The sequence below is a fragment of the Psittacula echo genome, assembly GCF_963264785.1.
Source record: "Psittacula echo genome assembly, chromosome: 1".
Taxonomy (NCBI): Eukaryota; Metazoa; Chordata; class Aves; order Psittaciformes; family Psittacidae; genus Psittacula; species Psittacula echo.
Window position 1 is genome coordinate 153,226,207 of NC_137735.1, and position 72,089 is coordinate 153,298,295.

The following is a 72,089-nucleotide window of genomic DNA, read 5'->3' on the forward strand; positions in this document are numbered from 1 at the left end:
GGGGACATGAAAGGGTGGGAGAAAAAGTGTCTTGCCCAGCAGTGGGAAGTTGGTCAGTTCCAGACAAGTTCTTTTAAGACAGCTTCATGTAGGTTAAAAATGCTAGCTCAGGCTTCAGAGAAGGAAAGCTGGTGCACTTCCTGCCTGTTTGTGCCCCTGCACTGGCCCTCCTGTGAACTGACCTGAGCTCAAGGCTTGGTCAAGGGAAGGTGTTGTTCTTAACCTGGATGTGTGGCCTGGCTCAAAGCAAAGGATATACCTGTGCAACCACAGCCCTGTGAGGGAGGTACGCTCCACCCCAGGCTGCTCCTTCCCCATGGACCTTTGTAACTTCTGCACAATTATTTGCATCATTACATCCTGGACATCCCATTGTGGATCAGATCTGGCAAAGGGTTTCAGCACAGGCTGTGTTTTATGTACCTTCATTGACTTCAAGGAATTTCCAATCAGTCTCAACAGTGCCTGAGATTGCCAAAGACATGACTTCCCGCAGCCCCTCGCACACAGGGAGTGAAGCAGAGTGATGGATTCTGTGAAACCGGCACCAGTACGCTTTCTGAAAACATCATCTGTAGATTACAATCCTTTACAGATGCATCTACAACCTGCACCAGGTAGCATCTGCAGTAAACATGAATATTTCAGAACACATCTACAAAATGCACTTACTCCTTCCTTTTACAACTGCATTAGGCCACAATGGCAATGCTAAAAACATACCGGGTCAAGCAGCTTCACATACGCTAGTCCTAACAACATTTCCAATGCATCTTCAGTACCTGAACACACAAAATTTGCAGGATCAGGCTATGATTTGCTGCCAAGGCAAGGCTTTAGGAAGACAGCATTTTCTAATGGCCATTTTGGAGTAAGAACACTCTAACAAGCTACAGGCAAGTCCATGAGTCAGTTAGAAGTTCTAAATCCATTTGCAGGATTATTTATTATTTATTGTAATAGTAATATTGTGTAGACATCTACCAACATATAACATGCATAACATGTATCTGTAAATTTTAGCTGTAAAATAGAAATATATACAAATTTTTGTATATTACATACTGTAATATATCTAAATATATATATAATTATATATTATTATATTATATATTGCAATGTATCTAAATATATATAAAAACCAACAAGGTGCTTGCTGACAGCCCACATGGCTTCACTAAGGGGAAATCCTGCCTGACCAATTTGGTGGCCTTCTATGATGGGGCTACAGAACTGATGGACAGGGGCAGAGCAGTTGATGTCACCTACCTGGACCTGTGCAAAGCGTTCGACACTGTCCCACACGACATCCTTGTCTCTAAATTGGAGATACATCAATTTGATGGGTGGACCACTCGGTGAGCTGGCTGCAGTGTGCGCTCGCAGCCCAGAAAGCCAACCATATCCTGGGCTGCATCAAAAGGAGTGTGACCAGCAGGTCGAAGGAGGTGATCCTGCCCCTCTACTCTGCTCTCGTGAGACCCCACTTGGAGTATTGTGTGCAGTTCTGGTGTCCTCAACATAAAAAGGACATGGAACTGTTGGAACAAGTCCAGAGGAGGGCCATGAGGATGATCAGGGGACTGGAGCACCTCCTGTATGAAGAGAGGCTGAGAAAGTTGGGGCTGTTCAGCCTGGAGAAGAGAAGGCTGCGTGGAGACCTCATAGCAGCCTTCCAGTATCTGAAGGGGGCCTACAGGGATGCTGGGGATGGACTCTTCATTAGGGACTGTAGTGATAGGACAAGGGGTAACAGGTTCAAACTTAAACAGGGGAAGTTTAGATTGGATCTAAGGAAGAAATTCTTTACTGTGAGGGTGGTGAGGCACTGGAATGGGTTGCGCAAGGAAGTTGTGAATGCTTCATCCCTGGTGGTGTTCAAGGATGAGGCTGGATGAGGCCTTGGGTGCCATGGTTTAGTGTGAGGTGTCCCTGCCCGTGGCAGGTGGATTAGAACTGGATGATCTTGAGGTGCTTTCCAACCCTAACTATTCTATGATTCTCTGATTCTATGATCTTCTGCCTTCCGGTTACCCAGAGCTTTATACACTAGGTCTATTAGTAAACCACATGTTGCATTCCAGTCTTGTAAGAATTTCTTCTACTATCCCTTGCTTCAGGATAATTTCTTTTAAACCAACTTTCAGACTTTTACATGGGTCTTAGAAATTTTAATGTACTTTTCCTCTGACACAGTTTTGTTAAAATGTTACCTGTTTTCTTTGTCTTCTGACTAAGCAGTGTGAAACAGATGGAAAACCAGGAGGTACTTGTAGATGAGAGCAAGCAGTGGGAATTAAAACTACCGAATCCCTTTTCCGGTGTAAGGGACTGTATCAGTGTTTGATTTGTACATGTTCCACTGATAATCATTTTCTTGTTTGCTGTAAGAATGTACACAATTGGTTGTATGCATTGCTAAATGAACAGCATCTCCTGCTAACCTCTGATTATCACAACAGGCTGTAGGACAAGGCAGGTGTTGCTCACTTGGATGTTCAACTTGTGGTCACACAAGCATATAGAGAATGCTATAGGGATGTAAGCTCAGACAGAAGAGTACTGTAATGCCCTCTTCAACCCATTTTAGGTGAGCAAACATAGAGCTGCAGCAAGACAATAAAACAGATGCTGTTAGGGAGCAGGTTCAGCTTTCCGTCTCCAAAGATGTCAGGAGCTGGCATGAAGGCAGACCTACCTCCATAGAGGCGTAAACTGACAATTAAGGCAGACACATAAAGTCTTTTAAGATGTCTTTTCTCTTCTAATACTGTGCTCATATCATTAATGTGACCAGACAGAACTTTCTGGTTATTGTCCAAAGAGAGGGGAGCTGCTCTGGGAAAGAAAACTTGCTGGTGCTGTATCCAGCTGGAGGCTGGATCTTGTTTTAAAATCTATAGCACTACGGCCTGCATGGAAGACTCTTCCATCCTAAAGGAATGCCACAAAAGGTCTTTGCTTGTAGTATCCCCTCAAGGTCATTAAAGGAAAGGAGAGATAGACTTGAACTAACTAGTCTTGTTCCACCACTTGAGGGGAATCCCAAATAAATAATGTATTCTCTGATTTTTCGTCCAAGTTTGCAATCTGCAATGGGACTAATAATACCCCTTGTAGCAAAATACTGAGAGATTCTGAGATGAAAAAGACTGTGTAAGTTCAAGGTACTTATACAATCAATAATTCTATAATGTGATAGACTCCTTACTTCAATCAAGTGCACGTTAAAAAATAATTATGTTCTCTAAAGATAATTTCCCAGAGACTATCCTTGAAATCAGAGGATTCAGATACAGAGTACTTAACTAGATTGCAGGAATGCATGCCATTTCTAGTCCTGTAATTAGGCAACAGAGCAGATCTAATCGCTTCATCACTGTAATGACAGCTGCTATATGAAGCCCAAAACCATAGAAAGAGATAGGTTACTGCACTGCACTGGTACCTCAGAATACTTTCAAGCATGACTGCTGGTAGAGCTGTATACTTTGACATTTTTCTCTGCTATTTAGCTTTTTCCCTTATTTGCAGCTTGAGCTTAATAACACGTCAAAGAGGTGTGACTGGTGTTGGCCAGACCCATGCTGGGGCGGAAAGCAGCCACATCAGCAGTGCTGGAGACTTCCTTGTCTCGAGCAAATTGGGAATCTTTGCTATATTTAGAACATGAGGTTCCAGTTAGCTTAATTTTATCAGTTGACTGGTTTTTCTACAGAACTTGACTCCTCCACAAACATATTATTAAATGCATGCACATTTAATAACCATGGAACATGCAGGCACAGAACATTGCTTTGGCCTACAGCACTGTCACAGTCTCTAGGGAAGGACTTCCACAGAATACACAATACTCACAACCTTGTAAATTATGGATTAAATTTTGCTTTTGCTGATTTCATTTAGGTTTAATGAAAACGGAATTTGTTTGCATTTTAAAGAATGGCAAAAGCTAATGTAAATTCCAGAGGAACAATGGGATCGGTACCGGGCCCCACGTGAGGCCCAGCCCAGCCTTACAGCTCTGTTAACAACCTCAGCTTTTAAATAAGCTTATTATTTCTGCTGTATTTCAGCCATGCTTCCCGACATGCCCTTGGGCATGTCAAGAGCTTTACTTTGGTTTATTCTCTCAAAAAAAAATTAACCATCAAGATGTCCTTAAAGGAATTCATTTTAACCCAGCCCTCTGGCTCTTGAGTATGAACTTCTTGTGTCTAAAGCTAAACTTCACTGGTTGGTTCTTTCCTGTGGTGATTTACAGAGTTCATAATTTTGCCACCATCCTGACAAGCTCATGCCAACCTTATTAGATGGGAATTGTCAAAAATAAGGATTCACTAATTTTTTAGAATTCACTCATTTCATGATGTTTCATAGAATCATAGAACAGTTAGGGTTGGAAAGGACCTTAAGGTCATCTAGTTCCAACCCCCCTGCCATGGGCACAGACACCTCACACTAAACCATGGCACCCAAGGCTCTGTCCAATCTGGCCTTGAACACTGCAAGGGACGGAGCATTCATAACTTCCTTGGGCAACCCATTCCAGCACCTCACCACCCTTAAGTAAAGAACTTCTTCCTTAGATCCAATCTAAACTTCCCCTGTTTAAGTTTTAACCCGTTACTCCTTGTCCTATCACTACAGTCCCTAATGAAGAGTCCCTCCCCAGCATTCTTATAGGTCCCCTTCATGATTCCACTTCTCCTCCAGGATACATTATTGTTGGATTACAATAAGGTCAGTATGTGTAACCTGGATACTTGCAGGTTAGCATCTAATTTCATATACAGTCAGGTGAACGAGCACATTGATCTTTAGAGGTACTGAGTTTCCTCAGCTCCCATGGATTTAAGCAACAGTGAGAGATGCTCATCTCAACCTTGAATGCTTCTAATTAATGATATGCATTTAGATTTATAATATTTGGCACCCAAACTGTGAATTAAGCTTTCATATTATTTTCTTTCATATATCTATCTTTCAATCTATCTTTTTTAACAGAGAATTCAATTACTGGGCTCTGCACTAGTAGGCCAGTCCAGGATTAAATAAATCATCTTCAGTATAATGCAATTCACAAAAGTTATCAATTATTTCATGATCCTAGACACTTCCCATCTTCCATAGCTATACCTTGTGCTGGGAGTAGGAGTTGCAAATTGCCAGGACAATTTCTGGCAACCCGACGTAACAGATACTATCCTTCAAAACACTGAGCAAGCCTCTAAAGTTACCCTATACAAATGGAATGGCAAAAAATATCTTTTTCTGGGGTGAAGGAGAGAGGATCTTCTCTGTGTTGCAACACAACTGTGCACCATGGTTATGACAAAGTCTGAATTTACTCATTTCAGAAAGATTAAAGTTTTATGATCTCCTCAGACCACATAAATTGATCTATAACACTATAAAATGATGGTAAGAGCAACGCCTTAAAATCAATTAAACAAAAGAGCACTTTGTTACACATACTTCTAAAGTGTGTTTCAGTGAAGCTTTTACAATCACTACAGGCATCTATCATACTTGAAAATCATCTTGTTTTAGTCACTGCTATTTCCTTAGCCTCATGCAAGAAGTCTGAAATCTCTGTATTCCAGTAAAACAGTTGTTCTGACTGAAGAAAAGAGTTAGAGCAGATGACCAGAAGGTAAGGAGAAAGGGCAGAACTACACGGTTCATCGCATGAATTCTGAATCTAAAGAGGAAGAGCAGAGGAGAACTCCTCCTAGTAAACCAGCATTAGTCATCGTAGTTGTGCACCACACTTTGGCCAGGAAACTAACAAATGATAACATCTCATGATCACAGAGTCACAGACATGCATGCAGGATTTCGCAGCCCTCAGGAACCGATTGTCTCAACGTGCAGAGTTGGAGGCGGCCGAACACATGTTTAAACACAGTTACTGCTATCAGTGTTCACGAAATCTGTGACAAGTGTGGGCAGTTCTATTCAGAGTATCGTGCAAGACCAGTCATGTACACATCATACATTATGCATCGTACTCAGTGATGTTTCTTCTTGCTCAGCTGCTAGGCAAAATATCCTCAGCTAGTGTCACAGAATGAACGTCAGGACTCTGCTAGCAGCAGCAGGCTCTTAACATGGCAGTAGATTTCCAATAAGCCTTTATTATTGTCTGATAGCAAAGGCTGACATAGCAGACTAGATAAACCATAGATACTTGTTGAAATTTTTACTTTATTTCCAAGAAGAAAGTTGCACTGGGCAGTGCTATAGCTCATTGCACCACCCTGGAAGAGTCCAACCACCCCTGTGGGGCCCATGGTATATTTGGGTTTGAACCACCCTCAGCCCAAGCAGGAACCAGCACTGTGCTCCTGCTTGCAAAACAAGTGCAACACTTCTTGAGCCCCCAGTTTCTGAGAAGCCTTGGTGGGAGGAGAATCTCACTAACTGCTTCCTAAAAAAGGACCGGTACTGCCCCCTCCTGTGAGCAGCCCTATAGGTTAGGCACCAGCTCATCAAACCTAAGGTAGCGGGCCCTATGCAGCAAAGGGACACAAAGTTTTCTTTCCAAAAAACAAAACCAGGGAAAAAAACCAGCCCCAAAGTCTATGTGCATTTGTCCTGGCATTGTAGTTCAACTAGGACAAGATTCAGATGTAGTACTGAGGTGCAAAAATAGCCATTGCCTACACTCAGTGCTTTCTCATCACTCTTGGCCATTCTTGAAGGGCTGTCAGAGACTTCAAAGATGCTCAAGGTTACTCTCTGGCAGCAACAATCTTCTCTGCAAAACACAGTTTTTTTTCTCCTTCGGCTGGCTTTCCACTCCTGCTCTCTTTTATTCTCCTCTCTTCACACAAGCACTAACACGTAAGTTCAAACGTGCCAGTGACGGATGTACTAAAATAGAGGTGAAGAGAACTCTGAGCACCTCCAGCTCCTCTTGTCAGGCTTGTCACGTCAGCCATGAATCCTCCCACAGCAGGCACAGCTACCTCTGACTGCAGAGACTGCTTTCCCCTGGGCTGTAGCCACATATTTGCCCAAGGGTAAAATATTTGAGTGGGTAATCATCCAAATTCAATGACCCTGTCATCAGCTTTGTACCAGGTGCAAGACCTGTGCTTGGAATCTCTCATAGGCTTCACTGAGGTTTGGAAGCAAAAGACAACAGTCAAGCCAACCAAGCCCCACTTCCAATAAAGTGCCCCCCAAACCTAACAGCATTCAGAAACTGTGCATGCAGGAGCTTTCCAAATGCTCACGCACGTGATAATTTAGTCAAACAAAGAAGTATTTGGTGTCTTTTTGATTGAAGTTCACTTTTATTACGTAGGTACATTTTTTTGTTGCATACCTGCAGTTTCCATCAGACAGTTTAAGCTAGTCAATAAACATAACATTTTGAAGGGCAGTTGAGAAGGGAATTTTACAGACGCTGGAAGAACATTGCACTACAGAGTGTAGTTCTGAAAATGAATGTGGCTGTGGATACATTTTCGGCAGCTGGAATATAAGCTAAAGAACATTTGGAAGTTTCAAGTCTGAACAAAAGAAGGATGGGAATGGTGGTATCACAAACACAGAAAGGCACACGGCTGTTTCAGAGGAAAGAGGATCCATTTTGACTAGATAAAAGTGCATTTAAAGGCATCCAAGAAGAGAACTTGCCAGTTCTAGACAGACAAGAGGAAAAAAAATGATGGATCTGAAATGCAAAAGCAAATTCCTGAATCTTTGTGTCCTGGGTTCAGCAGTAGCAGCCATTTTTTCTCCTTCTTTGTATCTGGTGCAGTGCTGTGGTTTTGACTTTCGGCCTGGGAATAGTACTGATAAAGCCGATGTTTTCAGTTGCTGGTCAGAATGTTTACTCTGACCAAGGACTTTGTGAGTCTCATGCTCTGCCAGGGAGGAGGGGAAGCCGGGAGGAAGCAGAGACAGGACACCTGACCCAAACTAACCAAAGAGGTATTCCATACCACAGCACGTCATGCCCAGGGATGTAGAACTGAGAGTTCCCGGAAGGGCTGGATCATGGCGGGGTGGGGGGGAGGTACTGGTCGGTAAGCGGTTGTATTCTCTTCCCTTGTTATTTCCTTTATCACTATTACTGGTGGTAGCAGCAGTGGTTTGTGTTATAACTTAGTTATTAAACTGTTCTTATCTCAACCTGTGGGAGTTACATTCTTTCAATTCTCCTTCCCATCCCTCCAGGAGCGGGGGGAAGAAAGGGTGGGGGTAAGTAGACTGTGTGGTTCTAATTTACAGCCTGGGCTTAAACCACGACACTTTGTTATATCTGAAACAAGATAAAGGAATGAGATTGTAAGCAAAAAGGATAAACAGTAAGGCCTAGGAGGAGTAAATAAGGTAAACTTACAAGAAATCATAAAAACCAGAAGATGCTGGCCACAAGCACTCAAGGTTTCACAGCATAACATGGCAAACAGAACCAACAGTGCTAAAAATATCAGGCAGATACTGAGAGGGAGAGTGGAGAAAACTAAACACTAAAAAGTGCAAACTAAAACATTTCTGAGAGGTGCTATTCTTTTTGTGGAGCTGTGTTAACATATGATAATTTTTTGATTTTTTATTTTTTCCCAAATTCTATAAAAATAATTACCTTGGTTTTAAGAATGTGCATGACAAGGTCAGAATCAAATTATCTGTAAGGTAGGAAAGGCCTGCCTTTGCAGAGGTAAAATGAATGGTGGCAACAGAATGTGTTGAATCAAAGAACATTAACTGTCAGTCAGCCTGACATGTTTTGCCTTAAAGAGACAAAATAGTTTCTTCTTTATCCCTACAACAGTATCATCTGACCACATGCACTACATAACACATTTTATTTAGTAATTTGCGGGAAGGTTGATCGTCAGTTTAAAACAAATCATAGAATCATAGAATCATAGAATCATAGAATCATAGAATCATAGAATCATAGAATAGTTAGGGTTGGAAAGGACCTCAAGATCATCTAGTTCCAACCCCCCTGCCATGGGCAGGGACACCCCACACTAAACCATGCCACGCAAGGCTCTGTCCAACCTGGCCTTGAACACTGCAAGGGATGAAGCATTCACAACTTCCTTGGGCAACCCATTCCAGTGCCTCACCACCCTTACAGTAAAGAATTTCTTCCTTAGATCCAATCTAAACTTCCCCTGTTTAAGTTTGAACCCGTTACCCCTTGTCCTGTCACTACAGTCCCTGATGAAGAGTCCATCCCCAGCATCCTTATAGGCCCCTTTCAGGTACTGGAAGGCTGCTATGAGGTCTCCATGCAGCCTTCTCTTCTCCAGGCTGAACAGCCCCAACTTTCTCGGCCTCTCTTCATACAGGAGGTGCTCCAGCCCCTGATCATCCTCGTGGCCCTCCTCTGGACTTGTTCCAACACTTCCATGTCCTTTTTATGTTGAGGACACCAGAACTGCACACAATACTCCAAGTGAGGTCTGACGAGAGCAGAGTAGAGGGGCAGGATCACCTCCTTCGACCTGCTGGTCACGCTCCTCTTGATGCAGCCCAGGATACGGTTGGCTTTCTGGGCTGCGAGCGCACACTGCCGGCTCATTTTCGTTTTCTCATCAACCAGCACCCCCTGGGATTGTCCAACCCAAGTGTAGGACCTTGCACTTGGCCTTGCTGAACTTCATAAGGTTGGCACTGGCCCACCTCACACGCGTGTCAAGTCCCTCTGGATGGCATTCCTTATCTACAGCATGTTGACCGTACCGCACAGCTTGGCATCATCAGCAAACTTACTTAGGGCACGTTCCCTCCCACAGATAAGTCTAACCAAGTAGAAGTGAATTGCAAATACTTGTTTTTCTGCTTTGAGGCATGATACCTTGCACATAGGGCTGTATGGCGAGTCAAGCTCCAGATTTGGAATCCAACCCCACATCCTGTGTCCATCTGAAATGTCTGTGGGGCTGCACACAGCACTGGCGTGAGGCCCTGCAAGGTTTATTCACAGGAGGAAGTGTTGAAAGAGGAGCCTTTGGCTTACTGACCTTGGGCAGCTAGCTCTTCCCATGGCTTCACTCTCATACTGGGATGATATGGCTCTCATCCTAGCAGGGTGTGGGGGTGTAATTAACTGTTTGCACAGTGCTTCACATTATTAGAACAACCCTAGTGAAAAGGAAAAGGCGGTATAAGCACCAAAACAGGAATCCTGTCCATGCAAAGATGGTAATTTGAAAACCACAGTTCTTTATGTGTGTCATCTGCCTTTCTGACCTGACATTTAGGAGACCCAGCAGTTGAACTTAGAGAGCAAACACCTCAAGAAGCTGGCGGCAGAGTTACTATGAGAGCTTCCCAGCAGCCATTCCCACTCAGTGGATGGCCAGGCAAACTGCCCCCAGGCCTGCACGCTCCAGCATCCTCACTCTTGTGATACCTCATGCTAGTTGTGCATTGTCTGGGGCGGAACCAAGGACTGCGGTCTCCAATCGTCAGCTGCAATGCCACCTTGCTTCTGGTTTGCTCGTAATGAGCTGGGGTCTTTCCCAAGCCAGTAAGCTCATACAATGTTTTCTAGAGATCAGCATGGAAACAACAAGCCGCAGCAAACCACCTGTGCATCAAATCTCCCTTTGTATCTGAGAAGCGTGTCTTGCCCCAGCTGGAAACGCTGTGACCCCCCGCACGAATGGCAGCATTTTCAGCATATACATTCTGAATGACGAAACAGGAAATTGGGTAACATGATGATGCCAGACTTTCCGTGGCCATTTCTGGGGAAACGTCACCAAAATGCGGCCCGTCTGCCAGGACGGGTTCTCCCATGGGCAAGCCGTGGCATAAAGAGAGACAGAAAAATGGTGGGTTTGTTGTAAAACGAGTAAACCCCTGGTTGCGATAAAAGGTGCTGAACCGGGCAGGGACGGGAGCCGGGGGTCCCCGGCCCGGACCAGGTCCGACCAGGCGGCCGTACGAAGGCGGCTCCTTGGGGCTCTGCGCCCCGGGGGGCACCGGGCGGCCCCAGCCCGAGCCGCGGCCCCGGCACGGCGGCGCGCCCCGCATGCTCCCGCCTGCCCGCCTGCCCACCTCCACATGCACACACCCGCGGCGGGAGGAGGAGCCGCATCCTCCTCGCTGTCTCCGTTTCACCAGTTTAATTCCCCCTCGTCCTCGCCCCCTTTTTCTTTATTTTTTATCTATATATTTTTTTAATTTCACTTTATTCTTATCACTGAAATTATTTGCCGGGCTCTCCAGCCGGCTCACGCCGAGAGGGTGGATTATTCCTCGGGGGATCCCCGCGGCTCCAGAGGAAGGTAAGAAGCAGCTGATGCAATCGGAGGGGGGGAACGGGGCCGCGGCTCCCCGCGCAGCCTTTGTCTGCGCGCCGCGGCCGCGCAGCGCCGACCGAGCCCGCCGTGGCCACGCTTTGTCTCCGCCGTGTGCGCAGTTTCGTGTGTCCACCAGCCCCCTAAAATGTGCTTCCCAGCCCCCTAAAATGTGCTTCCCAGCCCCCAGGCGCTACCTATTTCAACCCTAAAAATGCGCGCAGCGGGACAGGGAGGGGACGGGACCGGACGGGAGGGGGAGCGCAGAGGCAGCGCTGCGGCGGGGCAGGAGCGGGCGGCGGGACGGCGCCAGCCATGCGGCATCTCGCCGCGGCGGAGGATTTCGGGGCCCGCCGGGATGCTGCCGTAGCCAGGCGCTGCGGCTGGAAAACCCAAAGGCAAAGCCCAAGCCACGGCACCCGGCAGCTGCGGGCTTTCGGTGGCAGCGCCGAGATACAATGATAGTAATAAACGCGGTGCAAGCGCCGGGCCGCATGTGCTGCAGCCCCTGCAAGATGTGCGGCCGCGGGCGCAGCCCTGGCTCGCTGGGAGACGATCCTGCCTCCCTCTGCAGTCGAGCTCTGCCATAGGGGCAGGGGAAGTTCTACGGTATTCAGAAAATGCAGGCTGGGCCCACGGCGCGCAGGCGTGTGTGTGTGTCTGCCTGTCTGTCTGTCTCGTGTGTCTGCGTGTGTGTGCGTTTGCCCGTAAACGCATAGTAGCAGCTGAGCCGCCCGATTTTGGTGAGCCGAAGGCGAGAACAAAAAGGCGCAGATTCGAGTGCCAGGAGAGGTATTCGTTCACGTGTACATGCGCCCAGCTTGCTCTCTGGCCGAGGGCTTGTACCGCTGTTTGCAGAGTTTGTAGTACAACCTGTAGCAAGGATGTACGTCCTTGTGAGAGGAGGACATGTGTAAACCCGTGCTTTGTTTAAGTGACATTGGGAGGACCCAAGTAAACCCCGTGTTTGGCAGCTGGGCTTATGGAAGACGAAGCTATGATCTGCTTGTGCCTACACGCGCATGACCTTCAGCTATTCATGGACTGCTTTGAGGCATTTCTACTAACCTCTGTTTGTAATGGTAGCAACCTGTGCTTTATGGTGCTTCATTCACTGTTAGGTTTGTTTGGGTTTTACATGCGCTTGAAAGGCAAAATAACACGGAGCAGCTGTTGTTCTAAAAGTAAAGTATTAGAAAAAGATCCCTGTTGATAGAGAAAATACATTCTGGAAGGGAAATAAAAAAAGACATCTGAGTCTAAGTGTCTTAAATTGGAAGTAAAAAGAGCTGCAGGGGGAGAAAGAAAGCATCCTTCCATCTAACTTACTTCACTTGCCACCAAAGCACCAACTTTGTTTAAAAAGCCTGTAAAAGGAAATTCCATCTGTTGCTGAAGGACACAGAGTATCAATAATTGCCCTTTCAGGAGTTGGAGCCCCCCTGAATTTGTGCTGAAATCCACTGGCAAAACCTGTCTGGAATCTGGGAATTGCCATATTTCTGGTGAGCAGAGGCCTTCTGCCGCGGCTCAGTGGAAATTCACTGACTAAAATGGGATCTGCTTCACTGTCGTGTAGAATGACTCCTATTTGACTTTGCCTTTTTGGAAGGCTTTTTTTCTCTTTGAGAGGCACCATAGGGAGAGCACTTCACTGAAGCACGCTGCAGCGTACTCTGCCTTGTCGCTTGAGACTCTTTGTGCTGTGGTTGGACCAACGGGGCTCTCTGGCCTAGGTGAGGACAGGAGATGTGTTGGCAGTGAGCACCATGCTCCACATACCCCTGTGCAGAGGATTATGCTCTGAGTTGTTCAAGGCTTTCCGCAGGCTGCTGTAGAACATGGAGGATCCATTGTCCTTCATATCTAAATCCTGCTTTTTAAAGGGTTTTAAAGGATGGAAGGGGAGTCAGGGTTCTCTCAGCTGCTCTGCTTGCAGGATGCTCATCCTGGGTCTCTTCTACATTTCCTTGGTGTTTTCTGGTTTTGGGGTTTGTTCTTTACCAGGGGAAGAGTGGTGACTGAGCAGAACTAGGACTGTCCTTCCTCTTCTGCTATCCCCCATCTTCTTCTCAGCTTGCCCATTGCTGTAGAAACATGCTTAGCACATAGTCTGACAATAACTACTGCTTTAAAATGTGTATTGTGAAGGCAAAAGAGATGTTGTGGGAATATTTAAATATTCTAAGCCAGAATTCCGTTTCCTTTCAGATAGGTATTTATTGCTGTGACCAGTCCAAGAAGTTTAAGCAGCCAATCTTGGGAAAAATGGCAGCTTTTCCATGTTGAAAGTGTTTCAGGGCCCTTTTGCAATTAACCCTCATAATATTTGTGTAAGCTTATCAGGTAAATATCACTCTGAGTCTCTTACAGTCAAGAAAACTGAAGCAAAGAAATTACTTGTAAACCGGGGTAGAAGGAGAAGTGAATTACATATGAACTTGTGCAAAGGGTTCTTCCTCCTGTAGTACAAACTTTGTTTTAAATGAGGGTTTCAGAGCTGCTATTTAGCTCATACACATCTGGACAGTCTGTTCCATTGCTGTAACCCATAAGCCCGACTCATATGGCACTTCCACTTTCTGTGGAAGACAAGAGTTCGTTCATTTATGCCTCTGTGTTCCAGGATCTCTTCAGCAAAACCAAGACTGTTGAGAGGATTTCACAGAGAAACATAATTAGGAAAAAATGTGACTATATTCCTGTGCCAAATGCCTTCCCTAAATTGACTGGGATGGGCTCAAAACAAAAATGTACTTAAAACCATTTTCCTTTATGGCTCATCTTTAAGTGTTTTGCCTAAAGTAATGAATCACTGGGTGAATCAGGCTGGGATTTTATGATTTCTTATTTGCCTGCCTTTGATCAGCTGAGTAGCCTGTCGAGACTTAATTTGGGACTGTCTTCCCTTTCTGTATGGCAGCGTTGGAAGGGCAGCATGGATGGAGAGCGATGGGACAGAGCATTTTTCCTGTTGCAGTGCAAGATCACGCAGTACCTAGGGAAAGGTTGAGAATTTGTTCTCATGGCTTATTTTTCACAGCATCCTTTTCTAAGCTTCCTTCTCAAGACTTGTGTCACTTGGTTGTTCCCCCCCCCCCCCCTTATCCCTTAACTGTTTCCATCCCATGGGGGTTATGTGTGAGGAGCCTGGAAATGAATGGTAATGGCTTGCAGCCACCAAGCACACAGCTGCCGCAGCTGGAAGGCCCACGTTGCCAGTGGGCAGCATGGGTGCATGCCAGCACCTCGGTGGTTCCCCATGATCCCCTCGAGCCCACCAGTGGCCGTGGGGCCAGGGTGAATCCGCTTCCTTCCACCACTTCCTTCCACCATCAGTCGGTTGCAGCCTGCTGCAGAGGGACAGCACCGAGGAGCTGGAGGCAATGACATTTCAAACACTGCAGATGTTTGCTCAGGGGATGTGAGTCAGTCTTTAATTTCCAAGCTTTTTGTTATCTCAGTGGCTCTTCTCTAATCTCTCCATTTTGTCCTTCCTGTAGATGGGGAGTAAATCGGCAGCTTTATGTTCCAGATGTCAGGTGTCACTAAATGCTGAACAAAAAGGAGGTAGTGGCTTCCCCGCCTCCAACGTGATACTGTTACGTATAAAGCCTATTATTGCTTTTTATCATTTAAGTGAATAGTCTGTACACAGAGTTTCAGGCTTAGTTTTCATTATTTATATCCATGGTGTCTTACTGGTCGTATTGCTCTTCTTTGGAAGAACTTGCAAAAGTACAAGCAAAGAAAGGCGTATCACATCGGGGGCTTTGCAGGAATAAAATCAGCTTGTGTGAAACTCAAGCGCTGGATTCTGATGACTCGTAACAGACCAGGAGGAATTCTTGTCAGAACTCCCTTGGAGATAAAAATTGAGTCATATTGCAACTTTAAAGCAAATTATCTTGAATTCCATAGTTAAAATTGCATAGTGTGTCTTGGGTGTTTGCCATCCCCGAGACTGTTCTACTGCAGGAAGCACTCAGTGAATGAAATGCCCGGTGAGTGTGCAAGGGCACATGACAGAAAACATACCCAGAGACAGGTGAGATGGTGTCCAGCCCAATCACTTATCCAGATGCCTCTCACACACTGGGTCAGCTTTTGGGCGGCCATGTGTCTTCATATGGCACTTTTTTAACGATGTCACTTACAGGATAGGAGAAAAACTGGCCTGTGAATTAAGCCATCACCATTACCACCAGGAGCGATGATGTTACTATTAAAAACACAACTCTAGCAAAGTATTTGCTGACATTATACCTCTTCTGGGTACTGCCCAGAAAGAATTTGTGCTTGAGCCAGCAGAAAACATGAAGTTAGATTGTCTGTATTGCCATATTTTCTTGAGTACAAACTTTTTGAGCCCCTTAAACTGCTGGCGTGGAATTTTAACAGTCCAGAAAACTGGAGTTGCAGAGATTTATTGGTTTTGTTGATGTTTCAGTCAGCAACAGAGAAAATTACCCCAGTTCTTGGAATGTGTTTTAATGGCTTGTGAAGGTCTCAATGTCCTTGAGAAAAATAAACTCTTTTTATCTTCTTGTGTCATCTCACAGTCCTCCTTCTGAAGTCTGTGACCAGTTGTGATCTTTCCCATATTCCGTAAGGAGCACACAGTGAATGAATTATCCATAATGGGTTTTACAAGACATGTCATGGGAGGTTTAAAGCCAAGCTCCTAGGCCAGAGCAGTGCTTTTTTTACTAAACAGAGGGGCTGGATCAGCTACCAAACACAGACTTTGAGTTTGCTTTAGAAGGATCACTAGCGCTTTCCTGGTTTTCTCTCAGGGTGATTCCCTGCTTCAGGAAGGAATGTTTGCCCATCCAAGTAGAAATGTTTGAAGTAAGAGCAAAATTCGTGTTCATTTACTGTCTATGTGTCTGGAGAGAAAGGTTTGATGGCAGGTCTCTGGAAGTTTTCATTTTGAGAGGTTTAAGGCTGGGCAGAGTAGTAGGCACAGTGACTGGGAGTGACTGGGATTGTTGCAGTCACTCCTCAGATGGTTATTTACTTCTTTTCAATGTGAATTAGGAATAAAGCTCAGCCTGGGAACTTTTGCCAACACAGCATTTTTATTTTAGTTTATTTCATGACATTTCTTGAATGAAAAGGCCTTAAAAGTACAAGTATTACCTTGCTGCTTCCAATGTAGCTCAGCATCAGCATATGATGAATCTTCATTAGTTGAAGCAATTTTTTTTTCCTTCCCACAGCATTAGCGGTGCCTACACTTGAGATGGTGACATCCTTAGTTCAGCTATCCCAGTGTGGAAGCTCCCTTTCAGGAGCAAGGCCAGGATGGATTGCCCTCTGGCAGCGCCATGCTCCTCTGTAAAGGCCAGATGATGAGCTTGAAGTGGATACTTCACTTGCAGGGAATCAAGCTGGCTGACACGAACCTACCTACCCTTTGGGACTGTAGATTTTATGTAGACGCTGAGATTTGTCACATCCATGAACTTGAAATTTGAAACAGGTGATTTGGTATGAAATTTGTGTGACCACCTGTACTCCACTGACTATGGAGGAGGCCTGGTGTGATCAGCAATGACAGAGTTTGCTCTCTGTATATCTAAGGTAGTTACCTTTGCAAAAATAAGAGATTTGCATAGTGGGTTTTTTTTCCAGGTATCACACCTCTATCACCCTTTCCCACTGAATCTGCAAGTACTTCACAAACTGAGTGTTATTGTCACTATTTCAGCTTAATTTTACTGATAGAGGTGCTAAGGACAAGTTGATTATCTTTTGCCAAAGATTTGCAATGAGTTCATACCATGACAGTAAAAGTTTCAGTCCCAAGCCTTACCACTTTCTCTCTTCACCCTCCTTGTGTTTTGGCACTGAGATCAGCTTTACTTGTGCTTCAAAATGGAATGCATTATTTCACTCAACAATATTTTTTTTATTGTTTCAGGGTTTTGGTTGGTGTTTTTTTTAGTAAATCACTTAACCTGAGGCAGATTGAAAGATGTGTTTGCTTCAGGAGAAACTTGTCTGCCTGAAACCCAGGATTTGATGGAATGATTGCTGATGCTTCAGGTGGCACTACTAGCACCAACTTTTCACTCTGTCTTATAGAATCATAGACTGGTTTGGATTGGAAGGGACCTTAAAGATCATGTAGTTCCAACCCCCTGACGTGGGCAGGGACACCTTCCACTAGACCAGGTTTCTCAAAGCCCTGTTCAACCTGGCCTTGAACACTGCGAGGGATGGGGCAGCCAGAGCTTCTCTGGGTAACGTCTTCCAGTGTTCCAGCATCCTCATAGTAATGAATTTCTTCCTAATATCTAATCTAAATCACCCTCTTCAAGTATAAAGCCACTCCCCATGTCCTGTCACTACTTTCCTGTGTAAAAGGTCTTCATTCAGTCAGTTTTCTGTGGGATCCAAGTTTGGGTTAAAACAAAAGAAGGCTGTCACTTTTGCACTGCAAAGATTCCTTGTGAACAAAGCAGTGAGCTGTTTTCCTGCCAGTCCGGCCTTGCAGCATTTCAGCTTCAGAGGGGCAGAATGGCAAAGCAGGATCTGCACATCAGTGAGCTGTGAAGTTTGCTCTCCAGCACGCTGTTTACCTCACAAGAGGGCTCATTTCAGCACCTGCTTTTGAAACACTTAACGGGGAATTTATTAAGCAAAGGCAATGTCAGGGCAGTTCTGAAAACGCTTCTGGGGGACCAAAGGGAAAGCTTCTCCGCTTGGATCTTAGACGAACCTTTACTCGGATGTTTAAATGCCAGGGGATGCAGATCTTGGTGCAGAGGTTGTCAGGTCTATTAAGGAATTGTTTGTTTTAGGAACTCACAGTCACAAAAACTTTAAGGATTCAGCGGGCTCGGTCCTTGCCACCTTGGCAGTCGCCATCTCCTGTGGCTTTATCCTTTTGTAAGAAGGATCGTGCTTCTCTTCCAAAATAGGTAGACTATTTTATCCCTGCAGCCTCTGGGAAGACGGTTCCAGAATGTCACTGCTAAGGCCACCCTCTGCTTGCTGTCTGCTTTTATTTATCAGCAGCCTGGATCCTTTTTGTTTCTATTGTGCTGACATTTTAATACCCGAGCGGTCGCTCCCCTGGTATCTGTAGTGGAAATCTCTTCTGTAGAGGAGTTGAAAAGGTCCCAGCTCACATCCGCCCAGCACCATCCTCTCACCAGGCTAGACCAGCCCCTGTCTGCCACGTGCTTAGTTGCTCCTTCAGTATAAAAGAGCAGGTCCTGCCTTACTGTAAGCCTTGAGGCTAGCTTTTAAACCTGAAATTTGGCCAGTTTGGGCTCTTGAGGAAATGTTAAGAGCGCATGTAAACTTCAAAACTGCATTTCTGAGACAGTGTTTTGAGGGAAAAAACCTGCTCGTTTGCAAAGCCCTTTTCTGTGAGGTGGGGATGTGGTATAAACCAGAAGTATTGGGTCCTGTACACTTAATTTGAAACGGGCAGATAGCGTAACTGAACAAGTGAACTACTTCCCTCTGCCTTGACATAATACCTGCAAGAACCGGGGATGCTCCTGCTTCTCTGGTTGCATGTGAGCAGTCTGATGGGTTTGAGGTAGCCCTGAGAATTGAAAGATATTCCCAGATTAATCTGGCATCTGAGCGCTCACCACGTATCCCAGGGTGAATAGCTGTTTGGCAGTATTGCAGGAAATTCATTCACAACATGAGAACCGGGAGAGTTGTGGTGCAGGAGCTTCGTTGTGAATAACAGCCTGTTGCCTCAGCACCACGCTGGGGTTGTAGCTCAGCTGAGAGTGGTCAAACTCTGGAAAATAGTGGTCTTTCAGTTGATTTGCATTGCTGATGAGGAAATATGTCACTGTAGCAGGCTTGCCTGGTCTGCCTTTGGTGATGTTCCTGGTGATTTATGAAACACCTCGATCAGAGGAGAGATTGCGTGATCCCCAGATAATAACTGCTGGACACTAGATACACATTACTCTCTATTCCTGTGATACATGAGCTTAGGGATTTGGTTTGGTCTGTTTCTGTCCTTGTTCAGAATAAGCTTAATCATACGCAAACCGTCCTACGCACATCCTCTTTACCAAAACCCTGAACATATTCAAATGCCTGGAATACAGATATTAGTAGAACAGAGTACTAGGACAACTCTCTCGCTCTGTTCCATACACTTAGCAACAGCATGGACACCATATATCTGATATTTTTAAGTAAGAATGGAGAACATACAGAAGACAAATACTAAATACTGAAGTGGGACTTAGACAATCAAATCGGTTTTATTCCTTAATTTGTAGGTGGTTAATCTTTTTTTCCTGAAACAAAGAGGACTCATTTGCTCATTAGTTTATAAATACAAGTACCCCCTTCAGCAGCAGGTTGTGAGACCATGTGAATTTGTGAGGTTAGTGAAGTTGATCTCATTACTACTGTTACAGGTTGCTACTGTTCCGCACTGCATTTGGGTTATAAGCTGAGGTCCATCTAACAATAAAAACTGGTTGGTGAGGATGGTCCCTCTTGTCCAGATTTCACTGGTTTATTCTGGTAACGCTGCCTGCTGTTGGTGGTATCCATCTCGTGGGTTTTCTTCTTGTGTTTTATATAGGTTGCTGACACTGTGGCTGCAGTTTACTCACCAGATACCAACCAAACACTAATATTTGGAGAAACACTTGGATCGGTACTGTTCCTCACCCAGGATGCCTTTCAAAGCTGGATTAGAACTGACTGAATTGCAGAATATGACTGTCCCTGAAGATGATAACATCAGCAACGATTCAAATGATTTCACAGAGGTGGAAAATGGCCAGATAAATAGGTGCGTATTTTTCCATTGACATTGCCTGTGCTGAGAAGCACACTGTTTAAAACAGCATTCTAATATATATGTCTTGAATTATTCATTACCAAGTCATGCTCTGTTTGAAGATGTAATTTGAATTTCATATGTGACATCTGTTGGGCATAGGCTGCAACAGCAGATAAAGCAAACAGAGTGGCAATTTATTCATCGTTTTGAATCTTTCAAATTAGTCTTAATAAGATGCACAAACATATAATGTAGCAAAAAGCCAACATTTTGAAATGTCTGCTTGCACACAGCAAAGGACTGATAATAATTAATGCAATTAGGCCCGTGGCACACTCTGGGGCGAATCTCTTTTGTTGACCTTTGATCTCCGATATGACAGTTTTGACCTGCCTGGCCACCTCCATGCATCCAAGCTCCTGGAGATTTTACAAGCTCCTCGCTGGCAGCACACGTAGTCCTGGTCCATGTTTGCAGTTTGGCAAGTTAAACTGGGCAGTGGCTGCCGCTCCCTGGGGATGGCAAGAAGATGGTAAAACAGAGACTTGCACCTAACTCATATCAAGTTTAAAAAATGCACCTATTTGTCAATATCGGTGAAAATCACTAGGTTTGTTTAAGTTGTTGGGATACTGACTTTTCCTATAAGCTGTACAGTCATTTTCAACGAGCAGCCTGTTCCACCTATGGGTGGTTCTTCAGGTCTTCCTACCAGCTTCCAGCAGGTGCTGAGGTGTCCTGTTTACAGCAGAAACCTGCTGGCAGACCCCTATTTGGGTTTTGCAAGCTGTAAAATGAGAAGATTGTTTTTTGATCAAACTTCCTGTTCAATTATTGCAAACCAAGGTGGAGCCTGTGCCCGCACAGGGACCCAGTCATGCCCAGCACTGGTGCTGCTGAGAAGCCTCTGCTGGCACATCCCCCTGCTCCTTTACTGCTGGGTTGCCACTGCCTGGGTTTATGGTCTCTAAAAATCTCTTCTTTGGCCCTTTCTTCCTTTTGGCAGCAGCTCTTCCGGAGAAACTCACTTTATGATGTAAGAACAAAGTTAAGAGCTGTTTTTTCCCAAGTGAGGGTAGAGTCATAAGGCTCTTGCAGCCATACAGGTGGATAGGGAGCAGCAATAAGCACCTGCTTATTCCTTATGTCCATACCATGCATGCAGCAAAACCAGTTGGCCATACCCTGGGACCGAGTGGGGCGCCCTGGCTGGTGACATGGGTGACCCCCCAGCAGGAGGGTGCCAGCCTGTGTTGCCCATTGCCTGCTATGGGGAAGTGCTGGCGCGGCCGCCAGCCGTGTGGTGTGGCAGTGGGACCACAGCGCAGCTGCGCTGGTGCAGATTAGAGCTGGTCAGGAATTTTCTGATGCAACTGCTTTGATGGAAAGTGCCAAAGTGAAACGCAAACCACTTCTGTTAAAGAAAAAAATACCCTGCAACTTTGCCAAAACAAAACAGTTCCAGTACGAACCTGCTCGCTTCCCTGCTGGCTCACTTCGCAAAGCGAGATGCTCAGGGGCTGACAGTGGTGAATTCTCTCCCTGGAGCCTGCCGAGGATTTATATCCTCGAGAGAAAGAGTAGCTGCAGTGGGCTGGCTGCGCCTCGCCTCCCCAGCTTGTTGGCTGGTGCCACCAGTAACTGTTATGGGGAAAAACCCTGTTAACACTTCATCTCAGTGAGTGTTTATGGAGGGTGGAGAGGGAGCGTGCCGTATGTGCCTGATCCTCTGCGGTCACAATGAACTTTGTGGAGTTAGGGCGTAGTAAGCGTGGCAAGGTCTGGGTTGGGTCCGCACTGCCTACAAAGGGAAGAAGAAAAGTGGGTGTCAGAAACTCAGAGGGAGAATTTCTGACTACTGCTGTGGCCATTAGGGCAGATGAACATATTCCACAGTTTTACATTCCTTTCTGGGTAACCTTTTTCTTCTGCAGAGCATCATTTGGTTGTAGGATGTAGCCCATTAAAGTTGTCTGTTATCTCTGCACTGGAGCAGCCCCGTCAGCGTCCCCTGGGGCTCAGCCACCCATGGCAGCTGCCCTGTGCAAGCATCTCTGCACCAATATGGGTGATGAGCAGGCGAGCAGACCCGGCTCTGTACATCCTGAAAGGATGTGGTTATTCTCTTTCCATGACTACTTTGGCAAACACCTTATCTCCATGGAATAAGAGGTTAATGGGTGTATGGAAGAACACATTTTGGCATATGGTGCAAGGTCTTGTGAAACTGCGAAGTCCATCACAATCCATGGGAATTTTTCCATTGATTTCACTTGAGCTTTAGATTAGATCTGTAATTTTCAACTAACTTGTTGTTGCTGTTTCAACCTATTTGATTTTACACACCCTATTCCATTTTAAACACTTTTTTTTTCCTCCCAGTGCATCATTTTTCAAGCTCAATGTAGAGCAGAGTTTTTAAAGATCTTTTGGAGAGGAAACATCAGGGAGAGGCTGATTCCAGGTCTGGTTGTAAATTCCCAATAATTCTTCATTTTGGAAAAGAATTCTCTATATTCGTTTGGATTTGCATCCTTTTCTGGGCCTAAATATGCAGTTATATATGCAGTTGTATGTAGAAAGGGGATGTAGATTGGAAGGGGCTATACTTGGAGGGGTTTTTCTTTGTACAAAGATACTAAATTTCTTCTGAGGATGTCAATAAAGAGACTTGCAACAAAGCCGGACATGGATTTGGTGACTTTTAACCATGTATCGTGGCTTTAAAACTTTGCTATCTTTGCACATAACTGAAAACCAGCATTTAGATGACCTGCTCCTTACCCGTAACTATTCTGATGCTTTCAGGAAGCTGATGGCTGAATGCCTGTCTTGTTTTACAGCTACTAGTAAGTTTTCAGCACTCTTTGTTCAGGTTACAAAGTTGTTAGACCAGATACGGTCCAAATTTCATGGTGTAAATCAGACCAAGGCTGCTTCTGCATTTCTTGTTCCTGCCTGCCCTGGAAATTTCTGCTGTTGCTCAGGTTAGCGCTCAGTTTAAGAAGCTGCCTAAGGGTAAAGTTCTGTCATCTTGGCAAAACTAGCTTTCCCTAACAAATGTTTAAGGCATTGTCAAATATCACTTTAATTTAATTATGTTTAAACGTATCTGAGATGGATAAATGGTTTTTGACTAACTGCTTTGCCAAAATGGTTAGCTTGGGGATATCCCCTTAATGAAACATTTCTCATTTAAGTCCTCTAATACATAAATCTTGGAAACCATAGTTAAGCATGCTCCTTTTAAAACCACTTTATCAGTAAGACTAAGTTTCTGCTTTGGACTGAATCAAGCCAGGAGAAGAATTAGATGAAGAAATTCTTTCCAAGCCAACCATGAGGCTTCCTGCATTGCGAGGATGAGCTAATCATTTTTTGGCCAGGGTGTTCTATTAATACCTCTGAAAAGTTTTGTGTAAGTTGTTCATACTCATCCATGATGTGGGAAATGCAATAGGAAAGCAGAAACATATAAGAACAGGTTATGTCTTACAATGATGAGTAAAGTGTGTGAAATGAAGACAGCAAACAGCGCAAATGGATTTTGTGCTTGTCAAGGAGTCAGAAGGCTTTGATGGCACAGACAATCCTACTGCGCATTTCCACAGCACCTGTCACAGTGGCCTCTGGTCCTCGGGAAGGCCAGGAGAGGCTGGAGTAAACAGTCATTTCACTTCATTCGTATCATATTTATAAAGATCAAATGTACAACGTTCTGTGTCAGTGAATAGCTTGTTTCCTAAGCGCATCTATTGAGCAGAGCAGATGCGTGTCACAGTTTAACAGAAATTCCAGTATTCCAACATATGTTACTTTACATGTGCTATGGGGGGGGGGGGGGGGGGGGAGAACCCACCCTGAAATGAAAAAGGAAATGTTTATAAAAAAGCAAAATCTTGGGAAAAATTGTTTCTGATGAATCAATGAATCCATTGGATTGCCTTTTTTATGTAACTTCAGTAATACATTCCATTTATTGAAAACTTAATCTGTCATTTGATGCATCTGTGCCACCTACCACGCATAGTCCTGAGGCAACCTTCTCATCCAGACTTGCAGGTTAAGTTGCCTGCAGTAGCAAGTGCAGCACAGACTCCGGACCAGGCAGACCCCACATCCTGCACCTTTGCAGCGCTGCAGCAGGCAACCACCCTGGGGCTGGGAAACAAACCATACAAAAGCTGGGTGCAGTGCTGTGTACCTCATGATATGGAAGCACAGCAGCCACATTCGTGTGCTTGACTTTGCCCTCCCATATGCATCACACAGCATAGATGGAGAAAAATGTGCAGTGTGACGTGGTAAATGTGGGGTGGATGGAGAGCCCAGCTTGGAATAGAGGATGAGATGCTGGACATCAAGCCTGGTCTTTTTTAATGTAGGACTAACACAGAAGAAGGTACTTTGGATCGATCTATCAAATCAAACTAGTTTCCTTAAAATCCCATCCAGAAGGTAAAAAAATGTGTTTGCACGGAAGATACCAGTTCTGCAGAAGCTGTTTACTGTGTCAGAAGTATTCTAACGGAAAGTCCCATGGTTGCTTTATATTCAGGCAGTATTACTCAATTGTTGTCTTGTATCATGTGTTAACAACAATTTTCATCAAACTTTAATACCAGGTGGCAATAATAATAGTATTTACAAATGTGTTATTTCTGTAATTATTAAGGGGGCTGGAGAGGGATGAGGAGAAAGGGGGGGCAGACAAGTTACTTCTATCTGAAGTCTGACAAAATCTAAAATGACACATGGTCTCTGTAAAGAAGTCGACAGATGTTCCCAGCAGCCCTTACAAATCCAAAAGAGACAAAACTCTTCTCTGTGCTCCTGCCTGTACAAATTGCCTGCGGAGTGTTTCGAGAGAGTTGGAATGTCTGTTTCAAACCTTTCACACTCTGCTGCCCGCATTCAAGAGATGGGCTTTAAACAGACATGAAATAGAAAAGCACATGCTCGGAATCAGGTTGAGATTTGATTCTGTGAGGATGAAATACCTACACAGTGAGCTTTGGAAAGTTAATTTTGGATCAGTCTGTGTTAGAAGTGGTTGGTTTTCACTTCTTAAAACACTGGGGGAGGTTCAGTCATCTATTCCAACTGCGTCAGGGCTGGTAAATGTGGCACAGTGTCTACATTTTGTAGCAAATTAGTTGCTGAATTTAGTGGTTTAAAAAATACAGAGGAAGCCTATAGTTGTTTTTTATTGCTATTAAGGAAGTCGAAGCAGACCAGTGGCCAGGAGTCAAAGTTGCAACCAACCTATCAGAAATAGTCCGTACATTTTGCCAGCTGTGCCTGGATTTAAGGGATGAACTCAAAATGCACATGGAGCACACAAAATGGTGAAGACACAGAGCTCAGTGTGTCAGTTGTGGAAGCTAAGTCAGCAGCATTGCAACTGCATGATCTTGGCGTACGCTTGGAAGCTGCGCTACTATGCATCACTAGTAACTAGGTCACAGCTGGGGTAGTAGGGAAGCTTGGTAGAGCTTTGTCTGTCTTGAGTTTGCAGTTACATTATGAGGCTGAATACAGCTGGATGTACTCAGTGATGCAGAGTCTTGAGTCACAGTTTGAACTATGCACCCCTGGCCAGTAGATGTTCCCAACGGAGGGAAAGGACCAGCGGTGCTGCTCTTTGTGTTCAGCGCATTGTTTGTCTGTTTTAATTTAAGAGCCACCTCTATTCACCTACAGCAAGAAAGGTCTCTGACACTTGGTGACAGCCCCTGGTTAGGTATGAAACATGTACAATGGCTGACGCATTAGTGAGTGCAGCCTAAAACCGTCTGTGGATTAGCAAAGATGCCAGGGACTTAATTGTACATAAACATTCAAAAGATGAAAAGCTGAAAGAATGCTTTATACAAACTAAAATATTTGCTGAGAAAAGATCTGTGAGAAAATAACAGCTCATCCAAACCAGTATTGTCGTAAATCCCAAAGATACCAACAGAGCTGCAGGAGGCAAATCTTGTTCTGGTGACGGTGAGTTCCTAAATGTGGATAAATCAAGGACACAGGACAAGTAAAGGATGGAGAGAAAAAAACCCTGTTTGTTCCATGTTTCCATGCACAGAAGTGTATCATTTTGCAATGTGGTGAATTCAGTACTGAGTTTTGAAAGACACTTAAATGAAAATCAAGTAGCCCTGAGCCGTGCACTGACAGAGCACATTGCCTGGTTTGGGATAGTCCAGGCAGTGCTGGCTGTGTGCAGCACCTCTTACTCCTCTTAACTCCAGCCACACTGACCCTACAGTGGCAATTTAGGGATTTGCAGGGTGCTGCAGTGCCACCCATCACAGAGGGAACAGATAGGGTCTGTTAGGGATCCTTGGCAGAATGATGACAGCACTAAATGGTAGTTACAATTAAAGCTTTATTTCCTCAGGATATTATGATTATTGTAGCTCAGAAATTATTATTAGAATGGCACAAGATTCTACAAGCAGAATCAATTAACTTAATGATTTCTAATCACCTGGATTCTATGCAGATCAGATCAAATCTTAATACATGGTTTGCTGTATCACTGTAACAACCATAACCTAGACTTGTAAATCATATCAGTCAGTCAGTAAATCAAATCAATCAGTCCTCAGAGTAACCAGAGGACCGTGGTGGTGTACTTGACCACTGAGGGTCCTGAGTGTCACTGCCCAGCAGCAGCTCCCGTCCAAGTTCCCCACACAGGACTTGTACCTGCTTGGTTTTACAGACAATATAGAATCTGGGTGCTGTTACAGTCCCCTGTTCTGTGAGGGGGTCATGACCACTGCCCAGTGGGCTGGTTGCCTTGGGACACTCAAGGCTGGCAAGGAAAGGGAGTAATCAGACTGGAGCCCGGGAGTCTTGAGGCTGATAGGGAGGGGAAGAAGACATCTGTTTGGTTTGTCTGCTTGGTTCGCAGGACCTTCAGGGCCTGATTATGAGGGAAAGGGAATGAATACATGACCTGCTCAGTCACAGAATGGCTGTTCGCCTTGTGAAATGGCGTTAGTAATGCTAAGCACATGAGCAGGGGTTGGGAGCAGGGGATACCTGTCACACACACCTCTGCAGGACACTTGGAGAAGTGTCTCCTCTTAATGTCTGCAGATAGATTTCTTTCCCATCCACAAAACTGGTGCTGTTACTTTACTGAATCTTCTAAAAGACTTACTCTGTATATATACATTTATTCTGATCTTATGCTCGTGTTACCATTATTGATGCCCAACATACACTGGTATCAGTGAAGCCTAATCTGGCTCATTAAATAATTATGAGTCTGACCTCTTTTTCACATACAGTTTTTATATGTTGCGTATTTTGTAATCACATGCTGCTCACAGAATTAATGTGTTCACATTTCCTAAACACTTGCTGGAAATAAATCCTCTGGCTTCTTTCAGCAAGTTTATTTCGGATCGAGAAAGCAGAAGAAGTCTCACAAACAGCCACTTGGAGAAGAAGAAATGTGATGAATATGTAAGTCTCTCTTGCTGTTCTTTTCCTTGTCAAAGTGAATATGTTGTGTATATAAAGGGCCTTTAGACACGGTCTTCAGAAGTGCTGGGCACTCACAATTATAACTGAAATCCAAATTCCTGTAGGAACGGTCTGTGCTCAGCACTTTTAAATAGATAAATAAATAAGTAAAAATAACCCAAACAAACATTTTGGTCAAGTTGAGGCAAGGGAATACCTTTGGCCTGTGTTAGGCAGAAATCCTAGTGGGTCCTTATGGCCTTACAATATATAAATCAAGCACCTAAGATGTTTCACAGGCATAGCAAAAGATGGGGTTGAAACTGTAGTATGAGTTGTATATTGCCTCCACCATTTATGTCAGTTTTCAGCAGAGTGCAGCTGTGACAGTGTTCAGAGATACTTTTTTCTCTTTCAAACCTATTTTTATTAAGTCATTTCTATACCAGTAGTTACTTATATCTGATACACTGCAATATATGTGGAGTTTGAAGCACAGATGCATTTCCCTGCTTCATTCCAAGCTGTTGCTGACACGTTGGTCTTCTCCAGATTCCAGGAACTACTTCTCTGGGGATGTCTGTATTCAATCTCAGCAATGCAATTATGGGCAGTGGGATTTTGGGTCTCGCTTTTGCCTTGGCCAACACAGGAATTCTCCTTTTTCTGTAAGTATTTGCATGGTGAGTAGCTGATCTCTGTGCAGTTTCACTGCATTCAAAGGACATGCATGCTGCCATCAAGTGGAGGGATTTACGCTCCATCTGTAGTCAAATACAACATTCAAACCTGAAAGTGTTAGCTACAAGTTTTGGACTTGTTTTAGTCAAATCTTTTTTGGGGAAAAGCTACTACTTGTAATGCCAGAGCAAATCAAGTCCATGTTATTTGCTAACTGAGCCTAGCCAGGGGGTTTTCCTGTGGTCCATGAGCTACACATGCATCAGAAATATTCAGTAGTAATACTTGCAATTGGATAGTACCTAGTTCTTAGTCATGTCACAGGATCTCCACAGCTTTCATCAAAGCATGATGCAATAACTGCTTTTTTGAAACCAAGAAAAAGAATGAAAAAATGTTTATACTCATTTATATGTTCCATATAATATTTTCATCTCACTCCCACGGTTTCTTCAGTTTCTTATGTGAGAGTCTTTGAGAGCAAGCATAAACATAGCCAAGATTTTAGTATAAAAAAGAATTGAGGTAGAGTACTTAACTCCAGCAAAAAAAGAGGCATTCTGTAAAGGAGAATAGTATAGTTTAAGAGTGAAATGTTGCCACTGGATGAGTAAGACGGTGCTATTCTGTGTTATTCTGGATGATATGTTTCATTGTGAAAAGTGATTGTTAAGAAATCAGTTGGGAATTGTGTGCAGGTTTCAGTGATAAATGTTCATTGAGGGAAGAAATGAAATTATTTGCAATCTTTAAGAAGTGTTCAACACAGTTACTGAGCTTACAGATTACTCTTACGAGGTGTCATTTCTTAAATTTCAAATCTAAAAATCTTGAACTTTTGTTTTCTTCAGGGTTTGGGAAATATGAGCCCTGTATATAGCAAAGTAGATGGCCAAAGTGGTACATATAGCCATCTGCTTTGGGATTTTGTGCTCGGACAGCTACATCCGTGCTGCTAGCTTACAGTTTGCTGTGGTTGGGTAACATCCAGGAATAATCCAAGGACTTAATCCATTTACATCAAGAATGTACAAAGTCTCATAATCGTGGTGTCACTAAGCTAGGCTATAAAGTAGCTAGACTCTAATTTAGGTCTTTCTTATGCAAAGCAGCTGAGTTGATTTTGGTTTTGCTGCTTTCTCTTACCCAGTGCACTAACCTGTATGTGATATTCCCTATGATGCTCTGACAAGCACACACAGACTGGTGGTGACAAAAACTGCTGCCAGCAGGAAAAAAAAGTTCTTTCTCTTCAACCATGTTACCTCTTCTGTGATAACAGTGTCTCAGCCAAGCAGCATGCTCAGCTTCTCCTTCCTGCTCCACTTTTCTATAATCTCATCCTCTTCTCATTCTTCCAGCAGTTTTTCATGAGAGTGAAGTGAAATGTGAAATGTGTTTGCTCTAAAGGATGTAAAAGGCAATTTCTTTTAAGTGAAATAGATCAGACCAGTGATGCAAACACCAGAGGCACTTCTAACATCGTGTGATGGTGACTGGGCTCCTCTTGGCCTGAGTAGTGAGTGTGTAGATCTGTACCACCACATTGTTCAAAAAACTGCCAACCCTGAACGTAGAGATTTTATACGGTAAATAACAGCATTATTCTCCACAGAATTAACTGTGTGTATTTAAAAACGGATAATTGGTTTTGTTAGCTTTGTAATGCCTTTAGATCTGTTGGCCTGGAGGTAGACCAGCCTGCTGAGATCAAAGGTAAGGAAGCTAGCAGGACCTAACTGACCATGCTAGGAGAGCTTTCCCCTTTGAAGCCTGGGGATACAGGATCCCGATGTGGTGTCTGCAGTTACGCATGAAAGTTGAACTCCTTTAAATGTTCTTTTATCATGTGACAATCTCAAGAGTTAAAACTAGTCCATTAGTGGTAGATTTTTTCTCACACTCATTTAGTGTATCTTTCTCATACATGTATAGTTCTGTTGTCGCTATCACAGGTAGATCTTAGAACCATTTCTGCGTTACAAGTGATTAGAGTCCTAGCAATACTTTCATTTTTGCACATTAGAAAACACTTAAATTCATTGTTCTTGAGTGGCACAGATGTGGAAAGTTTCCGTGTTGCTTTGTCTAGTATTGGCTTGCACCATCCCTGAAACATAGAGGTGGAAAAACTAAAGGAGCATTTTCAGCACTAACAAAGCATACCCAGCCTGATTTCCTCTCACACCTTTTAGGCTCCTGCAGTGTGAAGTATACGCTGCCATGCATACCTGAATCGGTTCAGATCCTATACTCTTGGCATAAGACATGCAAAATAAATATGGCAATGAGTATATACTCTCACATCCTATTTGCATAACTTGGTGCCATTGCGAAATGTCATGATTTCTAGGCAAAACAAATGTGGTAGGAACTGAGAGGAACTTAATCCCAGTGCTGTTGCTATCTACACCCTAGCCAAAGAAGAGCATTGTTTTCTGTATGCAAAAGGAGAGAAAACTTCACTGCAGAACGATGGCACGAAAGGCTTGGGAAGTTGGGGATAGGCCAGGCCAGGCAGGGATGGCAGGAGCACTCATTGCTGCCTGTGGTTTCATCTTAGAGAGCCAGGACTAGAGTGATGGATGGTGCTGCAGAGACTTACGGGCCAGCTGAGTGCAAGATCATCCTGCCGTGCCATGGCACTGCACATGGTCTGAAAAGCCCTGCTGAGGCACAGGGCCTTGTTAGATGAGGTGTAGTATGAGACTACAACCGAAGTTTCACACTGCATTCTGCAGCTGCTTCTGCTAGGGTTGGCTGGAAGCAGCCATAAAGCCGCAGCCAACTCCTCCAGAGGCGTAGGGCAGACCAGACCCTCTGGGAGGCTGTGCATTGGCAGACGCCATGCTCTGCCACACTGTTCTGCACCCCATGCCTTGTGTGGTTTGGAGCTGTTCTGTGCAGTAGGGCAGGTGACAGCACAAGCCTCACAGGTCTTCTGCCTCTAAAGCCTGGGACTGGACAAGAAGGCCAGGGACAGCACAACCAGTTTCAGCTGACCTGGAAATATGGCAGCTGGGAGCAAACAACAGTGCAACTGCAGAACAGTTTGTTCTTCACAGCACTGTATGAATCCTCTGCCCTAAACTGTTTATTCTGGATCTGCTGGGAGGAGGTGACTTTCGTATGTGCTGGTCGCTTGCATAGCTGCCAGCACTTCTTTAAAAGCAGGCAGAATGAAAAGTACAGGAGTGCTCTTGGGCCTGCAGTGCGAGCTCCCCTGCTTCTGTTTTGAATTTGTGCAGAGCGAGTGGCATGGACATTATCATTCCTATCCAAGGGGCGGTTCTGGCACGAATATTCCTGTCCATACCACAGCCCTAACACAAACAAGTTTTATATACAGCGCTAATGGAAATGCCAAGTGTCCCTGCAAGAACCCTATGGGGAGCTAAGGACCACAGATCAGATAAATACCTGGCTGCTTGGGAGTGTTATTTTTACCGCTGCAGAGGCTCCATGAGCTCAGTGCCTGAAAAACGGGAGCTTTTAATATTAAAATAAACTCCGTGCTGGCATGCAGAGCAGGAGCCATTTGGGGCTGGAGTGAGTCAGCCCAGCACAGAGCATAGGGGAGCTGTGAGCACCATGCCTGCAGGCAGGCAGGGGTGTAACAGCTCTGCAGGGAACGCGAGAAATGAAGCAGTGACCTCAGCCAGTGCAATCTCCCTTCCCTTCTCCACCTTCTTGAGGAGAAACACCCTTTGGGCTGTACGAAGAGTGTGTTGTTATTGTCAGCCATCACTCTTTGTGGGCAAAAGAGCAGTTCCTCCTGTCGCCTCTTTATGTTTCTCCCTTCTCTGGCCCCAAGAAACTTGTGGGTCATTATTTGGCTCTAAAGTATTTCTAGTCTAAGATATTAAAAAAAATGGGAGGAAGAGGCTTCTTATCCTGTTCTTTCCTATGAAAAAAATGTGTTGCTGCCTATCTATAGCAGCAGCTTGTTTTCTGTTAAATCTTAGGCTTGTTTTTCTTGGTGTCCTGAGGGTAGTTGTCATAATAAAGAGAGGAATTGCCAGCAGATTGTCTGAATGCTCTTCACACACATCATGAAAACATCATCAGGTCTTTGTGTGTCAGAGTGTTGGAGAGGAAAGCACACATGGTGCTTGGCTCCAAGACACAGAGCAATGAGCAAATGTGGTTTTATGCACTTAGCCCCCAGCACTGACTAATTATCATTTGTGCCAGGTTCCCTACACAAACAGTTTGGTCATTACTTCCTCCAGTTCTTCTACATGAAGTCAAATTGTGGATGACAGCAGAGCAGGAGTGGCATCAGTGAGGGAACATCAGTCGCCACCTGAACAAAGGATAAGCCTTTGGTTTCTGCCTTTATTCCCAAGGGAAGCCAGTTGAGCCTTAACTCCCCTCCTCTTCCCCCTGCTTGTGCACTGGGAGGCACATAACTATTTGAGCACCTTTTTGACAGCACATGAAACATGGGAACAGATGCTTCCATTTGGTATGGAAGTTCTTAAATAGATGACTTTCCTTCTAAATTTTTACCTGCTTCCAGAAAAAAAAAGCTTTAGAGTAGGTGGTGAGGGACATACCTGGCTCATCCCTGCTCTGATTGAATCTTAATTCCTATCTGATAAGACATCTTTATTCTTGCTTCTTTCAATATGGGGAGATACAACTCACTGACAGGCTGCTCTGCTGTCTGACATGGTTGAATCCCTCTGTGTGCAGGGCTTTCTGCCTGCACTGTGGTGTGGTGAAACTGTGAATAGTAAGTGAATCACATGTATTTTTAGAGCTTTTTGCATTGTCACAAGAGTGAAAAAAATATCTTGGAATCAACGGGAATATGACCTGACATGAAATACTGCAGTGTTAGAGCTCAGCTCTTACAGTAAGCTTTATTTTCTGTTCTTTTGTAGGCTGCTCTTGGTTTCAGTGACACTGCTGTCTATTTATTCAATACATCTCCTGTTGGTGTGTTCAAAGGAAACAGGTAATTTAAGATGTTATTATACTATTTCAGTAGACTTGTAAAGAGCAAGAGATAAAAAGTGCTCATATAAGGCTGGGTGCTTTGTGTAAGATGGAATTTCCATCGCTTTGCTGACACAATGGAAAAGCCTAGCACATTTTGGGTCAGAAGTCCAGAATTAACAAGAATTTATGACATGTCAATGGAGAACAGCGTGTGACCGTCACTACAGAGGGAAAAACTTACTATAATGAGTGAATTTTGCTACCATGAAATGTTGTCTTCAGTGAGCTAGAAAGAACAGCTCACAGTTTCTTTGCATTACAAAACCAATTGCAAATGAAATGTTATGAATCTTTGCCTATGGTGAAGCTTACCTGGAAATACAGTTTGTCCTTAATGGTTAGCGTGAAATTCCTGATAGCCTTTGTGGTACAGTGGGAGGCTTCCTACAGGATAAAAGGGAACTGTTTCTCCAGAGAGAAGTGTATCTGTAGGCAAAATATATTCTAAACACAGAAATAGGAAGTAACCTACAGTGTTACGTGTCACTGTGCTCAGAAATCTGAGAGACTCTTCCCTTGGGAAACAGTATCTGAAGCTAGACTTTTAAAATTACCTGTGCACGAGAGCACTGTAATATTTTAATGTGTAATTTGGACACACATGAGTTACTATAATAGCAGGTATTACGCAGCATAGGTTGCAACAGCCTGTTTAAATTAGGTACATATGCCTAATTGTGGACATTGGTGCCCTCTTAGTTCTCAGAATCTAAGCCCTGTTTCTATGCTGCTGTTACATTTAAGCTCGAACCTTCTGTTTATACAAGTTTCAAAGCAGAAATGTCAGCTATAAAGAAATACGGAGAAAACTAAACAATGGGATGCATTTTAAAAATCATTGTTACAGTGCAACATCTGCAATATTTCTCTCTTTCTGTTCTCATATTCACAGTGTCCAGTATTTCTCAGCCTAAATCACAGCGAAGCAGAAGAACATTTAAGACAAACTAATTAATAGAGTGGTTTCTCAAGCTTGACAGATATTGAAAAGTTTTAGTTATAATTTACACCTCTCCCTGCTCTTACCAAAAACATACCACACTGAGAATTTGCAAGTTAAGGCTTCCTCATTAGAAGTTGTAAATCATCCTGTAAACAGTGGCTGCCCTCATTTGGATCATTTAGTCAAAGCAAGCAAATTGCAGAATTGCAGTTACTGTGTCTGCTTTGGCCAGGCTGCCAGTGCTGACTTGTGGATCCTACTGTACCAAGGTCTGTCTGGAGAGGAGGCTTTCTACGTCACTGTCATTGGGGACGCAAACCTAATATCCCCAGATGGGGATACCAGAACTTAACATGTTACTGAGGTATAGACAGACTCATTAAAGGGGTGTAAAAGCTTCACTAAGAGCTTCAGTTTCAAAAGTGCCTGGTAGCCAATGATAACATTTACAGACGTCAAGACAACATTCCTACATAAGTTTCAGCCCTAGTAATTACAAGAGAGCTTTCTATTTACTTGCAAAAGGCAGATATGGCTGCACAGATGGGTGATTTGCTGAAAAGGAAGCGTAAGAGTTTCAACCCAGCAGCTGTCACCAGTGTATTTGTTACCTTTCTCGTCCATTCTTTAAATGCAGGCTGCATGGTGTATGAAAAGCTGGGTGAGCAAGTCTTCGGTACCCCAGGGAAAATGCTTGTCTTCGGATCTACATCTCTCCAGAACATTGGAGGTAAAGGAGATGAGGGACATTAAAAAACAAAACCCAGAAATGTCTTAATTTTACAGCTACCAACCAGTCAGGTTCCTCCTTCTCTTGGTGACGCCTTGGGATCTTCATGCTCCTCAATATTCCTGTGGCTAACACTTTGCATCCAGCCTTTTAAATGTGCTGTATTAGTGGATGATCAGTAGTTTATGGTCAATTATAGTTTGGGGTCTTCTGTCATCAGGCACTGATGTGGGAAAAGGTTCAGGATGCTTCTCTGTACTTGTTCCACAAAATATCTTACCTGTTTTCTAAACTGACTTTCTTCTTCCTCCAGCAATGTTGAGCTATCTCTTCATAGTCAAAAATGAGCTGCCTTCTGCCATAAACTTTCTAATGAGAAGAGAAGAAAATTTTTCGTAAGTTGAATTAATTTTGGTGGTTAGATTGTAGGATTTAATGCTGTGTAGATAAGTTGAAGCATATGTTTATAAAAGCTTTTAAGTATGGGATACTCTTTACATATGTCAAAGTAGATTTTCATAGGAATATCTCAGGGGGTTAATAAAAACCAAAACAAGTCTGGGAAGGAAAAGAGGATGAATAGGAAATGGAAGGTGAAGTCATCAGTAGTCACTCTCTTTGCACACCAGATGTCATGTAGAATTGTGGTCTATACAATCCTCTTATTATAGGATCCAGTCTTTTAGAGTTAGGCATCACCCTAAGATATTGGAAACAATGCATGTTTAAGATATCGTGCATTTCCCTGTGTCCTTAGCATCTTACAGAATTCTGCCCCTGAAGCACTGTCTGTAGTATGAAATTCTCTGTACTAGCATATGACAACAGCAGAATATTATACATAGGTTTCTGCCACTTAACCACTCCATGACATTTACCAGCTTCTTTAATAAGAGGAGTGATAAATATTCTTTGCACTGGGTTATATGGTGTGCTGTAGTACACAAAAAGAAAGCAGAGATCCCATTCCTCAGGCCTCCATACTAAATTGGACCAAACAGTGGAAATAGGTCATGCAGAATGTCACTGACACTGTCCCTTCTCCGCTTTCTTGCTTTCCAGCAGGATTCAAAGCACTTGGCTGGCAGGAGATATATGCTTGGGCTGGATAGTGCATGCCAGCCTGAAGGAGCCTGGTTTGCTGCTCCAAGCACATGCCCAGCTGGTTTAGCAAACAAATCTGGTGCCCCCCCCTGCCCCACTGAGCCGTATGTGTTGCCCTTTGCATGATCTTTCCTCCTCCTGGCAGGGTGGCTGGTATCAGGTTAGGGAGGGTGCTGTTCTGCCTCTCAGTCCCACTCACGGATATCAGCAGTAGGGTGACATTTTCCCTGGTGACTATGAAAATCTGCAGTACCTGAGTCAGAGCAGTGCCATGCTTTAAGGCCTGGATACTTAATGAGTCTACAGATCTTAGATGTGGCCCCCATCTCTCCTTCTGTAGGAGCTTGTAGGGTAAGGAGACCAAAGGTAATTCTGTAACTGCAGCAAAGAGGTTGACTGAGTGGGAGAAAAAACAGAGGATTTAAGGTGTGCTCATGGGTTCTTTCAATTCTTTTATACAGGGCATGGTACGTGGATGGGCGGATTCTTGTTGTCACAGTGACGTTTGGTATAATCCTCCCTTTATGTCTCCTTAAGAACTTAGGTAAGATGGAAATGTCATTGTGGGAATAAAATAAAGGAGCCCAGATATCATGCCACTGGCAGCCACACTGGCAACTCAACTAGAATAAAAAATAAATGCTCTCATTGTAATCTAAGCAGCCTCCCTGGTCCAGGAATAAGCTGTGTTTAAGCATCTTGGAACAAGTAAGCCTAAATTGTCACAGTGGTTGAACTTGGTATAGACCAGCTTCCTCCATACAGCTGTGGAAATTTACTGCTAAAGTTACAGTTAAGAGGGTCTTCATTTCATAAAGCAGCTCTGGTTTATGTGTGCCCTGTAAAAATAAGTTCACAAATTGTGAGATTACAAAAAATAACTTGTTTTTCGATCAGCATCGAAATTTTTAGTGGTGAGGTTAATTGGAGGCACTGGGCTTTGAAGATGTGTATTAAGGATTGCATTTTTCAGATGTGTTTGAGTCCATGGAGATGCCAGTAGGTACACAATGTACTTTTTAAGACCATGTAACAAGTTTTGGCACTGAAGTCCTGTTGGGATCTTCCTTCCCAGAAAATAGCCTACATTCAGCTGACGTGGCTCGTGTCAGGGAATCTGGGTCACATTCTGATTGCAGTTGCGCATTTTCAGGTTTCTTTCAATTATCACAGGCCCTTTCAAAAGTAAAAGTAGTTAAACTGCCATAAAGGTGACCCTCAGGAGGTCAAACCAGTCAGAGAAAAGCTCGGCTCTGTCTGAAAGCCACAAGGCTTGAGATATGGGAGACTCCCACCCTGGCAGGACATGGGTTTGTCCTGCCCAGAAGCTCACGATACCTATTAAGTGTATAACACATTCAGACTTCATGAAGCAGCAAAAAGAAGGAAAACCCAAGATATGGGTAAGGAAAATAATTTTGATGAGATTTCCTTTTCATTTCTTTCAGGGTATCTTGGCTATACCAGTGGATTTTCATTAAGCTGCATGGTATTTTTCCTGGTAGTGGTAAGTTCAGCTTGCTTTCTTCATTGGGTGACAGTCACTTGATAGGGTACTCACAATTTCCCTCATGTTTTGATTTTAGTTTGCTTTTTATTATTATTTTTAGCAATTACCTGTCTTCCACTCTTATTCTAGGTTATTTACAAGAAGTTTCAAATTCCCTGTGGTGGAGTGGAGCTAAATGCAACATCATCTAGCCTATCAAATAGCTCAGCATATGACAATATGTGTAAGCCAAAGTATGTTATCTTTAATTCCAAGGTATGTTTCTTTTTATAATACTTATTATTAATTCACATAACATATGCACCTATACCTCGTGTTCTTAGTCTGCTCAGCATCACGCTGGGCCTGATTCTCCATGCTTCCACTCGTGCTTCTTGCCCAGTCTTAAGGAGATGCCATGTTGAACGTCCCTCCGTGCCATCTAGCTCTCCTCCGGTAGTAGATGTGCCAAGGCTGTGAGCCCAAGCTACCACCAGACAACTAATGCTTTCTTTGGGAGATTTTTCCTTTCCACTGCTTCTCACTGTCCATGCTGGAATTGCGCCTTTAGGCTGTAGTAGAGCAGAGGCTGAGTAAGCCATTCCTGCATCCAAAGCCCAGAAGTTATCCCTCTGTCCTTCTGCAGACAAACCACTCCTTTGTGACAGGGTACATGTTTCTGTAGACATACAGTGAACTGGATTGCAAAAAGGATATAGTTGAAAGCTAATCCAGCAGAAATTTGATTGCCTTTCAGCTGGATGCTTTCCTTCATCACCACACAGCTGCAGGAAAAGCTGTGCCAAGAGAATGTGAAACAGCAACTGGCTGTAGCTGTGGGAGCAGGAGGATTGCTCCTGCCAGCTGTGCCAGGGCGCAGTGCTCATTAAACAGCACCTTATCCAGCAGGGTAGGTCCCCAAGGTGCTGCAAGCGCATCCATAGGGAATGCATGCGTATAGCATATGCATGCAAAATTTCATGTTTTCTAAATTAATCCTACCAGCTTCAATTGAAGAAGCCAACCCGAGCGCTTTTCTTTAGTTAGGGGTAGCAATGAGCCCAGATGCAGTGTGATGGACTAAGAATTCGTTAACCTGGAGTGCAATAGCAGCATAGGTGTAGGTATATACCTACATTGCCTACATATGTATATACAGTCTATACTATATATGTATACGTAGTCTCCTACAGTGTCAGCATTTGACTTGGAGTCAGTGGAGGCACATGGGAAGTATCAGTTCACCTGAACTGGGTGTGCTTGAGCTGAACTCTAGAGATCTGCCCTTGGAGCCAACAGTTTGCCAATCATTTGGGCGACTTTGGTGTGTGAGAGGAGACAGTTTCACAGAATCAGAGGGTGGCTGATGTTAGCAGGGACCTTTGGAGGGCCATCATCCGGTCCAAACTCCCTGCTCAAGCAGTACTGCCTAGAGCCGGTTGTCCAGTATTACATCCAGGCAACTTCTGAGCATCCTCACAGAGCATGCTATGAGTGAGGAAGAGGAGGCAGCACAGGCCTGGATGAGGCAGGATGGCTAGAAAGAGACCAGCGTATTTACTGGATGTGTCAGGCCTGCGGCATACCCCAGGATGGCTTCTGTGGGAAGGGGATGCCTGTGACCAGCACGAGTAGATCTCAGAGGGCTGGGTGGAGCTGCATGTAGGGATAGACTCATTTTGTCCTTGCAGGAGGACCTGTTTTTCATGCGATCTGTGTTCATACCCATTCCCAGGGGAGAATGGAAGTGCTTGGGCACTGAGATCATTTGTGAAACTTGGCTGTGTGCTGAGGACTGAAACCCACTCAGGTTTTTGGTGGAGAAGGGGGTGAGGTCCCCCCCAGAGGCCTCCTGCACTTCCTGGTGACGTAACGGTCTCTCTCTTTCCCCAAGGAAAAGCATGCTCCCTCCACAGCCCTCCTAGCCCTTTTGTTGGCCTGGGAAATGAAGGGACTCAGTCTGGTACCTTGAAATATCCATTTATTTGTAAGTTCTGCATTCCTGTTCTCTTTTCTTACAGTCTGGATATGGGCTTCCTCTTCAGGACTTCAGCCTTAGCACCACGGGTGCGCACCCCTCTCCATGCCAAGGCAGGGTAGCGTGGCGGTGACCCGCCATACATCCCTTGTACGCGTGACACTGTTCTAGTAGCGCTGGCAGTAGCTGGGCAGGGAAACCCATCCCAGGGAGCAAAGCCAGCGGCCGCGTGGCATCCAGCGCTGCGCTCTGCAAGCAGACTCAGCACTGTGCTGGCACGACCAAGGAGAAGGCTTTGTCCTCCCTTTGAGAGCGTGCTGCTTTCCATGCTTCATTAAACACGTGCCAATTGACAGGTCTTCTGCCTCTTCTGAAGGCTCTCAGCGTTGGGTTGAAGAGTCCAGAGAGGCGGGAGCTGAGGTAGTTGAACACGGATTGTGTCTTCACTCCACTGAGGGAAATGCTTCTTAACTTGTTCTCTGAAATTCTCTCTGAACAGACGGTGTACGCTTTGCCCACCATTGCTTTTGCGTTTGTGTGCCACCCGTCAGTCCTCCCGATTTACAGCGAACTTAAAGAGTAAGCCTTCCTCTTCTTTTATTTTCCCCTCTTAATTGTTTTGAACTGCTTTACATGGAAAACTTTAGCTCAGAGGTGCTCTGAGTCATTGCTGCCATTCACAGGAGATGTGCTTTAATAACACCCAACAAGCCAACAAGCGTGGCTGGCAGATAGGAAACGGGGCCCCCAGGCGTGCCGCTGGGGCGCAGGGAGGGAGCCTGAGGATAATGCAATACTTTGGGAGTTTTCTCTGGAAGTACACGGCATCCTGATGGGGAGAGCCAAGTCGTGCCGGTTGTTATTTGGCACTGGAGAGAGGTGTGTGTTCAGCTGATGGTGTTTGTTCCAGTGCAACTAAAAATGTGTTGTGGTAGCAGGAAAAACAAAGTGCTTTCAGCCTCCCCTGTACTAAAAGACCTTTGCCAGTATGGCTGTCTCACTGACGCCTGCACTAGGCAGGGCTGTGGGGACCTGGCAGCTGGCCCTGCTGTGACACTGCTGGTGGCTCCGGGGGAGAGGTTGGGTCAGTCAGATCCATGGATGCCCTCAGGTCCCAGCCACTTGCTGGGTGGTTGGAGTGTCAGGTGTCTTCAGCAGGTTCCCAGGGGCCTATTTAGGGCATCCCTGTGGGAATTTAAGTCAAGTTTAGGTACTGGAGTGTGAATATTTCAGAACAAATATCTAAAAATGAAATGTTTGCATTTAACCTATTTTATGGGTCCACAGTGGTCTGCATGCGTTCATGATTTGCTACCCATAGGGACACAAATGTTGCTCTGCAAACATTCAGAATGTGTTTCTGTCCCCTCTGTATAATTTCACTTCTACTTGATTTTGACCTGTTTATTTAATTACTGAAGTGTTTAAGGGCCATCCGTCTCTAACCAGCTTCAACTCTTCACTGTTTAAGAGGGTATGGCCTGGGAGCAGAGCCACAGAGTGGGCTCGCCATCTCTTGACCTAAACCCCAAGGAGGGTCCATTTCCCCAGTCCTTCTCTTTCTTGTGCAGCTGTCAATGAATTCCTGTTTTAAATGCAAATGCATTCATAAGTCTCTCCTGAATTACCACTTTTATGCAGAGGCTTAATAAATTTTTAAACAGCCATTGAAAAATCCAGCCTAACCATTTTTATGTGTTCTCCTTCTTTTCTTCTTTCTCCAGCCGTTCACAGAAAAAAATGCAGTTGGTTTCAAATATCTCATTTTTTGCCATGTTTGTGATGTACTTTATGACTGCCATATTTGGCTATTTGACTTTCTACGGTAAGTATGCAGTTCTTTACTGATCAAAGTAGAAAGGGAATACATGTGAAATCAATAGCGTATCCCAGCTGGAGAGAAAAGTCCCATCTAGTTGCATTAAAATACTCAAATAATTTTCCTTGACGTTTTCATATTGGAGATACAAATCTTTTCCTCTTTTTCCCCTATAGATGAAAAGCACAAGTGAACGTATTATTTGCAAAAGGCATATTCAGAACACGAGGGAGAGATTGGTTTAACAGCATTGGGGATTAGCTGGGCCCCACTAAGATTTTCATTCTGAGGTCCTCAAATGAATGTTGTGTGCACTGGAAGTGATTGAAGCATGGCGTATCTGCATAAAATGAGACAGATCTGAGAGCAGGTCCTAGGAAATGAGTATCAAATTAGCCATCACAGCTTTTTTATGTCCTTATTGACGCTTTTATCATAGAGGTGAAGGACCAAATGTTTTCCCTGCATCCCTAGAGCTGACCCCTCCAAGCCTTGATTAAATAAACTGGCAGTGAAGATGGGGAAGCTTTGAGAGTTGTCCCAGCTCAGCTGCCATAGGATGGTTATTTCAGTGTTTGAGACTTGCACCCTCTCTCTTTTCACGCATATCAAGTCATAAACAAATTACGTTGTATCACTAAAGGATACAACATGTATCCCCTAAAGGCAAAAGTATTAAGTAAAGCAGGATAAAATATGAGTGTTGCCCAGGAAGCTACTCCCCTGTCCCAGTATAACAGGAATGTTGAGTAGTAGTGTCTTTTTTCCATGAGCCATTAAGGGGTTACAAGACAGATGACAAAGTTGATGTTTGCCTTTTACTTCAGAGTCACCAATAGGTCATGAGTCTTCTCCACCCTATTCCAAATAACCTTTTTGTTACGATCTCCTCCTTGATACCGCTCCTTGTGAGCCACGTGTTGCAAGAGAAAGCAAATAAGCAAATACGAAATGTGGCTTTTTTTTCTCCCCAAAGGTGTATCTGTCTCATAATTGTTTTCTTTCATTCCGATGATGAGGCCTTGAGTCTGCATGCATTGAAGTAACTTGAGGTCATCTGTTCTAACTTTCCCAATACAACCGCAAACCCTCTGCAAGTGACAACCACAACAGCCGTTCTCATCCAACTGCTCCCATCTAACACGTTTTTGTAGAAGCGGATCAAATTAGCAGCCCCGGGGAGCAAGTGGGTGTAAATCAGCACGGACCCCTTCGCTTTGGCAGGGAGGAGATTCTGATGTGATTGCCCCAGGGATCTGAGGAGGCAGATCCGTGGCGCTCCTCTCTGGGAATCTCCCACACCCCTCAAGGACGAGGGTCTGGAGTCCATGGAGGAGGTAGGGGCTGCGTCCTTCTGGCCCCCCCGAGGGGGAATGGCGGAGGAATCCCTGGGTGTCTCGTGTGCCTCTCCCCATGTCAGGCATCCCCGCTTCCCAGCACCAAGAGCGTGCGGGTGGAAGCTGTGCGGCTCTGCTGTGGCTTCTGCAATGGTCAGTGCCATGGCAGGCAGCAAAGAACACACTGAGGGAATACAGAATTCCTCTACTTTGATCCTTCTTCCCCTTTAGACTGACGAGACCTTACCTTTCATATGTTCACTTACAGTTTTCTAACCCTCTTCTCTACCCTTACCTGGATAAGAACATTTTTTATTGTGGCCATTTCTTCTTTACACCAGTAGTACTTGTCTGTTTGCTGTGTTCTCGAAAGTGTTGCAGTGATGACTATATTTACATTGCAGAATTACAGAAAAGAGGTGTTTTTCTTCCCCTAAAAGGTCACAGTGTGGTTGGGCTCTGTGGTGTATCTAGCTGAAAGGAAAACAGACCTTCAACTGTAAGCCTTGCCCTTCACTTCCTACCTGGCTGCAGTCCGTGAGCGGTACAGAAGTTGCAGTCTGTGCTTACAGGAGCAGAGTAAGCTCTGTGTTGCAGAAGCTGTGCATGTGCCCGGCTTGAAAACCCCACTCCTAATCTGCAGGGAGGTGGGAGAGTGTTTTCTTTCTCCTGGTGGGGATTCAAGCACTGTGTAGGTGGTGTTGACCTGTGTAGGTGGTGTTGACCTCTCACCAGAAGGGTGTCCTGGGGGGAGCGCAGGCATTTCACCACAGGACAGATCCCTCTGCCTCCAGGAGCACATGAGGTTTACCAAGTGCCAAAGCTTTTAAATTAGATGTGGCTGCCGAGCTCACTTTAAGGACTTTGCTTTAAGAGCTGTTACGTTTTACCAGCAGCTTTCTAAGATTAGCAGTCAGAAACAAAACATGAGCCTAAAACGGGGCAGCGAGTATGTTTTGTGGTGTGCTTAACTGCTGCCCCCTTAGGTTATTGCTCCTAGATATTTGAAAGTTGCAAAGCAAACACATAGGTCCCTCAGCAACTTGGTTTTCCTGCTGGTTAGCACACACAGAACCGTTCTGTGCTATTTACCACAGCTGCAAGGAACCATTTTTGCAGGAGGTTGTGTTAAAACACTGCCAGTGCCTGCACATTAGGCACCCCCCGTGATTTATGTCGGCTGCTGGGGCCAAGCTGCAGGCACTGCTGGGGGATGGCATGTTCAAGGGAGGAAACCATCAGGGCAGCCCTCAGAGTTGCTGCTGAGGGATTTGAGTGCAAATGTCAGAGCATCCCACTGACAGCTGACCCCAGATAGGCTTTGTTCTTGGCTGAGAACAGGGACACTGCTTTTCACTGGAGGTTTATTTGCTGTTTAGATTAATTTAGCTCAAAACCTTGTGGTTTATATTAAGTTCAGCAGTTGCAGTGCATGTGGTTATTTTTATATCATTTGAAACTTAAAAAGAAAAAAAGCCCACAGAACTAATTAGAAATAGCTTATTTCACTTTACTTATTTTTTCATATATGTATAAGTGTAAGCAAGCTTTTGTGTATGTCTCACTGTTGTCTTTCCTACAGTGAAAATTACCTTAGACTTAGGCATGTGCTGTCTTGAATTAAGATGCATTCCTAAATCAGGCCTCCAAAGGATTAATCTGGAATAATGGGATCATTGGGATTTGGTTCAAAGCACTGTTTTAACTCAAGAATGTTTCATTCCATACTCTTTTTGTTCGCAGATAAATCACTTGTTTTTCAAGAAGGCTGTTGTTAAGCAATGATTTTTGTGAACAAATTGCCTGTTTGCTAGCACACACTTACCTTAACTGTCTTTCCCATAGACGCTGTGCAGTCAGATCTGCTTCACAAGTACCAGAGCAAAGATGACATCCTCATCCTGACCGTGCGCTTGGCTGTGATCGTTGCAGTGATACTCACAGTGCCAGTGCTGTTTTTCACTGTAAGTAAAGAAGCTCCACACGGTTTGGCAGTCGGTAACAGCTGTACACGGTGCGTTACTTCAAACCACAGATCAGCAGTTGCTGAGACAGTGATGTGACAGCTACAGAAGGGGCTTGAGCCTGGATCTGTCTTTTCCCACACCAGACTCCCACCAACTTCTAGAGAAGTTCTCCCTGCAGGAAACAAATTAATCGCTTTTTGGTCTTAAATCTGTTTTAAATTGAATCCACAAGTGCCTTCTTTTATTTCACATGACTTCACTGGAGCAGGCTCAGGGGTGAAGTTCATTTTTAAGTGCAGAAGGATCCCAAAGGCATGTTGGAAAGAGAGGAATATCCTGCTGCAGATGCATATATACCTATAGTTTTGAAATACCAGATTGATTTTAAGGATTTTTTCAAAGGATGTTGCATCAGAGACCCCTGAGTTTCTGACAGGTCTATGCAGAACTTGTTGGCACATGAAGAGCCTGTTAAAATAAACACGGCAAGCTTTGAATTGGCTTGTAGAATATTCCTGACAGAGAACTGTTTCTCTCTCTTCCTACAGGTGCGTTCATCGTTATTTGAGCTGGCTAGAAAAACAAAATTTGACTTATGCCGCCATGTTTTGGTTACTGTTGTTCTTTTGGTTATCATCAACCTGCTAGTCATTTTTATCCCAACCATGAAGGATATTTTCGGAGTTGTAGGTACAGTATCCTGGTTTTGTACTACTAATAAAAGTCTGTTGCTAATCAGCAACACAATAATTAGCTGTGGCTGACAGCTAACAAGACTCATGTATTTGAATTTTGCAGGGGTCACTTCTGCCAACATGCTGATTTTCATTCTTCCTTCATCGTTGTATTTAAAAATTAAACAGCAGGATGGATCAAAGTTGACTCAGAGGATTTGGGTATGCATTCCTTTCCCATCATAGAATCATAGAAGAGTTAGGGTTGGAAAGGACCTTAAGATCATCTAGTTCCAACCCCCCTGCCATGGGCAGGGACACCTCACACTAAACCATGTCACCCAAGGCCTCATCCAACCTGGCCTTGGACACCGCCAGGGATGGAGCATTCACAGCTTCCCTGGGCAACCCATTCCAGTGCCTCACCACCCTCACAGTAAAGAATTTCTTCCTTATATCCAATCTAAACTTCCCCTGTTTAAGTTTTAACCCATTACCCCTTGTCCTGTCACTACAGTCCCTGATGAATAGCCCCTCCCCAGCATCCCTATAGCCCCCCTTCAGATACTGGAAGGCTGCTATGAGGTCTCCAGCACAACTCCTTCGTCTTGTCATTGCTTGTAACGTGCTAGATGCAAAGTGTACCTAATGTGAACATATGTGTGAGCTGGTTGACATTACTTTCCCTCCTTACTTCAGTCAGTTAGGACCTGTGCTTCTTGCCCTTCCCCTTTGCTCACCCTGCAGGTCTCCTTGTGAAGGGGCCATACCACGGCGCGCACCTTGTGTGCTGGGGGACCCTTCCCTGTGGGGCTAGGGGCTCACACGCAGCAGCTATAGCTGTCAGCAGGGTACAGATACCCTTCCAGCCCGCTTCAGCAAACCTTTCAGCCCAGCAAGCTTCCTCCATTTCTGTGTGTTGTTCCAGAAAGCATGCAAAGCACTATGTGGTGTTCCACATGGTTTTAATGGACCTGAGTCAGACCTACGGTGCTTCCAGCAGAAGCAGCCAGCTAACATGCTAGCCCTATGGCATGCATGAGCAAATGGGAATGGCCTTGGAAAGATTGGAGCTGTAGCTGAAAAGATGCAACACTCCCATGTATTCCCAGTCTAACAGTGTGCGCTGGAATCATTGTAAGGTCAGACCTTCCTGCTCTGAGCAGACAGTCGTGTCTCACTTGTGGATCCATCCACAGACTCAAAGACAAAAGGGCTGAACTTCAGTGGACACATACTGGACATGTATTGGACTCTTCTAGTGGGAAGAGTATACCTATTTCTGTGAGGCTTTGCAAAGAGCAGAACAATCTCACTTCATTCTCTTCAGGGATGATCAGTATTTAAGAAATGAATTGAAGGGAGAAAAAAATTGGTCTTGGTGTTCAGCAAGTAATTATTAATGATGCTAATCTCTTTAATTATCTGTGGGTCTTGTCTCTACCAGAAGTGCTATTCCATTTTAGCTGATAGCTTTGATACCACACCTTGTAAATCTCCTTAAGTTAACATAGTTGAATTAATTGTCCTTTCTTGTAATTCATTAATTTCCTCTCCTTTCTGTTGCAGGCTTCTCTTTTCTTGGCACTGGGGATATTGTTTTCCCTAGTGAGCATTCCCTTGGTCATCTATGACTGGGTACAATCATGAGGCAGTGCCGAAGGCCGCTGAAGTTCACCTCCTGAAGACACCCCTGTTTGCTACACACCAAAATCGCAACCATCCGTTCTGTTATCTATCCCATCTTTTGTGAGTTCACTCAAATCAAATCCAGTAATGATTATCCAGTACTGAAAATACTGTTAGAAAATAGACCCGTTTTCCTGTCACTCTGTCCCCCAGTACTGCATTATCAGATCAGCGCTGAGTCTGTGTTAATTGTGTGTAAGACTGTACCAGAGCACTGCTCATAGGAATTCATCACAATTAATTTGTTTCCCCTCTTCCACCCATGAATTGCATTGTTCCTTGATTATCCTTAACTCTTCAGCCATAAGCTCTGCTCTTTTAGAGCAGCAGTGCCTGTTGTTATCAGTCCCAACCGGAGTGATGTCTGCTCACACCCTTTCCCTCCCATCTTTTAGCCAGAGCTCTGCTCTCCAACTCTGCCCATCTGGTTTTTCAGTTTGTTGGTTTGTTCTGTTTCTGTTTCATGCACCATTTGCCTCACTGGATAAAGTGTAGCATTCTGGATATGTGCACAAAAAGCATTATGAGAGCATAAATTAGCGTTTTATAAGCGTAGGTCCTAAATTTGGTGCTTCTCTCTGATGTTCTGGTGGGGAAACCAGCCCCAGGGCTTGGCCATGATGTGGTTTTGGGGAACAGACCCGTATGTGTGTGTGTGTCTTGTAACGGGGTGCAGGGAGCAGAAGAAAGATGGCCAGCAAGACGTTCCCTTGGCACACTTCAGCTGAAGCCTGACCAGAACTAGGCTTTACCCCAAACCATGAGTACTTCAGCCTGATGAGAAGCAGATGCTCCAAGATATCCATAGGAAGTCTGTGCTTTCTTCAGCATTAAGCTGTTTACTGATGCCCCACATCCCTCAGAAAAAAAGAGACAAGCTCCAGTTTTATCAAAACCTACGCATTTAATCATACCTCATGTCTTTTCCATTCTGGGATTCATGTGTACATACCTTATTGAGATAGGCTCCTCCATTGTGTCTTACCCTCCTCCCACTGAAGTCAGCGGGGTTTTTGACAGCAGTGGGAGCAGGATTTGACTCACCCTGCCAAACTGCTGGATTTCTAATGGAAATTGAGATCTGTAACATTTCTTTTAAAAAAAAAAAAAAAAACAGAAACACTTTTTATACTTAAAATGTTTCATTTACATTTCTCATTGATCCTCCATAACAGTTAAAGACAAGACATTCAATTACTACTAGCAGAAACACTGTAACTTGCATCTGTTGTCCACAAAATAAGCATTTGCCTAATGCCTTATAGCTGGTGTAGAGAATTACTTGTAGAGACTCAAATGCTAAGCAGGTGATTGTCACCCATCCGGAGCAGACGTCTTCTGTTAGTGCACTGCCAGCAGCATAAACGTGTTCATTTTGTGTCATTCACCATGTGAGCTAAAAAGCGTCTCAAACTACGAACCCAGCTCCCACTGAAAGAACGGATGCTAAAGGGAGCCCTGCTTCATGCCTGAGGGCAGAGTGATGCCCTCGGAATGCTCGAGCCATATCTGCCAGTATGCAGTGACCCTCTTGTTCCCAGTAGCTGGTTCATTGCCGACTCCCATTGTTAAAGGAGACTGTCGTCAGCTGTGGGGAACCTGTCATTGCAGCTTGCTCTTTTTAAGGTTAGGGATGAAGAATTTGGGATCTTGGGATTTCTGTGAGCTGTTGAATTGCCTCAGTTGCCATGCCTTGTTCTGCACGGCTTGAAGTCACTGAGAGACCACAGAGCACTTCTCAGGACCTTGAAAGTTGGCTTCTAAGGGTAACATCCAGAGAGGTTAGTTTGGGGCCTTCTTTGGAATTTGGGCATTGAGATGCAGAATGTTCATGCTGCAGAAACTAAGCCTAATAAACCCAACCTGTAGATCTGTATCTCAGCTTAGGCAGCGAGGTGCCCAGCTCTGCCAGTACTCCACTGTGATCCAGAAATAAGGCAGAGCGGACTCCGCAGTCTGACCGAGTCCTCAGAGTAGCCCAGCAGCAAGAACAAAACTGGAATCCTCCTTCCTTGCAGCAAAGTGACCTGGTAGACTGCAGAGTGCAGGTTCTCCCTCCTGGCGCTCAGACCTTCACTGACAGGCTCCCAGCAAGGTCTCCAGTGCAGCATCCCTCCTCCCAGGTATCCCACAGCCCAGCATTTAACACACAAACTGCTGAGCTACCTGGGACCCCTGGGTTAAGGTCCTGAGCTTTCCTGCAGCTGGTTTCCAGTTGCCTGCAATGGTTCATGTCATCAGTTCCCTCTGTGCTGACTCTTTATGAGGCTGATCCCTGCCCTTATTCACAGAGAGGTCCATATCACAGCCCATGAGGCCAGGTATTCAAGCTCTGGAGAGAAGAACCTGTGTTTGGTTCCCATCTCCTTGCAGCTCATTCCAGACATCTTCCTAGCTCAGGATGTAAGTCTGTGTCTCCCCTCTTGCAGGCATCCAATGCTCCCTGGTCAGTGCAGCAGGAGCCGAGCATCTCACTCTGTTCTCTGACTCAGCTTGCTGGGGTCACATTTCAGGTTTTGAGGTGCCTTATAATCTCTCTGGATCTTACCCTGAAAAACCTAACTCAGACCTGAGAAGGCTTTACAGTGTTATCCTCAAGATGCTCCAGGCTTTCCTCCCTTCTTCGTTCTTCTACTACTGATTTATGAGCGGAACAGCTCTGTGCATCAGGGGGTTGTGAGAGAGAAGATCCTGGGAGCAACTTTCAAGTAGCTGGGTATGAGCTAGAGGTCTGATCTGCTGCACGGGGTCCCAGCAAGGTCACAACTGCAACATCTGCCTCCCACAGTCCCCCAGGTGGTCCGTAGACCCTGTTTAAAATACCAACCATTGAGTTTTGGCACCCAGCTTCCTTCAACGTGAAGGGCTGTTTGGTGACTGATTGCTCCTTGCATCTTCCCAAATTTCCTCCATCACTATCCATCTCTCTCTTTGCTATTCTGCCTTCTCCTTTTTCCCAGTTTATTTGTATATGGGAGTTTTACTGGATAAATAGGGAGACGAATGAGCTGGGTGTGTGCATAGAGTGAAATTACCCAAGTTACTGGACTATCAAAGTATATCTTAGATACTGAAAAATAGACACCCAAAATATTGAGTCTTTAAACAGACTTTGTTTCTGGGTCTCTGAAAAAAAAAACCAAACAAAAAAAAAGAGGGAATTTTTCTGAGACTGATTTACTGGCATCATATTTATAGATATTTATGGAAAAGAATCATGTGTTTATTGATGTCTGTGGTAATGAACGTGAAATAACGTGCTTTTTGTTTTCTCATCAGGTTTATACATTCTTAACAGAATGCAATAGACCCTGCTGTAACTGTCAACATCAGTGATGGATGACAATATTTGTATGAGGTTATCTGTAAAATGTACTGCTGTTATTCAGTTCATTTGGAATAGTGAACTTGTAGCCAACGATGTACGAGTCCCACATTTTAGCTAGGATTTTAAGAGCACAGTGAAATGCTGTAGGAGTTTCTCTGTTGTTAAATTAATAGGATCCAGAGTACCGTATCTACTTAGTAGGTGGTAGCATGCTTTCTTTTCATAGAGAGTTTATCACTATTGTGAGCACTGCAAATGTCATAGACTGGATGGAAAATTGCTCCTAATAACTACAAAATAGTTTTTAATTCTCGTTTGCGTAGTAGCAGCAATTCAGTGGTAAGGAACAAGGAAGGAGTAATTAGAAGCAGGGGCTCCTAATAAGATCATAGGTATTAATCCTACACTTAAAAGACGGCCTTGCTGCCTCTCCTAGTCCACAGCACATTGCAAAGAAAATAGTCATGAGCTTAAAGCACCTTGACAGTTGCAGAATACAGCTGCCCTTCTCTGTCCGATGACAAACACACCTAGTAAGTAAAACACAGTAAATGGTTATTTGAGAGCAACATCTTGGGAGCAGTGACGTCTCTGGGTGATGCTTGCTCCTGGTCTGAGGGGCCAGTGCCAAATCCATGTGCTGGCACAGACCTGTTAGGGCTGAGATGGGCTGAGTGGTGCCTGGCACAGGGCAGAATGGCCAGTCTCACCCTGCGAGGTCAGGGATTGGGATGCCCATTCACTCCCGAGGGCTGCTTTCCTGAGCCACATACCAACCCACAGCTTGTGCTCCATTTGCAACAGGTCACGTGTAAATGCAGGTTGGATGATACATGGATTGAGTCTGTACATCTGCCTTACAGTGCATAAGCACCACAGCTCTCTCTGATATCAATTATTAACAGTAACAATTAATGGTATCTGTAGCTTATCTTCAAATGAGTAAGTTTCTTTGCTTGAACCTTACATTAAGGCTAAAGAGCATCTTGGTCAAAACAAAACTCTTTCCATGTGGTGGTATCCCACCTCCAGTCCTACCGTCCCACCCCAGTGCCTGTAGGAGAAAGGCACAGCAGAATGTACTCAGCTCTATCAGCAGCTCGACAAGATGCTTTATTGCCTGGCGCCAAGGTGCTTTCTTAAACAATTCCCCAGAGCCCTTGGCATCAGGAAGATCCTTATTTCCTATAACTTACACAAAGAATGTTTTATTTGTAGCTAATGTAAGGATTTCTGTAACAAACTGTGAAAAAAAAAAAGAAGAGAAAATGAATTAATAAAAAGTACAGGGCTGGAAAGGTCTAGAATTCACAAATTGTACACATGCCTGTGTTACTGAAGACAAATCTATGCAGTTGTGTTGTATTGTAGGAAGTTTCATTTTTATGTACATATATATATTGTAAATAAATAGGATGCTGTATATTTTTGCAGTTGTTTATCCCCTATGATATAGAAGTGTTGAGATAGGCTCTGCATATTACAAATAATTTTAATAGAAATACAAATACTTTAGCTTCTGAATTAGCAAAATGTGTATCCTTTCCTTTTTCCCAAGAGATCACATGTTAAATCCTAAACTTGAAATTATAATTACATCGCTAATGTAACAAGAAAAGAGAAATATAAGCTCCAATGAAATTGTTAGGATTAATTCCACTGCACGACTCCCTGTTTTCTCAACAGCAAGTTAGCCAGTCTTCCTGCTGGGTAAAATATGTCCCCTGTAAAGGGCCCCTTTGGTACCCAGGTACCTGTTACGTCCTCAGCTGAGGTTAATTGGTAGTAAAGTGCTGAAAAGGCTTTATGAAGAAACCAGAGCAAACTGCAGCCAGCAGTTTGACCCAGCATTATGCCATGTTGTATCCAGGCATGTATTTAACCGACTCGTACAAACACAAGTCAGGGCAGGACTTCTGCATTTCCATTTTCAGCCACCAGAAATGCCTGTAGTCCAGGAAGAAAAGTACTACAAGCCAGGGGTGGTCAGTGGCCAGGGAAATTTGTGCCATTTCTAGCCCACTCCCTGCAGAGTCCTGTGGCTGCTCCTCTGCTGAGGACCCAGGCACATGGCTATCACACAACCACAACACCAGCACCTGAGGATGACAAGAGCATCCCCAGCCAGCGATTGCTGGATTATCCTACCCTATGAAGAGGCAGAGGCCAGTATTTTGGCTGTGGGATAGCTGCATGTCCAGGGATGAGTATGATGGGAGGGGAGGGTTGTGTATGTCCTGAGAGTGCCTCTGTCAAGAGCCTTGCACAGACTTTCTCGCTGGTAAAGCACAGAAACATGTTTTTTCAGGATCGCTGAAATACGGAGGTTGAGAAATGCATCTTAAAATAATTGTATGGTTTTTCCATGTTTATGTTATGGTCTTTGATGAAAATGAAACTTGAAATACTGTTTGCTTTTACTGTGAGCACAAATTTGAGACAGAAAAACCCATATGCGGTCACTTCTACAGAGCTTTTCAAATGAATACAAGTGTATGTTTTGTTTTCAGTGTTATAGCCAACAAAATATAAACTGTAAAGGTATTTTTCCACAAGACTTGAACTTCGACTTGTTTATAGAAATCTGTTTTTAGTGTCCCAAGGTATGTTAAGGCTCACCCAGATTCAACATAAACAGTATTGTTTGAATGATGTATGCTTGATGCGAGCTCATCTCTAATAGATAGTTGAAGTGAGTCATTGGTAATATTTTGCTCCTGCTAACATCACCATACTTTGTGCTGCTCATATCCAAATAAACGATGCAGTTTTTCAGTTTCTGTGTGTAAATAAAAAATAAAATTAAAGAAAAAGAACTCAGTTCTGTGATCTCTCTGTTACTTCCATAGTTTTTAAACATTAAAACTGTGATCTAAACTAATGTTGGGGCCATACTCATTCTTTCAAAGGGATGACTATATATTATAATGCCTTAAACAGCATGAGCTTCCTGCTGTTATGCCAGTATTGAGGGCATGCAGCTCTTGCAGAGGCAAATACTAGACCTGGTGCAGTATATAGTGCAAATCATCAATAGGTGGCTATGAAGCATTAATGTACAGTTTCTGAAACAGTTTTAGAGGGACCTGAAGCTGGCGTGTGTGGTCACCACAGACTGGGGATGCTGAAGATGACAGCGTTTCTCAAACCCAGCGCTTGTTTCTGCCTGCTCCTTGAAGACTGTTAAAGTGCTTGCCAGCCTGTTTCAGGGTCAAGACAGACAGTTTAGCTTTAAGGGCCCCTGTTAGAGTTGGGTTTGAATTCAGATGCCAAACTGGTATCTGGAGTAGCTAAACCTCTGCCACACTTTCTCAGCTACAGAAACAGAAGCTGTTAGCAGATGGATGAGAAGGATACAAAAGATAGTAATGTCTTAAGCATTCCCAGCTAGACCTGCCGAAGTGCCTCTAATAAAAGCCTTAGAGGGTCTGGAAAATGCATACTTTTTGCCTTTGACCACTAGTTTTGCTAGTGTTCAGGTTGAGGTGACTTAGAAGAAGACCTCTTGGCTAGAGTCCTAGCCATACAACTGAAGAGCTTAGTTGGCTGAACAGGATGACGACAGCCAACACCTCCCTGGCACAGCTCCCTGGGCCCCTCTGCAGGAGAAGCAATGGGAGGATTTATGTACCAGAGGATCCTTGGCAGGCCTTTGCCCTGTCCCAAGCCCAGGGAAATGTCTCAAAGCCATAATCCTGGGAGCACACAGATACAAGCTTCTGCATTGACGTGGTCTAATAGCCTTTCCTGTTTGGTGTACCATTTGCACCCACTTCTGTACACAGCCAAGCTTATATCCGTGCAGCCATATCTCACAGCCAACCTCCTTTCCAGCCACACACTTCTACCTTTGTTTTGGTATGATCCTGTATCCCCAAAGCCAGCCAGATTTCTGAGTTCATCTGACCAGTCCTTACTTAGGGGTGGAGGGGAAAAAAGGAAAATTGCTATTTCCTAAGGAAAGGGATGCAGCTCTGTCTGGAGGAAGAGATTCCTCCATATGGTTCAGGTGGGGTCTTAGTTAGACTTCAGTTCATGTGAAACTGCAGTTAGCCTTCTGGCTGAAGCCCAAATACAGGCCACTGCTAAAATGTCTCATTCTCCACTACGCCAAGAGCTGTAAGCAAGCACTCCCACCAACTTTAAGAAGTGTGGAGAAAGTGGAGATGGTAGGAGCAGGAACAAGTGATAAGTAAATTTCCAAGCCTTTCTAACCACAAACCCACGATAAACTGAACATGGGCTTTGCTTCTTACACCCTGTACTCCTCAAATGTCCCCATGCAGGACAGCAGCACCATTTGTAGTCAGTTGTGTTAGCAATCTCTGACTGAAATACTGACTCCTTAACACAGATCCCAGTGAGGTTAGGCAGATTTCAGGCAGCCTGGCATCAGCATTTTTGCAAATACTGAGTGCCATGCATTTCTCTTTCAACTTAGTTATGGAAAAGTGAGACTTTTAAAGCTGTAGGTGTTATACTGCTAAATGTCACAGCACTGGCAAGGGACGGTGCTGCTGGCTTGGTGTGCCTCAGCCTTACCATGGCTTACTGCTTGAAAAACATGGGGTTATTGGGATTCCTGGAAAAAGATGCAGTTCAGACGAGGCTTAGACAATAGGCCTAGGAAAGTAAACTGCAATGAGCTGGGTTGGCACAGGCCAGCCCTGTCTGAGGGCCAATCTGCAGAGCAAAGCCTCCTTTATGAGACTGATCATGGTGCCTGGCTGACTGCCACCCTCATTGAGATCCCTGTGCTGTGGGCCCATAGAGGCTGCTGCCCTGGAAAAATGGAGGGAAGTGTATTATCACAGGAGTCAGAACAGACAATAGCCACATCCCCTCCTTGGAAAATGCCACCTGGCTTAAAGTCTCAGGTCCTTTCCCCAGAGGTAATCAGATTCCCCTCCTCCTGCCTACTACCTCCCCTTGGGAGAGCGTTTGTCCAGTGGTCAGCAAATATTAAGCACTGCCCTCTTGCCAGTTATGTAAAGCTGGTGAAATTCACCTAGTTTTTGCGGGTGATCATTACTTCAGGCTACACACTTTGAATACACCAGCCACTGACCATGCCATTGACATGCTTCTATGAGCTTTTCCTTCCTGGACACCTTCTGGGACCCATGCTCAAGTTCCCAAAAGCGACTCTTTCCAAAGCTCATTGTTTTTCTAGCAGTGCTTACTTCACGTGAGCTTTGCAACAGCTGGACCATTCCCATTACTGCCTGTTACAGACCTGCCCCACAGCTCAGGCAAAACTGCCAGCTTTCCTCATCTCACTTATGAGGGGTTTCAACCATTCCCCTTGCTCAGCACTGGATGGCAACAACCCTTGTTCAGAGGTGTCTGACAGTGATTAGAGGGGTGAAAACCAAGTATCAGATGGAGGAGCATCCTTGGCTGCCATTTCTCCTCTTCAGGCTGGTGCCATGAGCCCATGCTGGTGAGCAGCCAATGAGGATGAGGTCTGTTGGCCAAATATTCCCCCAGCCACTTGGACCAGCCTTACAGAGCTCCTGCCATAGAGATGCAGCAACTGTGGAGCTCAGCAGCACTGCTCTAGGAGCTAAGCACATTGAGGATAAAAAAGCAGCTGTTCTACCCCAGGTAATTATAAGGGAACGTAGCAGAGTTAAGTGTCAAGGTATTGGGAAGTGTTATGATAACAAAGAAACTCATGAAGAGGGTGGAGAAATTTTTACAACGTGAAATCAGATTAATGACCTGTACCTCGGCTGCAGTAAAAACAGCAGCATACAGATGCTACAACATTTGCAGAACACATTTCTTCAAACCATAACCAAAGCCTGCAATTTACTAGGATGTAAAAAAAAAAAAAGAAAAAGAAAAAAAAGAAAGAAAATTATACGTTCACTGACAAACCCAGTTCTTGCAGACTCTGAAGTCTGCTTGGGCTTGGTGCAGGCAACAGTTCCCAATAGTATTTCCTACAGGAAAGCTGGATCTCCTGTTAATTTTCAGATATTGTTTTAGATAATCAGAGAAGTACCAGATGCTGGGGAAGCAACTTCCCTGACATAACAAGGAATTATATATCTCCTGCAATTAGATCATCATAAAATGAAAGGAAAACAGGCATCAGTCCATCATTCTCACATCCAGCGGCATCTAAACAATGAGCACAATCTCTGTTACTACTGCTGGCAGGCCTCCAGCAGCACTTTGGAAAGGCAGCGCTTTTAAATTGATAAACAATCTTGTTGAGCAACAGGCACAGGAACATTCAAGCCTTTGTTAAATTTTGACTCGTGTAGAGCACTAATTGGCATATTTCTGGGCAGAATAAACAGGGTCAACTTCTCCGCTTTCCAGAGGCACATTATTTGAACCAAAACCCACAGTCCCTGCAGCCATTGGAATAAAACCCAGGAAGGTGGGTACTGAGCAATGCAGAAATTGTTTTCTTAAAGAATTCTGGTAGTGAAACAATCAAATTTAGTTGACAAAAAAGCCTGAAAAACTAAGTCCTAGCTGTGCTGATGGCTTCAATACACACTCAGTACAACAAAAGCAGACGTGTCATCTTCACATGGCATGCTGATTTCCTAGAGTAGGATGTGATCACTGGCCATACCATTCAGGACCAATCTAATCCAGAGAGGGGATGATATTCTCACCTCTGCACTGGGCCAAGGAATAAAGACTCACCTGAGATCCCTTTTACAGGGCTGCCAGTGCCTTTCAAGATGCAGAGCACTCTCTAGGGACTGGGAAGTGTGCTCAGACACACACATGCTACCTAATTATCTTCCTTTGCCCAGTGCTCTGACATGTCCCTGCCCTCTCCAGATTGCACTGGAGCAAAGTCAGCTCTCAGTGGGACTCATGCCGTTGCCAGACACGTAGAGGGAGATGGGCATCTTGCAGCTTGCAGAGCCCATGCAGGCACCCCACTGAACAAGTGGGGTGGCGATACAAACACATCACCAGCACCTTGTCTGCTTTGGGGACAATCTCACTATCCTCAAAAAGGACGATTATAAATCAGTTCATTCAAGTAAAAACATGTCTATATTTACATTACAGCCCTCTATCAAGCACAAGAGATGGTTAGTCCTGTTTACTGCAGAACTAACCCATACTTCCTCTGAGGGTGTCTGAACACCACTCTGAGAGCTCAGGACTAAAATTGGAAAGCTTTTTTCTTTTTATTTTGGTATTCACAAACAGTCCAGATGCCAGTAAACAAAATAGGTCAAAACCAATAGCTAGAAAACACCTCTTGCAACACACTCTTTACCTACCCACCTACCTCTGAGGAAACGCAGAGGTTAGCACAGCTGAGCAATGAAAACAACAACCACAAAGAGCAGGATTCATTGAAGCCAGCCCTGAGAGGTGTACTTTTCACAAGGGGACAGACAGGATGAGGGCATTTACCCACAAGAAGAGCATGCAGTGTTTCCAACCCCTCTACTTTATAGGTGCTGTCTCAGTGGACTTCCATAATTGATCCACCAAAAGCAGTATTGCCTCAACACGTATCTGGCAACATCTCTGCTACCTTGCTGGGGAAGTATTAACTTTAGGATGTCTTACAGGAGATTTCATGTGTCCTTGCCATGGATCTCCTGAGCAAATTTTCAATCTGTGTGATCTTCCAGGAAGATCTGGATGAGGGAAGACAGAAAACCAACAGCCTTGCTACAATAGACCAGATTAACTATATAGCACCCATATATAAATGCTATACATTTTTGATTAGTTAATTAATGGCTCACAAGGATGCCATTTAGAGTGCCAAGTTTTATGAGCGCACAAACAATCTGGGTCAGCACAGAACTCATTTCACAAAGGTCACTAGCAGCCACTGCTAAGTGGAAGGAACACAACTGAAAAGGGCCAGACTAATGTAGTTACTAGATACATAGAGTTATTCCCAAGCATTACTTCCACAGACTTTCCAAGGTTCACTGCCTATTGTGAATGGTTGAGGTCTACTGTGGTTGGTGGAATTAGCCTTAGATTTATATATCTGAAGAACTGTCCTAATGGGTTTCTGCTAAGTTGACATTAATTACTTTGGGGCAATGGAGGAGCCAAGAGAAATGTTCGTTAGGGTCCAAGCCTTTGTATCTTTAATTGCTGATACAGTTTTTTATATTTTCTTGGTTCAAACTTTGATAAGAAATTAAAAATTATCTAAACCAGCTCTGTGAAAGATTCGGAGAATCACCAAAAACCCAGGAAAATAAATATCAAAGGATGCCAGTGTTGCGCTGCAAGGAAAACATTTTAAGGAATTAAAACCACCACAATGGAGTTGTAGGAGCTGCAGGTCTTTTAGGGCAACATCATTGCAAATCTCAACTAAGAATAAAAAAATCAAAGGCAAGTGCATGTGTAGGTGTAAAGCTCAGTGAAACCCCATCTAATGTGTGAGGCTCAAGCTGTGAGAAGGTAGCCAACATGGCTAGTGATGGCTACTGAGAATTGCACAACGGGGCACCATAATCTTCTCTGTTCTTGTAGCAATATTACTGTGCACATGCACTCATCTTTCTAAGCGTGACTTTAGCTATTGCTGTTCTTTTTCCTCACTTCCACAGTGCATTAAGCAAAAACATCATTAGCTGTATGATTTCTACTTCTGGGCTACACATGCAGACTAATCCCTGACACAGTTATCGTTCTTACCCACATCAAGAGGTAAATCAGCAAAGACACCAGGAGTTTAGCTCTAAACCAACAGGCTTTGTAGCAGTCCTGCATGCTATGGAAAATAGATCTGTGCTCAACTTCAGTGAAACTGGGTCACCAAAAGTGTTTCCTCCTGCACTGTTGTTTTATATCTGAACACACAGGAAATGAAGTGTTACTCCAGTATACAAGCTCCTGATAACCCACGGAACAAATCCACCTCACCCAGCAAGGAAGCAAAGGCCAACCACAAGCCTCTCTGGGACTCACAGCATTTTTCACAGGGTTAGGTCTGGAATAAGACAGATACATCATGCCTTGCTTCAGCATATGAGAAAAGATAGTCATAGCACAACACTAACGTGTGCCTGCCATTTAGCAGCCCAGCTCATGATGCTTGCGATGTCCTTACCCTATCTGCAAGACACTGGGTGCCTGCTGCCTTTTCTGTTTCAAGTCAGCAGATGGTGCTTTTAGAAGAACTGCCTTCTTACTGAGCTGCTTTAGAGCCAAAGGAGTTTGGTAGACCCTTTAAAGAGATGCTCCACCAAGCTGCACATCACCTGGGAAGCCTCGAAGGCGAGAATCTGGAAAAGAGGAAAAGGTTGCACACATAACCTAACGCTGATTGAAGTCAGGAAAGACTGACAGGGGTCAGAAAGCTTTGTGTGAAAATACAGTCCCTTGGTAAGCCATGCTTTCATTTTTAGTAACGTGCTACTCTCTCATCTCAGCATTTTACACTGCTGTTTCTCAGGTGAGAGTCTCAAACTGCCTCACTGCACAATTAATCAAGGCAGTGAAGTCTCCGCTCAGTGTGTTCTGCCGAGAGACACAAAACAAGCTGCAAAGGAAGAAAGCTCCCCCAAGAGACCCAATATCTCCTCAGAGCTGGTCAGGCGAGGAGGTGTTGTGCTCACCTGCCATCCTGCATTTGAGGGCCTCGAAGAGGACAGGGGAGGAGAGGAAGGCAGATGAGTTTATTTGTAACTCTCTTTTTGATGCTCCTGTGCTTTCTGTCTGACTCAGCCTCTGCCCTGTGGCTGGAATTTCAGTGTCAAAGCAAGAGCAATTTGAATGCATTTTAATAATATTAGTAATAATAATAATAGTAATATTATTCATAATATTGTTACATTATTGCAATAACAATAATTCAGAAAATGTGCTGTTTATATTCTTAAATTGTGTATTCCCTCTGCCTTTCCATTGAAAATTATCTTTTCCTTGAGGTTTTTTACAGAGTTCCTGACATTTTCAAGCACCTCCCCTATCCCCCTTGCATGGGGATAGCTCAGACCTGAAGCTCTCTTTCCTCATGTCCCAGCCCAACCCAGAGACACTCTCTCTCTACCTGCTTGGTCTCAGGGGCTGGGCAGGAAGGGTAGAGCCAGCTTCTTGGCCCCCAGCCGCGTTCTCAAACCGCGTGAGAGTAAAGGTAACTCACAATGTGTGCCAGGCAAGCTCACTGAAGCATTCCTAAACTCATGGGGTCAGGGCTGGGACTGGCTGTCCCGCCTGTCATTCTTTTCTTGCCATGATAAACCCGTAGTTCTTCAGTCACTGCCTTTTGCTTTTGAGGGACCACCAGCAGCCTGGCTCCTGTAACACTGAACTGAGCAAAGCACAAGGACAATGTGCTCACACCTACACTGCCCTTCTGCTGGTACTGAGCTACCGGCCCCCTGCAGAGCCAGTAACACATTTAAGGGTTCATGCTGCTGTGCCGTAACCCAAGCGGCATCAGCGATCTCCCATTTGGCACTTGTACCCATGGCATCCTGATATTACAATAACAATAATAAAAAACGTATTTCTGCAGGTTTCACGGCTCCTTTGCAATAACAGAGAACTAATACAAACATTATTCTAACATCATCCAAGCAAATCCATAATATTTCAGTCCTGTATGGCAAACTCTCGATAAATGAGAAGTTCTGTATCAGTTTTCTTGCTGTTTCACAGAATAAACCTTGTCAGAAGCATTTTAGCTGTAGCCCACTTGATTGGTGATACTTAACGTGTTTCATAAACCCAGCAAAACTCAAAGCAATTCAAATCAAATTAAGAGGTGTTCACTGCATAGTCATACGCAGGGGAAAGTGCAGAGGGTTGTTAGTCCCAAGCATGTAGAAGTTAGCCAATATGGCTTTCCTGGTGTACTGCCACAGCAAATGACAATACAAAATTGATACTAGGCAGAAGACCAGCAGAAAATCTGCAAACACCACAAAGGAGCTGGCTCTCTATGGTTGTCTGAGCTGTGCCTCCTGCAGTTTGTTACAACATCACTTGCACATGGAAGCAGATGGTATGCTACGTATAAATTTACTATGCTGCTCTTTCACAGATTTTTTTTCAGCTCCGTCTGTGCATTTTTAATTCAAAAGGGGACCATATGGTCCCTGTGAGGTAGTTTATAAATAATTGCATATTTACAGTAGCAATCGAAACCAGAGTCACATGCTCACCTTCAGGAAGGCAGCTGAAAGTAGCTGGGCACTATAGGGTTTGGAATGATTTCCTCAGTACAGCATAGAGATATGTAATGAATAATTAAACAGAAATTGATTTCACGTGACCCTCCTGATTGCATTTGCTCTGCTGCTGTTGCAAAACACAAGGCTCCTAATCAGATCGGGTCAAAGAGAAACGGGGCCATGCACACTCCAACAGCATTGCCTCCATCCATCATTTGCAGGCTGGAGCAATCGTCTCCAGGGCAATCTCTGCCAGGGCCTGGATCAAGCTCTCCATGAAGGATGGCCTGGGAACGATGGTGCTGTCTCACCAGTTTACCCTCCTTTACTTCACCCTTGCAGTCTGCAGGGGCTGGTTTGAACGCCTACCTCAGCCCTTACCCAGGAGAGCAGTTTTCCAGGTGCAGATGGTTGGAGGACAGCAGGTATCTGTCCTCCTGACAGCTAGCACCACTTCCACAATGCTCCAAGGAATAAAGGTTCCTGCAAATGACTGCCATGCTTGTGCCTCCTTCTGTTTGCCCTCCCCCTACCTCCCTGTGCACTAACTGACCCTACTTTATTTCAGTCTCAGCAAAGAGCAAATTTACTTTAGGGAAAAACCCAACTGTTTGAAGAAACAAGACCAAAGTTATTCATGTAAAACCCCAACCTTTTGCAAGGGGGCCACCCCACACCCGTGAATATTTTCAGCTCTGCCTTTGTTTTCGCACATAAAGAATGAAAGACAAAACTGTACCTCCCTGTACCAAGGGAGGTACCAAGGGAGGGTGTGCAAGGTCAGATGTCCCACATGCTCAGTCTCCCCACTGGGGATAAATTGAAGAGCTCAGCTCCTGCTTAGGTCAATAAATAAGAGCATATTTTTAAGAAGTGCTTCACATTGCTATTACTGGCCAGGATATGTCGGTGAGAGCACTCTTCCTGAGAGGTCAATATCTCTTTGTAAATCCTGACTACTCATTTGAGGGCTTAACTGGAGACGCTGGAATAAACACGACCCCTGACTCTCTAATCCCATACCTTCAGCACAAGATCCAGGCTCCTCTGGTCACAGACAGTCCTGTACTCCAGTTCCTACCTCATTCCCAACATCCTGGCACAATGTTTTTTGTGTGTCTAAGAATTAATACTGGATGAAAATGAAGATAAAAATTATTCCATCTAGGAGGCAACATTATAATTCTCTTTACTTTCTGTTCTCTATCACTTGCACTGCTGATGGGTAATGAGATTTGCTTTTCATCATGATCCTCTGGGTTGATGCCTAAGAAGAGGGCTGCGAGCTGTGATTTACCAAGCAGGGAGGCAGGATTAGGTGAGTTATGTAAGCAGGACAGCAGTATCAATCACAAACAAAAATTAGGCTCATTCCAGTGTTGTGTTGAACTCTGCCCTCTCCCCTTCAGCTTGAGGAGAAAAATTGCAATGGTTTGAGAAGCAGCTTTCAGGCACTGTCCCTCCTACTCCTTTCCAGCTTGGCTGTTCACACTGCCAGATGCTGCCAGCACCTTTTGCTTCAGTTATCCAGCACATTCATCAGTACCACATGCAGCAACTTGTGCCAATGCATTTCTCTTACACAAATATGGAATAAAAGTATAACATATACTTGCAGCCCCTGCCAATTAAGACTGTTTGTGGTGCCTGGACTCAGGCAAGGCAATGGTTTGCCCACTGAGCACACAGTGACCATAGGGACAAGCACAGCCAGCCCTGAGCTCTGCTATCGGGATGATACATGGTGGAAAGTAGAGCAGGCTGGATTCACAGCATCATCCTTCAGAGATGTTGGGCCTTGGTGGTGTTCCAGTTGCTTGCTTCAAGAAAGCTAGAAGAGGCATTGCCTGGAATTGTCACTGTGTCACCACTTCGTGAGGTGGTTGCAGCATGGTCCTCTGGCTGAAGAGGGCTGCCCACCCGAGACCCCACTACAGCCGCTGGCCATCCTGCATTCCCCAAGCCCTGGGTAGGTCACCCTGTGAAAGCATCTGCAGCAGTGTGAGCTGCCACAGTGAAAGCCACTCACTGGGGACTTAGGTGGTATCTTTCCCACTGCTGTGTGTAAACTTTCTGCCTGCTTTCCTTATGTAAGGAGTGAGAGAGTTTTGTTTTTCATTGTTTTTCTTTCTGAGCTTGACAACCAGACTGTTCACAGATTAATGTGTTTCCATTATCAGGTCTAATGTCTGACTCCACAAAGTTATTTAGGCTCCTAATAATAAACACAAGTACCAGCTTGCCCTAGATTTCCAAACTGAAATGCCTCTGAAGATCTGGGTCTAAGTGGCTGTAAACCCATGTAAGTAATTATACACAGAGGGCTATCAAGTGCATAGACTAAACAGCTAAAAAATAGAGATTGCTTTTTTGTTAATTGCTTTCATTAATAGTTATTTTGCTGCTATTGGTGATAATAGTTCTAACTCCTTTTCTCCTGATGGTATCCCCTTAAGTCTTCCAATGCAATGCTCAGTACAAATACAGTGCACCAGTTCTGTGCTTCTGCAAAAGCTCCAGAGGGTAAAACTGACATAAAAATGAGAAATACAATTTTTTGTCTAACTGAGTTCACTGTGATAAAACAATCAAGCAGAATACCTGAAAATACTGGATTTTTAAAAGTGTGATTGCTTCATATAATTTACAGTATTATTGGTTTAGCCACCCTACCTCTAAAGGTACAGACACATTTTAAATACACAGGACCAGAAAATACACTGATGCAAATAATAATTTTGCTGATTTCATCAAAATGACTTTAACTTTTGCTAAGGGACAGCAGATCCAACAGTATCTGTCATCTATTTTTAGCTTTACTCCAGAACTCCACATTGTCCCTGGCATAGTAAAATGACACCTTCCACAAAGAGAAGAAATTCATTGACTTCACATTCTAAACAAGCCATTGTTAAAATAAATGGAAGTCTCTTAACTCTTAACAATAGTGAGCCAGATGGATCTGACCTCTGCGGGTGGGGCTTTAATGAGGTCCGTTGTGTTTAAGAGAGTACAGTATTGTAATAATATTATTCATTGCATACCAAGAGTTCCATTAAAGGCTTGACAATCCCAGGAAACGATGCACATCCTCACTTACAGTACTGCTAAAATGCTAAATATGTCCGGTCATATAAAGCCTGATCCTGTGGAGTTTTGGCATTGCCACTTAATAGGAACTAAAAACATCTCCGGCCGTTCCCTTTCCCTAAGGGACAGTCATTGTGCTCAATCACAGCTTGCTGCCTTTTCAAAAAAAGGATAACTGGGATAAAACCACAGCAAAAACAAGTGGTATTGCTGCTGTACAACGAAGTGGTTGTGAGGGGTGGGAAGGAAGGAAGTAAATAAGTGGTTATCTGACAAGGAAAGCCAGGAATAGGTAATTTATAGCCTATAGAAGACAGAAGGACTGCTGGAAGGAGGGAGACTGTAACATGACATAAAAACAGTGTCTCTGCAGAGCCTGTGATTTCTCTTAGCCAGTTTGGTTGTGACTTGAAGCTCCTGGCCACCAAACCATTATCTCAAAGAGTGATGTGCTGCCACCTACCACTTTGGGGTGCAGCACGACGCAGGGGACAGTTCACCAGACCCTCCTGCCCTGCTGGTGGAAACACCCATTGGGAGTGAGAAATCCCAGCATCTCCTCCAAATGATGTGGCTAATTGATTCTTGCCTGATCAATAGTTTTGAACCGATTTCATCGCAGTGAACAGAAACCTCGACTGCACTGAGTTACTGCAGCAAGCCCTTATTTTTTTTTCTGGAAATACAGGATGCTGTCACTCAGTTATACTTCTCATTCACAGAGAGTAGTGTCTGCACAAGTAATCACAGCGTTATTCTAAGCCACAGGCTGTGTTTTAGATCCTGACAAAATACTTTTTCAGGTAGAATCAAGCCACAATGTTCAAGCATCTAGAAAATCAAACTTTTCCCCTAATCTTATGTTTTCATTGCAGCAGTTAGGTTTGCAGCTGGGGTCCTGCGTCTGCTGGTATTAGATCCCGCTATTTAGCTTTGCTGAAACCACTTGCTAAACCTCTTCCCTGTTGAGAGCTGCTTTTCTGTTTGTTTGTTTATGTTTTCTCTCTATTTGCAGGCCTATTGATCATATAGGTCTGGAAGATACCAAGCAGGAAGCCTGCCAGCGGTTTGGGAGGCAGCACCCCCTGTGCCAAAGCCAGCAGGAGCACCTCCTGTTTTGACCTTAGCTCCACCATGTGGCTAGTTCAGTTACTTCGCATCTTCTGCAACTCCACTTATGTAATAGTCGCTTGGTGGCTGGTTTGCAGAAGCTACCGCAGGAAGTTTGTCTGAAGGGGCTTTCCAACTGATCAGTCTGACTCTCATTTGGAGAAGAAGCCCTATTCGATGAGGATTTTGCATTGTTTCCCACACGTATCTAAGTATAAATACTGATCAAATAAGGGCACTTGTAGCCAGCATGTACAGTGTTTTTGTTTCCATTTAACGTTTTCAAGAATTATTAGCCAAATTGAAAATGCACATTTTTTTCCTCTAAAAAAAAAATTAGAAATCTGCTTTACTAAAATCAGTGTGGAAATCCACACAAACTACCGCAGCAGGGAGTGTTCCCAGGAGCTGTGGGGTCCATGGACAAGCTGGATGACAGGAGTTGTCCCCCTGCCACATGCAAGTCCAAGGGCCCAGTTAGCCCCAGTGACACTCAGGGACTCTAGGGAGCAAGCTGCACAGCTTCAAAGAGCAGCATGTGGAGGCTGCCCACCTCTCCCATCACAAAAACAGGAGCACCCAGAAGCTGGCAGCTGCTACCTGATGAATTCATCACACCCATAAAACAGTTCCCTACCCATTCTTGAAGTCGTTTTGGAAAGGAGGCCAGCAAGCAGGGGGAGCAGAGTAATTGCTCATGGGCAGCAGTGCTCTCCAGGCCACAACAACGACAGCCTTTCCCAAGAGATGGTATGTTGATACTGTGATAAGGAAGACCAAGAAAACACTTCCTTTGCAGGGCTATAAAATGTTCAACCTATCCAACTTATTCCAGAGGGGTTGGCCAAACATGGAGCATCCATCACATCTCTGTTGGAGAGGTGCAGTCTCAGATCTCATTTCTGTTAAAAAGGTACAAAGTTTTATTTGGAGTCTCTTTAGCACTTCTATTATAGACTTTAAAGCAGCTGGAAGAGGTTGGTAGGCACAAATACACACTTTTATACTATGTGCTTAAAATGTTCTGTTTGAGCAGCATACCCCAATATGTGAAACATAAGGTTCGTCACACCTCAGGGATGGACTCAGTCATGCTCTTAATGTCTAATTGAGCAGGTCATTACTGACTCCCCGTAACAGCTTAATGTTATTAATAGCTATGAAATATATAATGTGCTCCCTCAGCAGAAATGTGGCTTTCTGTTTTTTTAAAACTTTATAACATTTTCACCTCGCTAACCTGGGAGGATGACATTTATATGATCAACTTAGCTCTCCAGCCTACCAATGTGGGAATTTATAAAGCAGCTCATCTAACTTGATAGCATTTTCTTTTCTTCTTTTCCCATACTTGCTGAAAACCAGCTTAGCAGAAAAGGTCCTGGGGGTCTCTGGTGGACACCCAGTTGAACATGAGCCAGCAAAGTGCCCTTGCCACAAAGAAGGTGAATGGTATCCTGGGCTACATTAGGCAAAGTATTGCCAGCAGGCTGAGGGAGGTGATCCTTTACCTCTGCTCAGCACTAGGGAGGCCCATCCTAGGGTGCTGGGTGGAGTTCTGGGCTCCCCAATACAAAAGAGAGAGCTACTGAAGAGAGTCCAGCGAAGGGCCACATGGATATTGAAGGGACTGGAACATTTCACGTTATGAGGAGAGTGTGAGAGAGCTGGGACTGTTCAGCCTGGAGAAGAGGAGGCTCAGGGGGATCTCATCAGTGTGTACAAATATTTGAAGGGAGAGCACAAGGAGGACAGAGCCAGTCTCTTTTCACTGGTGCCCAAAGACACGACCCGAGGCAAGAGGCACAACCCGAAACACAGGTTCCCTCTGAATGTCAGGAAATACTTTTTCCACTGTGAGAGGCAACTGAGCACTGACACAGTTGCCCAGGCAGGTTCTGGTTTCCATCCTTGGAAACATTCAAAAGCCATCTGAACATGGTCCTGGGCAACTGGCTGTAGGTGGCCTTGCCTGAGCAAGGCAAGGATGGACCAGATGACCTCCAGACGTGACTCCCAACCTCAACCATTCTGTGATTCTGTGAATTCCGACAAACAAATTGATACACAATGGGTCGCAAAGACACATCCACTGTGACAAGCACATGCAGACTATGAAGTGCACTGGTTCACCAAGGAGTTGCTGTGGGCAACAAGGGCAGTTACCTGCAGTCATTCCACCTAAACAGATCTGCAGTAACAGCAAGCTGTTAGGGGAAGAAAATAACTATGACAGCATTGGTTCCTTTGATAGCTGGTCAATTGGGTTTGACAGTTCAGACCCCTTCTTATGTCTGACATTACATGACAGTCACAACCCAAACACTCTTTTTATCTCCTGAGCCCATTGAAGAGATAATGAACAGCTTTTCCTTTCAGACACTACTCCAACATTTGTCTTTCACCTCTGTGTCCTATGAGTCTTGCTTGGGTGACATATTCATACCATGGCAGTCCTGCTGTTCCCACACACAGAGCTGAGAGCAGCAGGGATGGAGATCCCACAGCACCCAGTGTGCCCCACTGCTCAGAGGCCTCAAGACTGCAGTCAGAAGGTGTCCAACTCACTGACTTCCTATTGGGAAGGTTACTTCACTCTTTTTAGTTGTTATTATTTACAGGTGTGCAGGTGCTTACAGCTTTGGTCAGATTTTCTTTTAGCATTTTAAATTCAAAGGACTAAGAAACTTCAGGTGGAAAAAGCCCTGCTGGAAAAAAAATCCTCTCTTAACTGTTGAAATGTAACCATAGGAGAAAAAAATTAAACCAAAACAGCCAAAGAAAAACCCAAGGCATGTGATGATGGACCTAGGAGACAATTACATTTGTGCTTAATTTTATATCTCGTGAGTAATCTCAGCGACTCAATAAAACTCTTCAAAGTGCATGAAGCTCAGCACCTCCTCCAGTCCAGCCCTGACAGAGGCTGCATTAGCTTGAGCACCATAACATTAACAACTCCTCCACCTAGCTGCCTTTTTCCATAATGTCAACCCGAGCAGCTGCAGACAAGCAGAGGCTCGTTGAAGTGTTATTTTGGGGGAAGTGCCAGAAATTATTTATTTCAACAGACTTTTGAACATGCTGTACTATTATTCTTAGAGTGTATTAAATGAGGTGTACTTTTAGTAGAGTGGCTGCTTAATTTTTGCTTTGGGTAAAAAGATTGTTTATTCCACACTAAAAATATACCAGCAGTATTATATATCATTTAGGGATGTTCTTTTTAGTGATGCCTGTATTAGCAAGTCTGCTATGAAAAATGTGTTTGTCAGATAGCTAACAGCACTTCAGTTTGTACTGGACCATTAGCCAGCAACCTCATGGGTGACTCTATTGCTGTTTCTGGGTGATCAGCTGGGAATTACTGCTAATAACATAGCCCAGTTTGGGTGCAGTAAATCACTAACATCCAAATTATGTTATCAACCTAAAGTATTTGATAATAATTACAAAGCTAAATGACTGTTTGGAGAAGTCTGAAGTCTGAAATGATTTTTTTACAGATTACAGCCAAGTTTTATTCTTTAGTCACTTGGATTACTGCCTGTGGTGTTCAGGCCACGACATTTGCTGAATGCATTTAAAGAATGCATTTAAGGAAACATACACAACTATAAAACTAGTTAACAGAATTTAATAGATGAAATGGTCTGGCAGTCCCCTGAGAAGGTGCCCAGCCCCTGAGAGCCGCTGCCTCAGAGCAACTCCTCTTCCAACTTGTGTAACTGTGTCGTGGTTTAAGCCCAGGCCGTAAATTAGAACCACGCAGTCTACTTCCCCCCCACCTTTCTTCCCTCCGCTCCTGGAGGGACGGGGAGGAGAATCAAAAGAATGCAACTCCCACAGGTTGAGATTAGAACAGTTTAATAACTAAGGTATAACACAAATCACTACTGCTACCACTAATAGTAATAATGATAAAGGAAATAACAAGGGAAGAGAATACAACCGCTCACCGACCAGTACCTCACCACTCATAGACCGATACCGATACCTCGCCCCCCACCCAGCAGCGATCCAGCCCTTCCTGGTAACTCTCCGTTACATCCTGGGCATGACGTGCTGTGGTATGGAATACCTCTTTGGCCAGTTTGGGTCAGGTATCCTGTCCCTGCTTCCCACCTTCTCCTCCTCCCTGGCAGAGCATGAGACTCACAAAGTCCTTGGTCAGGGTAAACATTCTGACCAACAACTGAAAACATCGGCTTTATCAGTATTATTCCCAGGCCGAAAGTCAAAACCACAGCGCTGCACCAGATACTAAGAAGGAAAAAAAATGACTGCTACTGCTGAACCCAGGACACACTGAACATTTCTGTTTTCTGCTTTCTCTGAAGAAAACCCATGCAACCAACACAGGGGATCAACAAACTGACTTGGCAGACTCAGATTTACCAAAAAGATGAAATAAGCTATCTCAAAATAGAAACAATCAAGTAGAATCACCTTTCCTTGTCACTACCTTATCAACTCCAACAGCACTACCTAAAGTGAATGTGGATCGTCTCCTCCCCTCTCTGAGTATTTCCAGACAAGCTTGGTTAATTCAAGTGAAGCAATCCAATAGGGTATTACTATCTCTAGTTATCTGCTTTTCCCTTTTGCTGATGGGTAGTGCCTTACAGCAGGCAGCAGAATCAATGTCTCAAATTGCACAATGTACTGACATACAGAACCATCAGTTTGGGATTTATTTGTTATTTGTTGTGATTTGTTATTTGTTTTTCCTGAAATGCAAACCTTCAGGAGAAAGACAGCTTAGACAGAAGGGGAAGGTAATTTCTCTTGGTATGAACAGAAGACAGATGTTTCCTGGGAGACACTGTTCTGCATCATATTCTTCAACTTCTCTTGGATCACAACTAGATGGCATGGTAAGTTCCATTTCAAAGACTCCTGTTCATCCTCCAGTTACTGCCATTGCTAAACCAGAGTTACAGATACGGAATTCCTCAACAGGGGGAACAGCAACTAGAGGGAATTTTGAGAAGACAACTGTATTCAAAAACTCAAGGAAGGGCAAATGGCACTGCAAGTCTCCAAATGTTGGACAACTGAGGAAGAAAAAGATTTCAAGCCAGATTTTTATTGGTTTTTATTGATTCACTGTAGTAGTTACTCAATACTTTAGAGAAAGTAAGTCTGCACTAAAGATTCAGCATTTTAAATTAAATATATGGGGCTCTTCTATAGCAGAACCAGCAAAGGCCAAAGAATGTTCCTAACCTTTCGAGGTTAAATAAGGAAGATCAGGCAAATCAATCTGCCCTTATCTAGCATGTAAAAAATCAACTGATGGACCTTTTGCATCTGTTTAGAAACTAAAAACTTTCAGATATTCATAGGAGTACAAAAGTATTGATTCCCATGAAACAGATCTATTAAAATGCAGTTTTATACTATTCCCCAGTATGATTCAGATTTCATGAGCTCTTGATAGATGAGAGGTTTTTGTCCCTCAGGGTAAACAAAAAGAAGAAAAAAAGATAGGGAAGGAACACTGTTTTATAAGTTCATTGATGTAAGAGAGTTCTGGCATGCAATAGTTGGGGCTGTTCAGCCTGGAGAAGAGAGGGCTGTGTGGAGACCTCATGGCAGCCTTCCAGTATCTGAAGGGGGGCTATAAGGATGCTGGGGAGGGACTCTTCATTAGGGACTGTAGCGATAGGACAAGGGGTAAGGGATTCAAACTTAAACAGGGGAAGTTTAGATTGGATATAAGGAAGAAATTCTTTACTGAGAGGGTGGTGAGGCACTGGACTGGGTTGCCCAGGGAAGCTGTGAATGCTCCATCCCTTGCGGTATTCAAGGCCAGGTTGGACAGAGCCTTGGGAGGCACGGTTTAGTGTGAGGTGTCCCTGTCCATGGCAGGGGGGTTGGAACTAGATGATCTTAAGGTCCTTTCCAACCCTAACTATTCTATGATTCTATGATTCTATAATAGGGGCAGCAGTACCTCCATCTACAGAGTCCAGCTGCATGGTACAAATTAGGAGTCAACATTCAAATAACAAAACACCAATCAATGCTCCTTTGTGACAGGCCTTAGAAAGGTTCCATTTTGTAGGGTTTCTTCAGTTCTTCAATACCACCCAAGTATGCCTAGTTTATTACCTGTTCATAATAAAGACAAGAAGAATTTGCAGTTAACAATTGCTTTAGCTGAAATACTGTAAGCTAACCAGAAAGGTGCAGTTTATCCACAACCTCATTAATCAGAGAATTACAAAATGGTTTGGGTTGGAAGGGACTTTAACTATCATTTAGTTCCAATCCCCCTGCCATGGGCAGGGACACCTTACACTAGACCAGGTTGTTCAAAGCCCCATTGAGCCTGGCTTTGAACACTGCCAGAGATGGGACATCACTTCCAGGGATGGGGCATTAAATCAAGAATATTAATGGGTTTATTCCTACATCAAAAAGAAAGGAAAGACAAGACTTTACTTCAAGTAC

The 72,089-nt window shown here is 44.2% G+C and overlaps 1 protein-coding gene across 1 annotated transcript; it reads left to right on the plus strand.

Moving 5' to 3' along the window:
• Window positions 1–11,032: 11,032 nt before the first annotated feature.
• Window positions 11,033–48,602, plus strand: SLC38A1 (solute carrier family 38 member 1). Its single transcript, XM_080634091.1, has 16 exons — window positions 11,033–11,270; window positions 19,861–20,073; window positions 27,468–27,543; window positions 28,096–28,211; window positions 33,114–33,187; window positions 34,812–34,904; window positions 35,218–35,299; window positions 36,470–36,552; window positions 37,457–37,515; window positions 37,648–37,773; window positions 39,975–40,054; window positions 41,200–41,300; window positions 44,477–44,595; window positions 45,147–45,288; window positions 45,397–45,494; window positions 46,842–48,602. The coding sequence occupies exons 2-16, from the start codon at window positions 19,955–19,957 to the stop codon at window positions 46,920–46,922; spliced, it is 1,449 nt and encodes a 482-aa protein (XP_080490217.1). The 5' UTR covers window positions 11,033–11,270; window positions 19,861–19,954; the 3' UTR covers window positions 46,923–48,602.
• Window positions 48,603–72,089: the final 23,487 nt, after the last annotated feature.

What these genes read in the sequence shown, in the direction of transcription:
- SLC38A1 (XM_080634091.1), top strand. Translation starts at nt 19,955, where the DNA reads ATGCCTTTCAAAGCTGGATTAGAACTGACTGAATTGCAGAATATGACT. An exon ending in ATTTACAGCGAACTTAAAGA is followed by an intron (nt 40,055 to 41,199) that starts GTAAGCCTTCCT and finishes TTCTTTCTCCAG; the next exon opens with CCGTTCACAGAAAAAAATGC. An exon ending in GGATATTTTCGGAGTTGTAG is followed by an intron (nt 45,289 to 45,396) that starts GTACAGTATCCT and finishes TGAATTTTGCAG; the next exon opens with GGGTCACTTCTGCCAACATG.